The 59,610-nt window shown below is 32.2% G+C and overlaps 5 protein-coding genes and 2 pseudogenes across 6 annotated transcripts; all 7 read right to left on the reverse strand.

Annotated features, from left to right (window-relative positions):
• Nucleotides 1-5,456: 5,456 nt before the first annotated feature.
• On the reverse strand, nucleotides 5,457-7,590 carry LOC114720422 (rhamnogalacturonan I rhamnosyltransferase 1-like; annotated as a pseudogene).
• Nucleotides 7,591-10,660: 3,070 nt separating this feature from the next.
• On the reverse strand, nucleotides 10,661-12,486 carry LOC114720421 (rhamnogalacturonan I rhamnosyltransferase 1-like; annotated as a pseudogene).
• A 156-nt stretch (nucleotides 12,487-12,642) lies between these two features.
• On the reverse strand, nucleotides 12,643-13,364 carry LOC114720425 (rhamnogalacturonan I rhamnosyltransferase 1-like). The gene is made up of 2 exons (XM_028906068.1): nucleotides 12,946-13,364; nucleotides 12,643-12,713 (listed from the first exon to the last, which is right to left on the reverse strand). The coding sequence occupies exons 1-2, from the start codon at nucleotides 13,319-13,321 to the stop codon at nucleotides 12,643-12,645; spliced, it is 447 nt and encodes a 148-aa protein (XP_028761901.1). The 5' UTR covers nucleotides 13,322-13,364.
• Nucleotides 13,365-16,585: 3,221 nt separating this feature from the next.
• LOC114720424 (uncharacterized) lies at nucleotides 16,586-20,940 on the reverse strand. The gene is made up of 6 exons (XM_028906067.1): nucleotides 20,516-20,940; nucleotides 20,325-20,428; nucleotides 19,355-19,452; nucleotides 17,583-17,791; nucleotides 17,181-17,230; nucleotides 16,586-16,927 (listed from the first exon to the last, which is right to left on the reverse strand). The coding sequence occupies exons 1-6, from the start codon at nucleotides 20,886-20,888 to the stop codon at nucleotides 16,877-16,879; spliced, it is 885 nt and encodes a 294-aa protein (XP_028761900.1). The 5' UTR covers nucleotides 20,889-20,940; the 3' UTR covers nucleotides 16,586-16,876.
• Nucleotides 20,941-27,721: 6,781 nt separating this feature from the next.
• On the reverse strand, nucleotides 27,722-28,892 carry LOC114720426 (probable root meristem growth factor 8). Its single transcript, XM_028906069.1, has 4 exons — nucleotides 28,778-28,892; nucleotides 28,618-28,679; nucleotides 28,452-28,512; nucleotides 27,722-28,043 (listed from the first exon to the last, which is right to left on the reverse strand). The coding sequence occupies exons 1-4, from the start codon at nucleotides 28,887-28,889 to the stop codon at nucleotides 27,877-27,879; spliced, it is 402 nt and encodes a 133-aa protein (XP_028761902.1). The 5' UTR covers nucleotides 28,890-28,892; the 3' UTR covers nucleotides 27,722-27,876.
• A 6,689-nt stretch (nucleotides 28,893-35,581) lies between these two features.
• LOC114720429 (uncharacterized) lies at nucleotides 35,582-39,599 on the reverse strand. 2 transcript variants are annotated; one of them, XM_028906074.1, is made up of 6 exons: nucleotides 39,284-39,599; nucleotides 39,071-39,159; nucleotides 38,002-38,116; nucleotides 36,949-37,802; nucleotides 36,038-36,429; nucleotides 35,582-35,833 (listed from the first exon to the last, which is right to left on the reverse strand). In XM_028906074.1, the coding sequence occupies exons 3-6, from the start codon at nucleotides 38,009-38,011 to the stop codon at nucleotides 35,725-35,727; spliced, it is 1,365 nt and encodes a 454-aa protein (XP_028761907.1). In that variant the 5' UTR covers nucleotides 38,012-38,116; nucleotides 39,071-39,159; nucleotides 39,284-39,599; the 3' UTR covers nucleotides 35,582-35,724. The 2 variants fall into 2 exon arrangements, with proteins under 2 accessions (XP_028761907.1, XP_028761908.1); XM_028906075.1 differs by lacking the exon at nucleotides 39,071-39,159.
• A 1,882-nt stretch (nucleotides 39,600-41,481) lies between these two features.
• Nucleotides 41,482-45,485, reverse strand: LOC114720423 (D-aminoacyl-tRNA deacylase). Its single transcript, XM_028906066.1, has 9 exons — nucleotides 45,219-45,485; nucleotides 44,943-45,126; nucleotides 44,720-44,862; nucleotides 44,421-44,484; nucleotides 43,462-43,514; nucleotides 43,201-43,256; nucleotides 42,757-42,831; nucleotides 42,246-42,434; nucleotides 41,482-42,026 (listed from the first exon to the last, which is right to left on the reverse strand). The coding sequence occupies exons 1-9, from the start codon at nucleotides 45,318-45,320 to the stop codon at nucleotides 41,939-41,941; spliced, it is 954 nt and encodes a 317-aa protein (XP_028761899.1). The 5' UTR covers nucleotides 45,321-45,485; the 3' UTR covers nucleotides 41,482-41,938.
• Between the last annotated feature and the right edge of the window lie 14,125 nt (nucleotides 45,486-59,610).

Raw genomic sequence — 59,610 nt, forward strand, 5'->3', positions numbered from 1 at the left:
TTTTTCTTCATCCAAATTCTAAAACACTCCCAACATCTTTCTTAATAAATCAATCAGACACTTTTCGTTAATAAATCAATTTGCATTTTTCGTAATAGATAAAAAAATAAAGAGACAAAGTTCATTGCATCGTGTTTATGCGATTAAAATAAAACAAAATATTTGGTGGGTGATTAAAAAAATTAAAAACAAAACAAAACAAATAATACTCGGTCCTTAATATAGAACTCAATTAGTGAGTTGGTTTTGGTCCTAAATATAAAACTCATTTCTCATATTATCAATTTTCTCTAAATTACCCTTATGGATACCCTTCAACTATAACCAAATAGAAGAAGGAAGATGATGTTAAGAAAGATGATTATGGTATTTTAAGAAAAACGTGTCACATTTTTTATAATTAACTAACTTACCTAACTTCCTTAATCTAATCAATTAGTTAAATGGATCTTATATTAAGGACGGAAGAGTATTATAAAAATAGAATTAAAAAAAAATTAACCTACCGTTAAGGTTTAGTGGCTAACTTCGCCGGGCGGGGGATCCGCCGTTGTGGCCTTGTGGAGATTTGGTGGACATATTTCGGCACAAGGAGCCAACAATTATTTTATTTTAAAAATAAAAAAGGATAATTGCCATTGGGCCGGCCAATTGAGTATGATGCAGAGAATCATTACCCAGGGTGTGAGAGAATCCACGTGCTTGAGACACGTGGAGACAAAGTCGTTCGTCAAAATTCAGACATGTCGGTGTCATATTTCCACGTAGCTTTGTCGTTATCCTACCGGATATACCAAGTCGAATAAACAACTTAGCGAGGGAGTTGCGTTCACGTACATACGCGCTTATTCTATGCATGCATCACGGTTCGGGGGATTCTTTGACTTTTGACCTCATCTTTTTGGTCAAACGAATCCTTGAATCCATTAGGATCCAACCTACGGGACGTTCCTTCGTTAAAGTTTATCCCATGTTTATTTTCAATATGCTCCCTCTGTCTCCTGTATTTAATACTCTTTCAATTCTTATTATAAAATATATTTAACTAATTTAATTAGATTAAAAAAATTAAATAAGTTAGTTGATTATAAGAGATGTGATATGTTTTTTCTAAAATACCATAATCATCTTTCTTATACCCCTTTCCATCTTCTACTTAATTATGGTTGAGGGAGTATCCATAGAGGTAATTTAGAAAAAATTGATAAATATGAGAGAAATGATTCTTATATTTAGAATTAAAACCAACTCAAGAATTGGATTCTATATTAAGAACCATAGGAGTATAAGATTTTATTTAATTTTTATTTTAATTCTAAATGCGATATTCTAATTTATTTTTGTTTTTATGCTTATATTTTTTTTAAGATAATCTTTCTAATAATAACAATTCTAATCAATACACTTGATTAGTGAGGATATTTTAAAAGAAAACATTTATTTATTACAAATAACTACCTTAACTTATTTTTTGATCTACTAGTATTAGTTAACTAACTCTCATATTTAGAACCGGAGGTAGTATTTTGCTGGTAATTATACTTTGTTTTTAATTTCTAATTTAATACCTGTATTTCTATTTTTTAATTAGATGTTTTCATTTTGCCATTTTAGCATTGTTAACTTGTGTACAGGGACTAACAATACTAAAATTACAGGAGCTAAACATATTAATTGTGGAGTTTATAATTTTTTTGGAGTTTATAAATTTAAAAATAATTTATTGGCCGATAATATATTGGCGGTACAATGCACCTGGAGAGAGGTTGTGGGCATAGTATGGATTGGATGAGGGAGAGAAGAGTGACATTTTGTAGAGAAAGGAACGATATCACGTCATGGAGGCATCATGTAGCCCTGCTCTCTGGGCCATACCTGCCACACACGTAATTCATTATTGCCCTTCCAATAATAAGTGCCTTGAATTTTGGGAATCAGTTTTGGAATTTGTATGAATCCCGTGGGCTCCTATGGCCTCATCTTCGCCCCTGGTTCTCAAGCTGTCTCCTTCTCCCGCTCATTGTATGTATCCTTTCTGAGTCTTTTCTTTCATATTCTTTCTTTCCCTTCATTTCCTCAACTACCAAACTCACCCTCCCCCATTTATGTTCCCATCCTCTTCTTCTCTTCTAACTACATATGGTGAGTATAGAAATTACATAATTCCTTTTTCAATATTAAAAAATTAGCTAAATTTTAAAAAAATTCGTGTCGTTTTTCCCTAAAAACAGTCCTTTTAATTTTCATTACTATTATTTGAATTTAAAAGATTTGTATTGACGACCTGGATCATTACAAGCGGGATAAAACTGTGACTTCTTGCTTTTTATGTAACTAAACTAAAATATCATTTACTCCTTTTGATTATTTGTATTGGTACAAAAAGCCCCAGATCTGGTCCCTGCCTTAAAAGAGATGTCACATCTCAAGTTCAAACTACTGTTTGGATAGAAATCAAATTATATATTTTAAAAGTATTTTTACGGTATACGAAGAAGTAAATACGTGAAGGAGTTTGTCTCGTTCCGTAGAGAATGACTTTTAGGTGCTTCCAAACACCCTTTTATACATACGGGTTTGTACGTTAAATATTTGTGCATGTTATATTTTGATCCTCATGGAGAACAATTATTTGCATTGAAAACTATTCTTCTTAATGAAAAATTCCTTGATTTTTAGAGACAAAGTAAAAAATATTTTATATTTAGAATTAATTAAATTTCTATGTTAATTCTTATGTTTAGAATGAGAGAGCATAGAATATCATCACTTGAAATAAATTACTCCTCCGTTCATAAATATAAACCCATTTTGTAGTGTAATTTACATTTAAAATAGATTTTATATTTAAGATCGGAGGAATATATTATTTATGATTATAAACACCACCTCGTTGCTTTTAAAAAAAAAAATTACACACACATACAAGTCATCAAGATCTCTCCTTTTCTTTTCCTAACACAATACTATTAAATGAGAGAAGTTTTATATATGTTATTATTGACATCATAATAAAAACAGTGACTCTCTCTCTCTCTCTCTCTCTCTCAAAAAAGGTGAGAAGTTCTCTCAAAATTTCTCTCATTCAAACTTGAACTTATAGAAATGGGCATTTTTATCAAAATGCTACACATAGTCAAATAAATTATCAAGTTATCATTTGATGAGAACTGTTCTCAAAATTCTACTCCTCTATTTCTAAATGTAAATGTAAAATTTATTTTGCAATATAAATACATTTCAAAATAACTTTTATACATAGGACCCGAAGGGTATATTAAAATTCTGTTTTTGCCGGACATAAAACTCGTTCTTCCAGCAAACAGCTTTATTGAATACTTCTCACCATGTGGCTGTTGACAATTTACCTTACTGTTTGTAGCATCGTGAAGACTTTCTCGTAAGCCTTTTCAAAATTTCTCTTACAATCTTTTCCCAAGAGAAAATTATCATCTAAGGAGACAGATGATTGCAACTATAAACCGTTTGATTAAATTTACTAATTTGTGAAAGTTTTAATGAACCTAGACCGTTGCAATTTTATCAAATTGGCTCAAAACCAAAACAATGGCATAATGGAAAAGAATCAAATCCAATAGAGGCCTTTGTCAGAGTTTGCTGCGGCCCTTGAGTTCCTGACTTTCAAAAGAAAAGGAAGGTTTTTTTTTTCCCATTACATTCAATTTAAACCCATACAAATTTAATTTAAATTTGAGACCTCATTCAAATGCGAGGAATGGCTCTGCCACTAATCAATCTATCATAAAAAAAAAAAAGGAGAAGGTTGTTAAATGGTCACATTGATAAGAAAAGAAGGAAATTATGATTAAGATGAGAGGAAGCATGTGTTAGGTTGGATGATGAGGACCAAGAACTGTTTTTTTTTTAATTTGATCTGATTTTTTATTTTTTATTTTAATTTTTTGGTGGTTCCAAACTTGGATAATCTCTAGGTTGCACATGTTGAAACCTTAGTGGTGGCAGAGAGCACATTCATAGGAACCAATAATAATAATAAGAGTGTATAAAAATATAATTGGAATGGAAGTACTAATTAATATCTTAGGGATGAAGTAAATTTGGGGATAAGAATCAAATACTAAATTGCAATGAAAGCATTCAGATTGTCAGAGACTGAACCGCCCATGTGCTGCTGCCTCTGAATTCTGATCCTAATTTGTACCATTCAAGTAATTTTCAATGCAGCTACCCCGCAACCATGGTTCGTTGTTTTTTTAAAAAATAATGTGTGTGTTCCCATTTCACAGGACAAATGGAGCCGCCCCAATTATTAATTTTACTCCTTTTTTTTTACATTCACCTTTTTTTGTTGTTTTTGCCATAGGTCCCATTGTTTTCTTTTCATAAATGAAGACACACAGTCTCGTATTTTACATCAGATTCTCATTCTCAGATGGTGTTTGTGTGTCAACACACACACACACACACACAATGGACATCAAATTATTTGAATATTGCATCCCTCGTGGTGTCAAGAATCTTACTGAAATTATTCTGCAAAGTCTTTATATATAGTTCAAATATTTCTTTGTTTTGGGCCTGAATTTTTGCTTTGGAAAATGATTATCAGCCTGCCCATTTGGTTGGGCTCAAACTCAGCCCAATTAGAGATTCGGGCATTTGTGATGAAAGGGAAATTTTTTGGGCCAGAAAAGCCCAAGGTTTGAGCTTCCCGCGGCCCCTCATTTTGGGGGGGGGAGGCTTGACCCAAAATGAATCCCGTATTGGAATTAGCGTTTAGCAGTCGTGAGTGATTATTTAGTGCATGCTTGGTTTCCAACAGAAAACCAAACACACCATTGATGAAAGGAAGAGCTATTTAGCTTACAGTTAGGGCTATCTTGGGATGATCTCCTGTGCCACTAGCAAAGATGAATGAAGAACAGATCAGACATACCCAACAAACGATATTATAGCAAATGATACTCCTCCGGTCCTTAATATAGGACCCAATTGTTGAGTTGTTTTGGTCTTATATAAGACCCATTTCTCATATTTATTAATTTTCTCTAAATTACCCCTATGAATATTTCCCTCAACCATAATCAAGTAGAAGAGAGAGGGGGTATTAAGGAAGATGATTATGGTATCTTAGGAAAAACGTGTCACATTTATTATAATTAACTAACTTACCTAACTTCCTTAAATAATCAAATTAGTTAAATGGGTCTTATATTAAGGACCGGAGGAGTATATATATATATATATATATATATAATACTTTAACTCATTTTGTGGACGGTTGATGGTTGATAAGGACTAATGACCTTATCTTACAAACCTCAAGACCTCAAAAACCTTATTTTACAAACCTCAACGGCTCTACTTTCAAGTCTGTTGTTGAATGGGCCTGGAGTAGTCTTCGGAGCATAAAAACTTGCATTTGCTGCAAAGTTGAGGTCTTTATGGGGAGGTTTTGGTTGATTTTGAATCCATTATTGGAGGCATTCTTGAGGATTAGCATAGAAATAATCCTCCAGCTTGGGTTTTACTGGAAACAGGGATCTTACTGTTGGACCACCTCTTCTGTTAGCATGAAACTTCCTTCACAGCTTTAGCAAATTCATCCCAGCTCAGCTTCCCCATCTTGTATTGATCTATTAGACGCACTAGAATATACCTGTTTGGAGTTATAGTGGTTCTAAACCCCAAGTACCTGCAGAATAATTGGTCTCATTATATGAATTTGGTCAAAAAGTTCCGAGAAAAAAATTATAGATAAGTCCCAGGAAAAAAATTGATTACTAACACATCTTCCGGAGAACTGTCTAAAAAACACAAGATAAGTTGTAAATTTCTTTGTTTGATTCATAAATGTTGCAGGAGGACTTGTCAAACAATATCAGTAAATTCTAAACCAATGAATTTGGATTTTTTTTTTTTTTTTAAACATGTCCTCCTATGATACTTACGAGTAAAATTTAGAATTTACAATTATCCCATCTGTTTTTACAGAAATTCCCTAAAACCCTATTAGTAATAAGTCAAATTCAGGATCTATTATGATTAACCGCGATCTATGCGTGATTTTCCCAAATTCTTAGGTGATTTCATAAGATGTTACCTTCTGTGGCCTTCAACAACTTTAGCCATGTGCCAGGAAAGGTAGGTATAAAAAATGTCACTTTCTATTGAGACAACGTAATCCAATGCTGCCATCCTTTTGAGTGGTTTTGGAAGGACTCAAAATCAGAGGGTTCTAATAATGTTCCTTTTTAACCTGTTTCATGGGCAAAGTATATCAGAAAAGCATATTATACCAAAGCACATAATATACATGTAAGTTCAATCATGATTTTACCATATTTGGGAAAGCTTTTCTTAGAGGTACCATTCTTCTTTCTCCCCCATATATATCCCCAGCTGCTATGTATATTTGCATTTGAGGGTCAATGTCTAATGCCCTTAATGTCAGAGCAGTTTCCTCTGGAGTTAAAGGGCATAAACCATTTTGCCTTTTTCTTTGAGGGTCTATTTCCTTCTCTTTCCACCATGGATATGCGTACCTGAAAAAACAAAACTCCTAAAATGACTCTAATCTAAAAGATAAGCAAATTAAATTGATCATACATGAAACTTTTTCTTTAACAAGGGCTATTTGGAACAGATTTTTGTGGATCTTTATTGTATATTTTGTGAGCGTGAAGGATCTTTGTGCTGACCTCATTTCTGTCAGTACTTCCCTTCTGTTTTATTGCAGCCTTCATAGCAACCAGAGAATGCCAACATGTCCATTTCGTATCTGAGGTGAAGAACTAAGAAAGGACCTTTTTTCCTCAGAATTCTTACAATTTTTCTTCCAACTTCTCGTATTGGAGCTGTGAATCGCAGGGCCTGTAATTCACACGGCAGCGCAGCTTTTGAATATCCACAGGAATGCCATTGTTGGCAATCCTGGCATCAGCTTTGGAAAAATGAATCACACCCATACTTTTTAACTCGAGGAAGAATCTGTATTGTGTACACAAGATGCACATAAGATCTGTCATGCTCAAATAAGAGATTCATTCATGCAAAAAATGAACCTTGGGTCTTTTTTCAACAGTGAAATAAGAGATATTAGGAACTTACAGAATCATGATAGTATGACAAGTTGGACCAACTAGCTGGTGGCATAGAATAAAGGTATCTTGTCTCCAGCTTCTTCTTCTCCTCAGGAGGAAGTTCCTTCAATATTTACACTTCATTTCTCAAAGAGCTAATGAAATAATCTACGTCGAATATGTCTTCAAAGCGACTGTGAAAATCAAAGGACAAATAATGTTATAGAGTGATTAGAGCTCTTAGGCAATGATAAAATTTGGTCCATTTTTGAGCATAACTACCTACTGTCACGCCAAAGGAGGTATTGTCCAGCTCAGGAACTATGAATGTTAGATTTAAATATCTAGCAATGACTGCCATATCACTTATCTGCAGCAGAAAATTATCATGATCATGAATAAAAAAAGGCTCAAGTGCCATGAAATTTATCAAAAGGGGATTCAAATTTTGCTGATATACTCACACCAGCTCGCATTTGGTTCAATCCTCCATTGGCTGACACCATCAAATAGCCATTGTTCTGGTAAACCCCTGAAGATCAACATATCATGGAGTACATGTACACAAAATCAACTGGTTGCTTTTTATTTTTTATTTTTTTTGCTGCAGAAGTGTGGGTATTATGGTGGAGAGAAAGATACAAATGATGATAGACTATTCTATTCAATCATGACCAGTCATAATGAAGTAATATGCATATATCCCTCTTATTCTCATATTTACGCATTAAACTCACAATATTGATATCTAAATTTTTGCATGGTGGTCAGCATAAGAGTGAGGCATTCCCCTCTATGCTCTATCTTTGAATATAATTTTATGTAGTTGTTTTCATGACCACAAAGGATCCAACTTGACATGGACTAGACCATCTAAATCTATCTCCTTATTCAATCTTGATAAAAAAAGTAAGATCAACTAGTAAAATTGCAATGGACAAAAAGATCAGATCATATTCTTGAAAGAGTTGAAGATTGAAGCAGCTTACATTCTTAAAAATTTCAACGTGCATAATTGCTAAGCAATTATGGAATCTTTATAGTCTAGTAGATAAATGATGCAGGAAATTATGTACTTGTATTCATGACTACAACGGAAAAGGATCCAATTCGACATGGAATAGACCCTCTAAAGCTATCTCATTATTCAATCATTGTTACATATATATAATATATATATATGATCAAGTGGTAAAATAGCAAGGCAAAAAGATCAGATTCATATCTTGAAAGAGTTGAGGACTGAAGCAGCTTACATTCTTAAAAATTTGAACTTGCACAACATGAGTGGATGTGAAGCTATCATGGAATTCTTATTGTATAGCAGATAAACCAAGCAAGAATTAAAGCAAGCATATGGTGGACTCACTTTCGGGTGGACGCAAAAGGACTGGATGAGGAGAACGCAGCGATGAGATCCTTACACTCATTGTGTCATTACATGTTGTGCTCTCCAACAGAAGTATACCCACCAACAACATGGCAATGGCTACAAGCAATAGAAGTTTGATCTTAGTCAGTGAAGAAAGAGAACTTATGCAACTCCTCAGATTGTCGCCTTTAACCCAATATTCCATACTAACAAAGTTTCTGGGTTTCGCAGCTTTAATCAGAATCAACTTTTTCAATATCTCCAACTCAACACCTCCAGTATCCTTAGTCTTGTTCACTGCTACTGCCAATTTAGGCTCTCCATTACCACCAATTTTCTTTCTCCTCTTCATCTTCACTTCCCTTCTCTCTACATGTAAAACCCAGAAAGTTTATGCATACTTGATGAATAAATGTTAAGCTTCATATTACAGCTTCGACTAAGCTTAGAAAAAGTGGTCTCCTCGCCAGCTTTACCCTCAAGCTGGTTCTAGGAGCCACCCTCCTTGCATTGTTGTGTTAAATGCTTTTATATATAATAAATTAATTTTAAACGTGTGTTGTTTCATTACTTTTTAGATAACGAAGCATTAAAAGGCATTAAGTTATGACAAATCCTTTGTTCTCAATGTTTAAAATTGCTGAACTGATTTGAAAAATGAAGTAATCTCCATATGAATAAATATGATATTAATATTAAAAGACTAAGGAGGATGTCTCTCAATCCTTTTTCTTAATATTAATAAATATGCTAACATCGTGTAATTATGGTGCAATGAATTGTCGATGAGAAATGACAAGTTTGAAAGCTTATCAGTAATTAGGTTACAGGGAAGCTATGTTAACATAGTAATTACAACATGAATAGACACATGATGGTCTTTTAGTTTCTTGACGAGAATCTATATAATAACTTCAATAGTGGCTCTTCAGAATATCAGCAGAGACCAAAACATGTTGGCAGATATCTGAAGGCGATGAGTGGACCATGGGGTCTTCAAATCCTGAGTAGAGAAAGTGTGGAATTGCTAGCAGCTCCTTCCCTCGTAGCGTAGTTGTACTTTTTCCTTCCGATGTACTACCTACGGTCCTAATTATGAGACCCAGTTGACTTATTTGAGGAGATTAAGGAGTAAATTAAGTTAGTTATTTGTAATAAATAAGTGTTGTCATTCCTAAAAATCCTTGCTAATTAAGTGTATGGCTAGAACTATCATTATTAGAAGAACTATCTTGGAAAAAAATGCATAAATATGAGAGAAAAAAATGGATGGGGTCTTATAATTAGGACCAAACAAAAAGCCAATGAGATCTTATATTAAGGACCGGAGGTAATATCAAAAAATATATAATAACTTCAATATAGTTCTATCATTGGGCTTCTTTAGTTTATTATACTACATCTAGTTCTTAATATAAAAGCTAGTTGGGGGTTGAATTTAGTATGTTAATCCACTTTGTCTTCTGTCTTTTTCTAAAATATCCCTATTTATTGATTGTAAGGGGTTCATACCAAGGAATAATTCAAATCATCTAATGCACATGATTGAAAAAGATATTTTAGAAAAAACCAACACGTATTATGACATATAACCAAATTAACTAATTTTCTTAATTTCTAAATTAGTTATCTAGTTATTATGACTGGAAGATGGTATATATATTGTTGTGATTGCGACTAATTGTTGTCTTCTTCATTTTCCTTATGATTTCATTTTGTAATTCTATGACGAAAGTGTTACGCACCATGAAACACGTTAATTTTCGTGTTTGGATCAATAATTTGTAAACATTATAATAATAAATTAAGAGTTAATTAATTCAAGCAGAAAAAAATTAAAACTTATTGTCACTATCACGATCACAAATTCAAATCAATTTAATTTGATTGGAGGCGTAGTTATGTTATTATCTTGACATTTTGCATTTAAAGATGTCAAAGTTGCTTAATTTCTTTGACATGGACATGCATGGTGGATTTAACTTCCAAGATGTGGATATGGGTGATGCCTGAATACTGGATAGCATTTAAATTTATCAATAATGAATTTTTTGTTTCATTTTCTTTTTTGGAACTTAGCTACAAATAATAAATAAGGCTGATTCATAATAATACCCAAGATTCATATATTATTGCAGGGTCAATTTCCCCTTGGCCTTTGCAAGTTACAACAATATATCCCATACACATAAAAAAGGCTGATTCGTAATACAGAAAAAAAAAAATACTGACAAAAATATCTTATAATACATCTTTGAAACCAAGTTCTTCTTCTCTCCTTCTCTGAAAAAACCTGAAAAATGTGTTAATTCATAAAATTCGTCTGGACTTGACGTTCAAAAACTTGAGAAAAACTGAAAAATCTGGAGCCTTGGAACCCAGTTCATCATCAATGTGAGGAAGCATCAAGTTGTGGCAAACACTCTTGTGGATTAGTATAGAAGTAGTCCTCAAGCTTGGGTTTACCAGGAACCACTGTTCTTGTAGTAGGATTGCCTATATGATCTGCATGAGTTGCCTTCACTAAACTGGAGAATTGTTCCCGCTTCAATGTCCCATTTTTATACTGGTCTATCAGCCCCACCAGAACTTTTCTGTCTAAAATTATTGTTTCCTGAATCCCAAGTACCTGAAACCACAAACATATATATACACACACTTAAATCTCTTCCTGTATAGTTTAGCCTTAGAATATATGTTTACTGGGCCAAAAAACTGAACCTTCTGTGGCCTTCAACAAGTTCTGCCATGTGGCCCTTGAAAGAAGGAACAAAAATGTCACTTTCTATAGAGACATAGTAATCCAGTGCTGCCATCTGGTTTGAGTGATTTTGGAATGGTTCAAGTTCTGATGCTTCCAATAGTGTCTCCTTTTTAACCTGCATTGAGGCACATACACATGTATATTTACACAGGGAAGATGATTAGCAAGTGATGCTTAACAGTTGCAGAAATGAAAAATTATATAATACTAACCAAGTTCGGAAAAGCTTGTTTGAGGGTTTTCATCCTTCTCTCAGATTTGTATATATTCCCAGCTGCAATGTAAACTTGAATGTTTGGATCAATTCCCAATGCTTGAAGTGTTAGAGTCGTTTCTTCTGGGGTTAAAGGACACAAACCATCTCTCCTTTTCTTCTCTGAGTCTATCTCTTTCTCTTTCCACCATGGAAAGCAGCATACCTTAATCCCCCCCCCAAAAAAAAAGATTTTTTTCGTTTAAACAGATCAAAACATCATGTGAAAGCAGTGATAAAGATTCAAATCACAAGAGGGGGAAGATTGCCACCTCATTTGTGTGTTAACTCATCATCTCTTGCTGGTTGCAGCCTTCATTGCAACCAGAGAGAAAGCAATCATATCCATTTCATATGAGATGAAGAGACAGAAAGGCCCTCTCTCTTTAAGAATCCTAATAATCTTCTTAGCTACTTGCTCAATTGAGGAGTAATCTCAGAGCTTGGTAGTTCACTCTGCACCTTAGTCTCTGAACTTCCTCAGGAATCCCATTGTTTGCTAGCCTTGCATCTTTTTTGTGAAGTGCACTACCCCATATGTCTTTATGCGAGGTAGAATCTGCATATATTAATAACATACAATGTCAGAACCTAATCTCCAAAAATTTTTTCGTTCTAAGTTCTGTGTATGCGTAGGGTACATACCACTCCATAGTAATAAGTCATGTTAGACCAACTAATGGGTGGCATTGAATAGAGGGACTCTGTTTCAATCTTTTGCTTCATCTGGAGGCAGCTCTTTCAGTATCTGAACTTCATCTCTCAGTGAATTTACGAAATAATCCACATCAAATATATCTTGGAATTGGCTGCCATGTGAACCAAGATTTTCAAAGGGGTCATTTCTGTGGTAGTTGTATTATGCCTCTATTTTCTTACTGTTGCTGCAGAAAAAAGCTTTTCAGGACTGAAATGTCAACAAAGCATTCTGATGAAATTTCAGACTCACCTGTGGTCATTCCAGAAGGAGGTATTATCCAGTTCAGGAACTATAAAGGTGACATTCAAATATCTGGCAATGGCAACCATGTCACAGATCTGCAGCACAAATATATACATATATTTATATATATCACCCAGAATGAGAAAAAGAGAGCGAAGAAGCCAGGAAGCTTTTGAAAATAGAACTCATATATGCTAAAATAGTAAGTGATAAATAAATATGGAGAAACTTTAGATATAGCAATTCTTACCCAGCTCGCCTTTGATTGAGTCCTCCATTAGAAGAAACCATTAGATACCCATTATTCTCATAAATCCCTGCATGCATGCAAGCAAAAGTCTGTAACTTTATATTCCATTCAACTATCTGTTTCTGAGTTCTTATAAGAATTTAGAAATTATGCTAAGTCCAAACTCATGTTGATAGATTGATGAGATTTTCAGTAGTTATAAAGAGCTTGAGAGACTGAGAAAGGAAATTGCATATATGATTGAGGGTTTTAAGGAAGTTATACAGTGTGCAAGGAATATGGAAGATAAAGACACTTACTTTGACGAGGAAAAGAATGTGAAATTGCAGAGTGATCAGTGTTGAAGAAGGAGGTGGGTTTGAACTCATCTCCAATGCCTTTACAGTAAACTGCAATGATGGTCCAAAGAAGCATGACACATGTGACTCTCAGTCCCCATGCCTTGAACTGTGATGAATTGGACTTATTGAACACCAACAGATTCAGATCATCACCCTTCTTCATATCTCCATGAAACAACCCTTTTAATTTCTCAACTTTAAACCCTCCAAAACTGCCCAGTTTCTTCAGAATTTGAGCTTTGATCATCACTCCTAAGTAATTCATCTTGTTTTGATCACATCCCTTCTCCTTTGCTTCTGCTGAATCCTCAAAACCAATCTTCCTCTTTTCCATGCTTACTTATATCTGATATATTTTAAACTTGTTCCTATTTCTATATTTACAGAGCCAGCAAAAACAGAAGAAAAACCTGATAGGTTATTAAGAAAAGAAAATGGAAATCAGAGAAATTTTTGAGGTTTTGGGAGTTCAAAGAGAAAGGAAAGCAATAAGAATGGAAGGAGCGTGATATGTACAAGAGTATTAAAAGCAGAAAATTTTTCCTTCTTTTAGAAGGCATGCATGGTCCAGTTATACTGTGATGTTGATAAAATTTAATTTATTTCCCTTGTCACAAATATTAATATAGTGCCTTCCTGTCATATTTTAATTTTAATGTTTCAAGTCCAATGTCAATGAAAAGATAAATGTGTTCAAGGACACTGGGTAATTTGCAAAGTTTCTTTCTTATAATCTCATGAGTGAATATTTATAATAATTCAACTTTTATTTCATTAATCAAACAAGTTATTAGATTCTTAATTATGAGTAGTTATTAGTTACACTCACATAGGCGAGAAGATCTTACTAAACTGGGTGGTGCATTGGCCTGCATATTTTTAAATCTACTCAACTGCATTTTCTCTGCCTTTTTTTTTGGGGGGGGGGGCTCTTCTTCCATTCAACCTTATGCTTTTGATTTTAATATTGCATCATTCTTTCCTGTTTTTTTCTTCAGAATTAGATTTTCTCTATATTATTATTACTTTTAATCAGTATACTTGCTAAAAATAATCTTTCCGGTAAGGTGATCTGGTTTTTTGTAATTATTATTATACATGAAATATGGCTAGCCAATCATCCTATTTTATATGCACAATTATCAATTGAATACATAATATTTTGTTATAGTTATATAAAACCCTTAATCAAGAGTACTTGCTTGAGAGCTCATGATATAATATATATATATATATATAGAGATAATTAATCTTCGGACCCTTATAATTTCATTTAATTTTTAATTAGGTCCTTATAAATTTTTTTCCTTTTATTAGATCCTTTTACTTTCACCTGTTTTTAATTAGGCCCCTTTATTTTTTTTCTTTTTATTAGGTTCTTATAGTTTCACTTATTTTTTTAATTAGGTCCTTTGTAGTTTAAAAAAATTATTTATTAACTTGATTCATTAAAATTAATTTTAGTTTTAAATTAATAATCATATAATTAGACAAAATAATTAATATAATCTTTTAATATTTAATAATTAATCAGAATAATCAATTATACTTAACTATAAATTTTTTATAATTATATTCTAATTTTAAAAAATTTTATTATTATAATTTGAATTTTATAATTATAAAAATTAGAATTGAAAAATAAATAATATATATCTTTAACTAAAAATTTAAAATAATATTAACATAATATTATTATAATAATTTATTATTTATAGAATAAAGAATAAAAACTACAAGGACCTAAAATTAAAAATAAGACAAAACAATAAGTTCCCGATAAAGGAAAAAAATTATAAGGACTTGATAAAAAAACATGTGAAATTATAAGGACCTAGTAAAAAGAAAAAATTATAGAAATTTGATTAAAAACTGATTGAAACTATAAAGATTTGCATATTAATTATCCCTATATATATATATATATATATATATGAGAACTATTTTATTTGGGGGTGGATGCTGGATGTATAGTTGAAAGAGATTTTTTTGGTGTATAGTGACAATCGAATTCAAGGTTGTGATTCAATGGAAGGGAATTTGAAAGAAAACATGGTGAATTGAGGAGTAAAGAGAAATTAAGAAGTTGAAAGTAATGTAAGAGGAACAAAGAGGGCATAGCATTTAAGAATTTGAGTGTCCATCATTCATTCAAAGATTAACGAGACTCAAATTAATTTGCTCCCTCCCTCTCTCTATGTACATAGACACATATACAATTAGAAAGAACACGTCTCTCCTTTTTTATTTTTTGGGTCCTATTTATAAACTACTTCCAATATGTTTCATATAAATTAAAAAAAAAACTTAAACTTCATTTAGCTCTTCATTAAAATTAAACAACTTTTTAACTTTATCTCTGTTTAATTTATATTACATCTCATAAATGCAAAAATTAACACAATAATTAATGAATGATAAAATTGTATATCCATATGAAAAATTTCTCACTTTATCCTATAAATAGAATAAAAAAAATTTCTTTCTGTCTTGTAAATAGAACCATAAGAGTGTGTTATTTCACCATACGCCCCTTTTGCAGCCTCCTTTTTGAGTAAGAATGGAAGAATTTTCATTCAATCAACAAAATACATCATACAGGAACAGAGCTTCCTTACACACAACAATTAAGGCGGTGGAATGATGTACACAAGACTAAGATAACAGTTCCTACACTTTGTTCGCTGTCACAAAAATTTAGGTAAGTTGGATCTTATTTTCATATGATTCCTCCCATAGTTAATATAAGAAGTAAATAACTAATATACGAATATTAAAAAAATTAGTTAAGTAATTTTTATTAAAAGAATTAGTCTTCGTTTAGGCAATTTGTGTGTCCATGCTATTTTATTCTTTTGTCATGCAGCCTGAAGGCCGAAATCTGGAATGAAAACCAAAACAACACTGAACAATTATTCGAGTCCCCATCTCAACTCATGTTTTAACTTTTAAAATTTTAAAACGACTCAATATATCAGTATATATATAGTACTACTCCGGTTCTAAATATAAGACTCATTTTGTAATATAATTTACATCACAAAATAGATCTTATATTTATGACAGGAGTAATATAATTAATAGCCATATTACAACTCCCCTTAAATTCTGTATCATAAATGAGAAAATATGCCTTATTTTTTTGAGAAAAATTGTTACTCCCATAATTCAGACCCACCCCCCCCAAAAATCTTGAACCCAGTTACTTGTACAGGCCCTTTCATCAGTTTTGGGTCAAAACTAAAAAGCCCAACGTCCAATTCACCTCCACGTTGTTCAGCGAGACCAAACTCCCAAGTCCCTCATCCTTAATGGTCAAAAAACAGCCCCTCATCCCACAGAGACAGGTGAATGAGAAGAACACACCTGTTTCATTATTAAACAAGGACCCAATCCAGCATTAGCGATCAGCATACAAAAATCTGTATTCGGTCCCCCATCTGTTTTTCTGTGGCATAATATTGGTAGTAGCCTGGATGTTCTCTCATAAATCCTAATCAACAAAAGTAACTCCAGCTTCAAGAACTCTCATTCATAAATCATGGGGATGTAGCAAAACATAAAATATCAAGTGAATTAATTAACAATATCGGATCTCTCGACAAGCTTATATCTTCTTGTTTGAAACGTTATATAAGAACCATACATAATAAAATTAACAAAATAATATCACCTGTACAACGCAAACTGCCACTATATAAGGGTATTACCAAGTTAAATAAACAACGAATCACAATTCCCGTCCTCAAATCTATACCGCCATAAATACTACACTAGAGACTGCTAAAATTTTCTCTCTCTTTTTACCAATCACCGATCAATCTGTCCGCATCAAGCAGCAAACTTCAGTTTCTCACTTTGGAGTATTAATCGAAAGCAATTGGGCATCCTAATTGGTAGCATCAGACGTTTTCTTCGCATGCTTCTCCTCTTCAACATCCTAAGAATTTCAAGAAGAAAAAAAAAGTGCAGCTAGTTTTCAGACAAGAGTTAACGAAGCAAATTCCATAAATAAACCTTGGGATTGCATCCTTAAAACACAAGATTTAACGAAGCAGATTCCATAAATAAACTAGCTTTCAGAACCAGCTATCATATTTTAACAGGAAAATAAAACCATAGGGAAGTTAGATCATTAATAAATTAAAGAAAAATTGAAACGCAAAGTGGATTCTAGATCTAAGAGCACTTACTGAATTGCCAATCTTGTCAAAATCATCATCAAGGCTGCCTTCGCCATCATCTGAAAGATGGACAAGATAATCAATATGATATAGCGAGCCAGAATGATACCTTCACACATAGCTCATCGTAACAGAATGAATTATGGTTATTTTTTCCCCTGATAAATGAGTGGTGAATTTTGGCCCCAAAAAAAATGACTGGTGAACAAAGTAATCTGTCAAAATTTATGAATGCCCAACGTATTCAAAGATAATCGATTCTCAGGGGCTATAAGTAATCAACAATCAAAAGAGGAATAGCACATGCTCTTGCCCAAAATTATATCTACATGACAAGAATTAGCGACCCATCACCCACCAGGGAGCAAGTTTCTACAACCAAATCTGAAACTTAAGAAAGTATATTCAGACCTCCATCACTGTCTTCAAGATCGCCAAGAAGAAATGTATCCAAATCTTGCTCAGTTGAGGATGAATTAGATGATTTGCTCTTCCCATTTTTCCCAGTTGCCTCTACCTTTTCAGTTCCTCCAGTAACAGCTGTTTTCTCTACCTTATCATCCACTTTCTGCTCAGCTGCTGCTCGGAGGGTAACCTCCTCCAGATAGCGCTTCTCATACCTGATAGTAATTACAAACTTATAGAGTGATGGTAACTTTAAAATGTAACAAAATTGTCGTCATACACAAATCTCTGAATGGTGGAAGAGTTGTGGCAAATTAGAATATGATATTTTTCTTTTCCAACTTCTAATTTTCTGGGCATCCTTCTAAAAATTAGAAAGATGTACCATTCATTCATTATCATCTACCACATTTTAAGTTTGTCCAAAAGTGACTACATGAGAAAGCTTAGCCCAGCTCCCTCATATCTGCACAAAGGAACATAGTATTCCGTATGGCTTTTAAGATATACATGAGAAGGAAGAAGCTTCAGCTTGAGTCGATTTTACTCTATAAATGCGGCAATTAGAGTGTAGACACAATGGCATCAGTCATCAGTCATCAGTCATCAGAAGCAAGTCCCATATCAGCCTTCACTTACTAGATTCTAAATGTTTATCTGAATTTATCAACATTGACATACCTCCTTACGGCCATCCCCAAAGAGTCAACTCTGGCAGACACAAATAGCAAAACTAAATAAAAGCAAAAGCAGGAATGCCTAAGTAAGGTGCATGAGCCTCTTATTCGTAATTGGCAACAGATTCACAACTCTTCAATATGAATCCCCACATTGCCTGTACATTCCCCAGATCACCCTGGATCATAGAGGAACTATAAATATTTACTTTTAGGCAGAAATTGTATGGCCGGAAACCAAAATGTTAGGTTCATATAAAGAAATGTTATGATAAGAATGCAATTTCATTAGCTTTTAGACATAGCTGATACAACTTAAGCTTGAAGTTTTTATATAAGGTTTGAAAACAAAGAAGCTGACGGTGCAGCAAATTAAGCAAGATATCTCAAACTCAACCCCCGCCTCCATCCCAGAAACAAGCTAGTTCATAAAAAATGCCAAACTGGACTTTCAGTTACATATGATTTAATCGTTGTCATCCACTTAACTCATTGCTCTGACAATAGCAGTCAGTCTATCTTGCATGAGCTTTTCTAATTATCCATCAAAGGAATGAGGCTTCAGCTCTATATTTTCATCTTTACTGAACACTTTTGGAACTAACAATACTTCTATTCTCCCTATAGATATATTCAAAGCTGCCCAGCCCCCAACCTTGCATCATGTAACATTGTGACCATTATTAAAAAGATGCTGTGATTTTAAATGGCAGCATAATTATCAAATGGCCAATTCAAGTCATCTAAGATATCTCCATCGAAGTGTATGTTTCCATACATCCTAATGTTCATGAGGATAGAAAGAGCAGTGAAAATGTTAATACTTTAGAAGCAATTTTCAATGCATAGCCACAGCAATCAAACATTGGAATGGAGAAGTTGTACCATTACATATCTCCCTTTTTCATATTTCTTTTTTAAAATTGTTCCAGAATAATTTGATCAACATTAGAAAAACAGCAAGCAGGAAAGGAAAAAAAGATGATTATCATCACATACTCAGTGAATTACAGAGCTGCACAAGTGCCAACATAACACGTAAATTACTCTTTAAACAAGTCATGCCAGCAAAATGACTAATCAATATGCTATGGTACTTACGGAGCCACATGAGTGTTCACTAGTGTGAAATATATCTTCCAGAAGTGTCTTTCTTTCATAGCACGGGGGCATAATTCATATCTCAACCTTGAGATTTCCTGGGGAAAAGAAACAAATGTAAAAACTCGCAACTACTAGGCCAGCAATAATTCAAGTACATACATACATTTGGCAATTCCCACGTTACTTGGGTCTAAGACCTTTAAACTTTTTGCTGGAATGAAATAGTAACATTGTACTAGCAGGGAACAGAAAACCGAAAACTGGACTTATGTGGCAGAGGATAATAGTAAGAGGTCCAGTCCATCAATTTTCCCCCGTTTTCTGTAAAACACCACTGAAGGTACTACGTTATTGGAAATCGTCCATCTCAAATGGATTGACAATGTATGACAGCATAGATGATAATATCAGCGACTTTGAAACGGTTATTATAAGGAAAAAGGACACAACTGTTAGCACAGAGAGACCTGATAAATGGTTGAATCTCTTAACCCCGCATCAATATTTCTTTTCCATGAAAAGAAAGTTTGGCTAGCACAACTAGCACATATATTTGGCGGGAGTTCTAAGGAAACATCAGAAATGAAAACACAAAATAATCAACAATTTAACACAAGTTCAAAGAAGAGGGATTCTTTTCTCTCACTGCATTTCTGCCTTTGTCAATACGTGCATCAAACAAAGGAAGTTAGGATCAAGTAAGTAGACATGAGTTGAATCGTATTTCACACCACATGCTATCAATCAAGAAATTCCTAGCTGCACAGAGGTTTAAAATGATATGCCGCTCTTCTAATTAGAGGCTTTAAGGACAATCTATAAGCAAATGAAATACGAAAAATTTCCTCACAGTGAAATGGAATTAACTAAATGTAGATGTGGACAACAGAGAGAGATCTGAAGTCTGCAATAGGGATACAGAGAGATCCAATACATGACGCACCTCGGGGTATAAAAACAGAATTACCTTAACAGTGGTTAGAACAAGAGTGGCATGCTTCTCCTGAAATTCATTAAGATCTTTTCGAACGTTGGAGGCCGCCGTAGTCACATCAGAAGCCTCCGGTTCATCTGCATTACCCAGCAAAACCGACAACCACTAAATAAACACAGGATAACAGATAATCCAAGAAATGCAAAATGGGAATTCTCAAATACCAGATTTGAGGGGGAAGTTCTGGAAAGTGCTGGAGGTAAGTCCCTTAACGAAGGATCTGAGCTCGTCGGTGACACCTAAGGTTTGGAACTCAGACTGAGAATAGGAAGGTGAAGAATCGTTAAAATTGGGAATGGAAAGGGGCACAGAGAGGTGAGGAGGGATGATATCAGAGAAGGACTTGATTTGATCTGCTTGTTTGAGAGCAGCAGTTTTGATTTGATCGGCTTTTTTGGAAGCTTCAGCGGCTAATTCTTTAGACTTCTTGGCGGTTTCGGAGACCAAATCGGCGAATTTGGAAGAGTCGGCAAGGGTTTGGGATTTCTTAGCAGCTTCTTCAGCGAAACTCTTAGCTCTCTTCCAGAAGTCCTCCATTTTCGACTCTGCTTCTCAACCGGGATTTGCATTCGGTTGCTCAGTGCCAAATGGGATTTAGATTGTCAGCCAAGCGAACGTCGTCATATGAGGAGCAACGTACAACAGCGTTTACGAGACGGAAGGCTTTCGCTATACGACATCGTTTTTGGGATGGTAAAGGAAAAATGAAGTAATTAATACTAATATACTCCTCGGGTCAATAATACAGACTTAATTATTAAGTTAATTTTGATTTTAAATACAATATCTATGTTTTATATTTATTAGTTTTTTTTAAATTATCCTTATGGATACTTCTTCAATAATAGTCAAGTAGAAGAGAGAAGGAAGATATTAAAGAAGATGATTATGGTGTTTTAAAAAAAACACGTTATATATCTTATAATTAACTTATCTAACTTTCTTAATATAATCAAATTAGTTAAATAAGTCTTATATTAAGGACTGAAAGAGTATTACTTTAGTCTTTATTAGAAATTTTATATGTTAAAAATTAAACCACAAATATTAAAAATTAGGATATGAGTATGAATATATCAATGTATGATGTTCGTCCGTTTCTTAATATAAGATATATTTAACTAAGTTGATTAAATTAAAAGTAGTAGGTATGTTAGTTAATTATAAGAAATGTGACATGTTTTTTCTAAAATATTATAATCATCTTTCTTAAAATTTGTAATCAATGATATTATTTATAAATTAGAAAAAATAACTCGAAGTTTAATTGTATAGGAAATTGTATAAGAAGTGTTACTAGTTTATATATTATAGATCAAAAACTATATTTTATTGGCTGGCCAAAAAATAGATTTTAGTGGAATATTTTTATTAGTTGTGACATACTACCTTCAGTTCTAATTATAAGACTTCATTGACTTTTTTTTTATAGACTACAAATGAAATTTTATTATTAAGATAAGAAATAGTATGTATAATTTGTGGTGCATAATCTCGTTAATTGAAAAAATTGTTTAATTCTTTCTTTTGCCATCCATTTAGGCTTTAGCATATAGAGTACTTCTTCGATTTTTAATATAAGACCCATTTAACTAATTTGATTAAATTAAGAAAGTTAGGAAGTTAGTTAATTATAAGAAATGTGACACGTTTTTTCTAAAATACAATAATCATCTTTCTTAATACCCCATCTTCCTCTCCTACTTGATTATAGTTGAGGGAGTATACATAGGAGTAATTTAGAAAAAATTGATAAACATGAAAAATAGGTCTTATATTTAGGATCAAAACTAACTGAACAATTGGGTCTTATATTAAGAATTGGAAGAGTATATGGGAAGACAGTTCTGTGTAGACATGGAGTATATTGCTTTTTAACAATTCATTTTTGTTACTCCTCCTCCGATTCTAAATATAGGACCTAAATAACTAATTTGAGTATATTTAAAATATTATTTTAATTATTTAAAGTGATATTTTTTTTCTAAAATGTCCTAATATTCTTTCTTAATTTACTACTTGTCTATGAACAATAACACTTTTTTTTTCAGAATATTATATTTTGAATGGTAATATGATTTTATCAATAATGCACTGAGTCAATTATATTAAATGTGAGATTCGACCGACCCGACTCAATATTATCCGGGTATTACAAAATTTCTGGTTGGTAGTTGATTGATTTCAAACAAGTACTCAATTTCCCTATAAAAAGCATGCTACGTGCTCTCTTCCCCCCCCCCCCCATCAATCTCTAAATATTATTTTTAATTTTAATATCTTCTCTTGTTTTTTCATACAGAAGTTATATGGGGAATAAATTTGATTTTAAATATGAGATCCTAATCCTATTTATCTCAACATTTCTTTTTTTCCTTAAACTAGTTTAGCTAATTTATAAACTGATATATAATCTAATATTATATAAAATACTTTAAAAAATTATGTCACATTTATTATAATTAAATGATTTATTTGATTTTTTAATGTACTCAAATTATTTCAGTAAATAATATCCTTTATATATTTTTATTTTTAAAATATATAACATTATTACTTTGCTACAATTTAATATTAGAATATTACTTTTTTTTTGGTAATATTTTTACCGTAGAAGTCTAACATTTTTTATAATTTATTATCAGGATATAAAGATAAACCTTAAATTATTTTTTCATACATAAATATAAGAAAATTTTTAGAAATCATAAATGATTATATTAAATAAACAACTAAATTAATTGAAGTTGGGGTGAAAATAACTGGCCATTTCCCAACGAAATCTAATCAGATGATATTCTGATATTGTCACTTAGAGACAGGTTTGACTCGTTCAAATTTTACATTCTTATATTTTATTTTGTTTTTTTAGTTTTTGAAAAGCTTTCTATTGTATCTTTATACGAGACACGACTCTAAGACTTCGACTGGTTTGGGAAAAAAAATTGAGGGGGGGAGATGGAAATAAAGTTTAAATGAATTCAACTTCAAAAAATTAAAGAAACAACATAAAAAAGTTTGATCATTTTTATTATTTTATCTTACATTTTTATTTGATTAAAATTTTATAATCTCATTTTTTATTTTTTTTAATTTAACTCATTAAAAAAAAAAAATTTCCCTCATTTCCTTCGTTTTTCGGGTAACTGACACTTTTTAGTATTTTTCCCCTCTCTTGATGAGCCAGCATGATGCTCAAGTGTTTTCCACACTTAAATTATAATTTTTCTCTTATTATCAATCAATTCATATGAAAAACCATAATTATCTTATATCCATTTAAATAACAACAATAATAACAAGTAATACCTCCTGTTTTTAATATAAGAGTTAACTTGACTTTTAATTTGATACTAAATACATGATCTTAGTCCACTTTATATTTCATATTTATCTTTTTTTAAAGTAGTTCTCGTAATAATTGCACATATTAAAGATTCTATCAAATTATAATTCTAGCTAATACACATGATTAGTAAGGGTATCTTATAAAAAAAACCTATTTATTGCAAATAACTAACTCAATAAACTTTCTTAATCTACTCAAACGAGATAATTAACTTTTATATTAAAGACTGGATGTGGTATTATTTGGTGAGTTTGCCTATATGAATCATACAATGGGTTGTTAATACTTAATTACACAATCAAAATCTCAAATCCAAATATTCATTAATTAGAGGCATGGATCTTACAACTAAAATTCGGATTTGCTGAGATTTCATTTTTTAAATATTTTTTTTACGTAGAATAAAATCCCATTATAAATTTGTGGCAATATTTAATATATGTATATATATACAAAGAGAGAGAGTTTAAGTTATACAATCATAAAATGTTATATTCTAGTGTTGTTTATATTCCTCTTCTTCTTCTTTTTTTACTGTGTTATTTATATATCTCAACGAATATCTATCATTAAATATAGTACGTCTGGTTCTTAATATAAAAATTAGTTTAATTTTTATTTTAGTTTTAAATATAAGACCTCAATTCTTTTTGTCTTTTATATTTATTTATTTTTTTAAGGCAACCCTTATACACTTGATTAGCAAGTATATTTTAAAAAAGACAATTTCTATTTGTTATAGATAACTAACTTAACTAATTTTTTTAATCTACTTAAATTAGTTAACTAACTCTTATATTAAAGATCAGAGGCAGTACTATAATGTCAAGGAAATTTTTTTGGTTATATAAAAGTTTATGTCAGCTGGGTTTCAGGAAATCACCAAGACTAAGATATACTTCTAGATTCAAAAAGCACTTACAGATATATTTACAGATTACCTATCAATAAAATTCTTATATCGACAGTAAGATTTGAACTCATAACTTTATAAATTATAAATTAACTCCTTATCAATTGAACAACTCCTGTTTGTAGTGTCGAGGAAAATTGTCTTCAAATATAATGTTTTCGTTGAGCGTGTGACAATAAATGGACGTTAATTTTGGGCTGACCCAAAATTTTGTTTCGCACAATCACAAAAACTGCGACCCACACTCATCCCAGTCCAGTTACATTCTTAAACGCTATAAACCCACAAGCCCTTTCTTCTCTCTCTGTTTTTTTTTTTTAATTGAACCCACAAGCCCTTAAGATATTACTTAGTAGGGAAAATCCCAAAAAAGGTCCTTGAAATATGGAAAATGCCAGATTGGGCCCTTAAATTTCGAAAATGACAGAATGGGTCATTGACCCAATCTATCATTTGTGAAATTCAGGCGAATTGACAATTTTGCCCTCATTTATTCATTCACTACAATGATTCAAGGAATCACTATAAGAGTTTAGGTGTTATCTAGATTCGTATAGCGAATAACTATTCATTTTTTCATAGTCAGGTGTCTTGTTATTAACTACAACTAATGTTGTAATCACTAGAACAATGTAAGCATTACCTAGATTTGTGTAAAGAATAACTACTCATTTTTTCATAGTCAGGTATCTTATTATTGTCAGGTACCTTATTATTAACTACAACGAATCTTGTAATCACTAGAACAGTATAAGCATTACCTAGATTTGTTTAGAGAATAACTACTCACTTTTGCTCAGGGGTAAAAATGTCAATTCGCCTGAATTTCACAAATGACAGATTGGGTCAATGACCCATTCTGTCATTTTCGAAATTTAAGGGCCCAATCTGGGATTTGGTATATTCCAAGGGCTTTTTCTGGGATTTTCCCTACTTAGTATGTTCGTTTAAAATTAACGCGTTATTTCTTATACCATCAACGTCATTAACCCTTCATTTTTCTCATTTTAGATTCTTTTTATATGGTACCACCCCTAGTCCTCAATATAAAAATTAGTTAATTAATTTAAATAAATTAAGAAAGTTTATTAAGTTAGTTATTTGTAATAAATAAGTGTTGTCCTTTCTAGAATATTCTTGATAATCACGTGTATTAGTTAGAACTACTATTTATTGGAATCTTTAATATGTGTAACTACTACAATGACTTTTTTTAAAAAAAAAAGATAAATATGAGATACAAAGTGAATTTAGATCATATATTTAGGATCAAATTGAAAATTAAACTAAATTTTATACTAAAAATCGAATGCAGTATTTATAGTTCTGGTTTCCTAATTATATAGTCCGAATTTATGTATGTGTTTTTCTTTTGTGTTTTTATTGTATAATTATATTCATCTAATAAACTTGTTTTTATAGATTTTATATTAAATGATAGTACTACATCCAGTGTTTAATATAAACGCTAGTTAGGAGTTGAATTCATCTTAAATAAGAGACCTCATTCTATTTTCTTTTCCAAATTTATAATTTTTTTTTCTAAAATATCCTTATTCATCATAAAGGTTTCTATCAAAGAATAATCTTAATGCGCATACTTAAAGAGGACAATCTAAAAAAGTCAACACATATTTTGTTATCTAACTTTTATATTAAGGATATGTGTTAGTATTAATAGCCAAGGTAAAAATTTTATTATATATAATAATGAACATGGGGAAGAAAAAATGTAGTTTATGGCTATGAAAAACTGACGGGAGGATAAAAGTACATAGGTTGTTAGGATGGACCAAATTGGAAAGTAGGGATCCCCATGAGGTGGTACTATGGAATCTATGCAGTGGCCTCAAAAAACTTCCAAAAAACACGCGCGCGCATGCCCAGATTAAGCAATGAATGTAAATATGTCTTCTTTTTCGTATTGAGTAATACCTCCGCTCCTAATTATAAGAGTCAGTTGATTAATTTGAAGAGATTAAAAAAGTGAATTATGTTAGTTATTTGTCCTAAATAGGTGTTGTTTTTCCTAAAATATCATTGCTAATCAACTGTATTGACTATAACTATCATTGTTGGAAGGGTTACTTTGAAAAAAAAATGTATAAATATGAGAAACAAAGTGGATTGAAGTCTTATATTTAGGACTAAAATAAAAATCAAACAGGGTTTTATATTAAGGATCAGAGGTAGTATAATATTGAGCATTGATTATGATTTGTTTGTGCGTGTTAAGTATGTAATAACCCCAAGCCACCTGATTGCTACCTTCGGCTTTTAATATAAGATCTCATTTGATTTTATTTTGATCGTAAATATAAAATCTTAATCTACTTTGTCTTCCATATTTATCTTTTTTTTTTTACCAAAATAGTTATTCTAATAATAGTAGTTCTAACCAATAAATTTGACTAGTAAGGGTATTTTAGAATAGACAACACCTATTTATTATAAAAAAACTAACTTAACTTATTTTCTTAATCTATTTAAATTAGTCAAATAACTCTTATATTTAGGACCGGAGGTAGTAATTTGAAAAAAATTAAGAAAACTAAAAAATTACTTAATTATAACATATATTACAAGATCTTTCTAAAATATCTGTATGTATTATTAGATTATATATTAGTTTATAGTTAGATAAACTAGTTTAAAAAAATAATAAATATAATACTTTAAAATAATTTATTTAATTTTATTAATATTTTTAAATTAGTCAATTAAGTATTATATTAAAAACCATAGTCTAAAGGTAATACTTTTTTATATGTTGGTATTAATGTAATACTAAGACAACAAAATGATACGACTACTTGTATGTACGCTTTCAAAGGGAAAAAAAGAATTAGTTGTTTATAAATATTTATGAATGATTTTTTCCGAGGAAAAAAAAACACACACACACAAGTTAATAAGATCATATGCTGCGAAGAAGATAAGATTATACATTAACCTACGTACATGTCTAACAGAAATACAAATAATAATTAATATAATTAAAAGTAGAGAAAAAAAATGAAAGAGGAAAATTCGTTAGGTAGTTGATGAAGTGACCTAAACTTAGGGTTTTGGTCCCTCCTTGTGTCGGCCACAGGAAGGGGATAAGGACGACAACACATATATTACTCGTACTACAATATAACCTAATTACAAGACACACGAATTCAGGGGCCAATACAAAACTGTGTGTCCATTAAGAAAAATGAAAAAAGCTAGTTAATTTAAATCTGGGGTGTTGTGTAAAATGGTATAGCTCCCATGTTTCACGGAGCTACAGGTATGTTCTTGTTGTGTATAGGCCGTCGTCTTCTCACTCTGCTATAATCCATTGTGAAATACTGTGAAGGATCGTCTCCCTCCTCCCATTCTTCCCTTGTCCCTTTCTTCTTCCCCACCACCTTCGTCTTCTGCTCTCTTTCTTCTTCCTTCCCTGTAAATGTTGTTTCACAGATCATCGTTTCATTAATTCACCAGTTAAACTATCAATCTATGGATGCTTTGTGTGGTTGTTTAATGGGATATATTTTAATGCATTATTTATTAATGTATACCAGTTCTGCTTAGGATCTCCTGGTTTCTGACATATTTCAGTAAGACACATGTTTGATGTATTTACATATTCATCCATCATTATTTAATAGATTGGGCCTAATCTCCTAGTTCATGAACTCCACAGAGAGTGTGAATTTCTGGGGCTAAAAAAGGTGAATACGTGGCTGAGGCCATGTGGGGTTGTTATGGCATTTACAGTATTCAAGAAAAGGAAATTGGCCAGGACCCAACTATGATAGAGATAGATATGAGATAGTATGAAGGAGAAGTTTTATTGATGGGTTACCTGGAAAGTTTTCCTTGTCATCTTTTCTCGATGCATCAAGTGTAGCTTCAAGTTTTTTAACCTATATTTTCCAGGAAATACAAGAATGAATGACATATACAGATGATTAAAAGAGATGACTAAAGAATTAGATTCACTGATTATGTGCTGAAGATTTCTGCAATACCTGTTGCTCAGTGCTCATAAGCTTCCTTGGGAATGGTGGGAGAAAAAGTTGGTGGCCATTTACTGCTCAAAACAATGCAAAATATAAGTGAACAAGTCACTTCAAGAATCACAAAGAAAGAAAGGACAAAAGGGGGAGAATATAAAGTCAGTTTAGGTACCTTGATATTGAAGAGGAGGTTTCATTAATGGAAGTTGCGGAGAAGCAGAACAGTGGGGAAGCAAACCAGAGAAGAAAATGCTTAGCACAGTGATGATCATTACCAGCTCCATCTGAGTAACTTTCCTGAAGTCATGTGCAATGGGTTTCCTTCAGCTGTTGGGTTTTGCTTATATAAGCCCATGTCATGACAAAGAGATGAATGGAGAGAGAGATAGAAACAAAGGGGAGGAGAGAGAGAGAACACGAAGCACAACAATGAAGAGTCCCAAAACAGGTTCACGAAAATCTTAAATATAATATTGATTTGCTCACTTTTTAGGAGGCTTCACACAATTTGGGTTGATTTTGTCACCTAATGCTGCTGTAGGGCCCTTGCTTTCTGACTTTCTGTTGCATATAACCAAGCTTACATCTTCATCAACCATTTTCTTGGTGAAAGAATGATCAAATTTGATACTTTTATTCATCATCTGATTGTTCATATCTCTTCCATTATTGAGGAAGTCAGTTATGAGTATGTCTAACTCCCTGCTTCAAGGATCTGATGTCAATTCAAGGGACAACAATCAATTAGGTGTAACTGTGTAAATGCCACTTTCAACAACTCCCATTCTAAATAAATACATAAATAAATGGCTTGTTCTTGAACGCTTATCAATGAATAAAGATTAAACAAAGGATCCTTTGTACTGGGATTTAGATTATATCAATCAAAAGTGGTTTCTGATTGAACACCAGTTAAATTAATTCCTTTTTTTGACTGTTGTCACTTTTTGAAAACAGAGGAAGACCTATGAGAATGGAACTTTCTGGGCTAGAGCAGGGTAGCTAGGAAGCCATGAAGGACACACGAAACTGAATTTCCTTTTTCACATGCCATAACAGTTGTTTATATATATATATATAGTACTAGGCATAGAAAGTACCACCCTGGTGGACCCCCACATTGAATTGATTTTCAAAAGTTTATGTTTGTGGGAAGAAGAATCTGTGAATTGTAATGGAATGGATGATAGGGCCTTATGAGTTTTTGGTTCCAAGTCAAAGTCAGAGAGACATACATGCCGACCAGTGCATCATTCAAAAGAAGGCTGGTGAATTTCAAAGCAAGGCACATGTCTTGCATTTGTATAACTTTTCAATATATGAAGGCCACATTGAATCCACCCTCTTTCCAACTTTTATTTATTTTATTTTATTTTTTTCAGTTTAAGCTTTGATTAATTGAGTCTCAGCAATGTAGCAGCAGATTTTTCCCTTCAGCTTTTAGATATAATCCTCTACTTCTATTTATAAGTCACTTTCAACATGTTTTATACAGACTAAAGAAAACCTTAAACTTTATTAACTCTCATTTAAAATTCAACTTTTCAATTTTATTTCTATTTAATATACATTATACCTTATATAAACAAGGGAAAATTTCATTCAAGGACTGCTGAAGGCAATTAACTTCCAAGAGCCCCCAAAACAATCTGAAAAGCCACTGCAGGACCGTGGGGGCAAATTGAAATTAACTTCAAAACCAAAAAGACAATGTTGCCCCTTAAACTATTACTCTGAAATTTGAAGTCTTTTCTCTCTCTCTCTCAACTCCTGATATCTGAAGCCCCTCTCCCTCACTCTAAAAATTTCAGTTTATGTAGCGAAGGAGATCGCTCCCCTCACCTCGCTATTGTTAAATATTTATTTGTGTAGTATTTGTGATCCATTGCTACTAGTATTCCGTCGGCCAAAATAAACAATGCGATCGTGTGAACAGTTAGTAATATATGTGTTTTATCTTTTTCCCTGTTTGTTTGTTATGTTGCTGCTTGTTGTCACGCACTTGAAGCACTTTGTACTCATGGAGCTTGGAACAATACGTATTTTCTTAGTTAAATAAAAATGATATTTTTAAAATAATTTATAATCAATTGTTAATCCGAAAGATCTAAACTTATTCAAAGAAAAATTTCTGATGGAAATGCGTGTTGAATCTGTGCACAATAAGCCAATGCTCTGGATTATAAGCAATTTATTTTGTATAGTGCTATGAATAGATGGAGAATTTCATGATGGTACTTGGAGGTAAACTGCCCTAAGTACTGAACTTAAACTAGCCAGCGACTATATAAATGTATGAACAAATTAATCGACTTACAAATGGACGTATTTTTATTGTTAACGTATGTATCCTTATTGCAAAGTTCCTAATTCCACTTGTGAACAATCACTTCCAGACCTGTGAATTGATGTGTTTAATTTTTTGAATGAAATAAATCTACTTGCAAAAGGACGTATTTCTATTGTTAACGAGTGTATCCGTGTTGCAAATTTTCTAATTTCACTTGTGAACCCTCACTCTCAAACTTGTGATAAACTTTTTTAATTGAACTAGCTCACTTACAAATGGATGTGTTATTCTTATTAATATACATATCCTATTTGCAAATTTTCTAATTTCAGTTGTAAATGATTCCTCCCAGACTTGTGAATAATCATGTTCAACTTCTTGAATTCAACTAGCTCACTTATAAATGGACAAATTCTTGCTGTTAATATACTTATTCTTCTTGCAAATTGCTTGGGAAGCACAAGTCACAATATCTCTTGTGTGATAGTCATTTTCTATTGCTCATGAGTTCATTCATTATTTTGAGTTTTCATTGACGCACCGGTGTCAATCTATTGACGGTACTTATTGTTGTATCACAGGAATAATACGCTTCACTAAAGTTTGAGTTGTGGTGGCTCATTAATCATAAAAGAAATACGCAATCAGCTGCTATTACAAACTATTTTAATAGATAAAGACAACAAAAAACAAAGCAATGACATAGCAATTATTATATTTTTATTTCAAATGTAATTTAAGCTATTTTAGAATGTGTTAAAATTTGTGTATGGAGAATTTGCACAATTTCTGTTTTAGGGAATATACTATGAGTAGGTTACATGTCAATTAATTACAATTTGCTGTCTTTCCCCACTAACTTGCAAGTATGTGATGTACTATTGACAACTCGAATTAGAAAATTTACAATAAGGATACATTGATTAACACTTTGATGTCATGGGTATTTGGTTGTCATATTAGCAATTAGAATTAGAAAATTTGCAATAAAGATGCATTGATTCACAAGAGAAACTCGTCCATTTACAAATAGGCTAATATAACTAAAAAAGTCATATATGATTATTCACAAGTCTGAAGAGCACTAATCACAAGTGGAATTAGGCAATTTGCAATACGAATATGCATATTAACAATAATAACTCGTCTATTTGCAAGTGATCTAGTTGAATTCTAGAAGTTGGACATGATAATTCATGTTTGGGAGGAACTATTTGCAACTAAAGTCAGACAATTTGCAAGAAGGATAAGTATATTAACAACAAGAATTTGTCCATTTATAAGTGAGCTAGTTGAATTCAAGAAGTTGAACATGATTATTCACAAGTCTGGGAGGAATCATTTACAACTGAAATTAGAAAATTTGCAAATAGGATATGTATACTAATAAGAATAACACATCCATTTGCAAGTGAGCTAGTTCAATTAAAAAAGTTTATCACAAGTTTGAGAGTGAGGGTTCACAAGTGAAATTAGAAAATCTGCAACACGGATACACTCGTTAACAATAGAAATACGTCCTTTTGCAAGTAGATTTATTTCATTCAAAAAATTAAACACATCAATTCACAGGTCTGGAAGTGATTGTTCACAAGTGGAATTAGGAACTTTGCAATAAGGATACATACGTTAACAATAAAAATACGTCCATTTGCAAGTCGATTAATTTGTTCATACATTTATATAGTCGCTGGCTAGTTTAAGTTCAGTACTTAGGGCAGTTTACTTCCAAGTACCATCATGAAATTCTCCATCTATTCATAGCACTATACAAAATAAATTGCTTATAATCCAGAGCATCGGCTTATTGTGCACAGATTCAACACGCATTTCCATCAGAAATTTTTCTTTGAATAAGTTTAGATCTTTCGGATTAACAACTGATTATAAATTATTTTAAAAACATCATTTTTATTTAACTAAGAAAATCCGTATTGTTCCAAGCTCCATGAGTACAAAGTGCTTCAAGTGCGTGACAACAAGCAGCAGCATAACAAACAAACAGGGAAAAAGATAAAACACATATATTACTGACTGTTCACACGATCGCATTGTTTATTTTGGCCGACGGAATACTAGTAGCAATGGATCACAAATACTGCACAAATAAATATTTAACAGTAGCGAGGTGAGGGGAGCGATCTCCTTCGCTACATAAACTGAAATTTTTAGAGTGAGGGAGAGGGGCTTCAGATATCGGGAGTTGAGAGAGAGAGAAAAGATTTCAAATTTCAGAGTAATAGTTTGAGGGGCAACACTGTCTTTTTGGTTTTGAAATTAATTTCAATTTGCCCCCACGGTCCTGCAGTGGCTTTTCAGATTGTTTTGGGAGCTCTTGGAAGTTAATTGCCTTCAGCAGTCTTTGAATGAAATTTTCCCTATAAACAAAGTCAACACAATAATAAATGAAGGGTAAAATTGCACATTTATAAAAAATTTCTCTCATTAACCTATAAATATAACCAAAAGATATATTTTCTCTCTACCCTGTAAATAGGACAAGAGGAGTATTTGTTGTGAAATCATTGGAATTGACTTGGTTGTTTTGTTCAAATGATTTGTTTTAAGACGTTTAATTTAATGTTTTTGATATTTGATCTTCAGTTGTTTGTGCACAGAACACAGAAAGAATCCTGAATGGACAAGCAGGCCTCCATTCTGTGAGTAAAGTTAATTAAACCATTTGAACTTGCTATTGAAGATGAACTAAGTAATGGGATAGGGAACAAGAAAATTGTGGTCCTCTACTTTTACAGGACAAGCTTTGGGAGTAGTGAAATTTGGAGGTTAATTAATATACTGCTATTTTATATATAATTAAATTACTTTTATATTTAGGGATAATGACAAAATAGGAGGTTTGATAACAACACTTTATTTAGTACTGACAATATTGAATTTACAAATGACAAGAAATTTTTGTTGATATTTCTTATTTGACATTTACAAATTTCTAACTTCTTTTTTTTTAAATCATTTTCCTTTATATTTATTCTATTGTATTATACTCCTCTGGTTTTTAATATAGGACTCAATTGTTGAGATGGTTTTGGTCCTAAATATAAGACTCATTTCTTATATTTATCAATTTTCTCTAAATTACCCCTATGAATACTCTCTCAATCATAATCAAATAGAAGAGGGAGATGGAGTATTAAGAAAGATGATTATGGTATTTTAGGAAAAATGTGTCACTTTTCTTATAATTAACTAACTTATCTAACTTCCTTAATCTAATTAAATTAGTTAAATGGGTCTTATATTAAAGATCGGAGGAGTATTTATTTAAAGCGTAATATATCCCATGCAAGGAAGGGTTTGAACATTAAGACAAGGGTTAAAAGGTTTAATAGTTAGATTATGGACAGATCATTTTTAATTAAATTAATAATTTTAAAAAAATATGTAAGAAATAAAAATATCTTAGATAATATTTACCCATATCCTCTTTTTTTTGGTGGGAACCCATATCCTTATTATACATACTAATTTATAGTCCACCACACCAACGTTACAATAAAAGTATTTCTTAACTGTTACAAATCACCAAAATCGTTAAACATAACAAATTAATTGTTCAACTAAACTAACACAAGCTTTTATGATTAGCCAAAACCACCAATAAATCATCAAATATGTAGATAACACTAAAGAAAAACAGAAAAAACAAATAAAAATTTTAAATAAATAGTTTTTCATTATTGAATCTAACAACTGGTTTTTTTTTAATAACTCTTAACAAACACAATACAAGAATTTTTTCATTCAAGGACAACAAACATGTGAAAGAAATAAGTAAAAATTTCACTAAAAGAAGTTTAAAATTACTAAATCTGAAGTAAAAAGTTCCTACAAAAATCTGTCATTATTTGTAAGTCTAGTACTATCAAAACCTATTAAAATGTTGAAACCAAACCTGATATATGATTTAGTAATTTAAAACTTCTTTGCATGAGATTCTCAAAAAAAAAAAAAACAATACAGTCAAAAAAATTTCATATAGTAAAAGGAGTAAAAGTTGATTGAATTCGATAACAAAAAAATGCAGAAGCATACAAAAAGTACAAAAAAAATCCAAAGAACTTGTGACTTAACGGTATGAATGCTCCACTTCAAGTGAGAAGGTCGTGGGTTCCACTCTGTTTGTAATCTTTTTTTTTTTTTTGGATTACTCCATCCGGTATCCCAGGGAAATAGGCGTCTTTCAGCCGTGACAACGTCTCCAGACTAATCCGGATTCGGGGGCTTGCAAGGATCCATACGGACGGCACCCCCTGGCCTCTTAGAGTGCTGCGTTCCCACGTCTCGAACCCGAGATCCGTGGTTAAGCTAGGACGACCCCAGCTAGTCGACCTAACCCCGCGGGGTTACTCTGTTTGTAATCTTAAACCGTTAATGTTTGCTTTTTCAATTTTTTTTTTTTTTAAAAACAAACGTGTACAAAAACCCTTCCTCTCATTTCATACGTTAACGATATACTCTAAGAATAAATTCACTTATCTCAGCGATATTTTATTAGAGATTATTACAGCAACTTCAAGAGATTTGACTAGCTCGCTTGTACTGTGAGAGCATTCAGAACATAGACCAACGTAAACTCATCCTACAACTTGAATTTTAATGTAAATAAGAATAATTATACCATGTATTAAAGAATAAGGAGGAAAACAGGGGCAAGCAAGGAGGGGGGAAAACAAGGCTTGGCTTGCAGAGAGGAGCACAAACTCACCATTTTAACCTTTCTGGACAATAAATAGCTTGGAGATGTACATGAGTTTCAATGATATTATACATCTCATGATCCTAAACCTGGAAAAAGAGAGAATTGTTCAGAATCTACAGCAAAGAAGGCCCTCCTTCCAACTCCTATGCCTTCGGTGATGTCTTCTGTCGGCTTTCGCCATTCTGACTGGGCTGCTATCCCATTCATTTTGCAGTCTGCAATCAGAATATGTGAAAACTTTAGTGCAGTTCTCAAACATTTTCTACTAAGCTCTTCAATAAAATCATGAAAAGTAGAAACTAAGTGGCAAAAGATGTCCATGCATTAAGATTTTTTTAAGAATTCAATAGCAACTACTCAAGAGAATTACTGCTGACGATGAGGCATTGATTAAACCAACAAGTTTTATGGCAACTTACATGGGAAAGGCAAAGGAACGTGTGCTAGTTGCGTTGCTATCCGATTGAAGCGAAATGCTGCCGGAAAAGGGTACGGGTCCCGAGTAACATATATGACTAGATACGCCTACAGTTGAGAAACTTGACTCGCCATTGCAGTGAGAAACTTGGCTTGTAATGGACCTCCCATCTTCAGGCTTAGCTGTATTTTGGAAGTCATCACATTCACAGCGACCATCTTGGTGGCATTCCTCTTTACTACAAAAAGCCACAGAATCTGCAGGAACAAAGCTGCTATCCCTGACAAGGATATGCCTATCCATTTCATTGACTGAAGGGTTTGCCAATACTGTTTCGTCAACTCTGTTTTTGGACTCTTCATGCTTGGAAAGTGATTCAGGCTCACTACAGACCTACATGTCAAGAACAAAGGTCAGTTCCAGATATTTATATCTTGTCTTGCAGTTTGAACTAGGTTCCAAGAAAAGCTTCATCAAAAGTAGGTTAATCATTTTCAACATCTCAACAAAGCTTCTCCGGAAGATTTTATTGTTCCCAGACAGATATGGAGAATAAGTCATAACCTTGGAAGGACGAGTAGTGGTAAGCATTTAGAAATAGAGCAGATAACAGATTTTCTCTCTTTTTAAACATACACCTTCATAGCTACTAGTTCAATACACCAATGATACAAATAAATATTTTGGTTTCTACACAATATTCAAAGTTCATAGTCAAACACAAAAGCCCTTTTAAATTTTGACTTCAACGTGTAAACAAAGTACAGATCAAAACTAAGCTATTGAGTGAAAGACGTTGACATTTTTCTAATGATTTCAAGCATGACACATGCGAAAAATATTCGATCAATCTTTGGGAAAGGAGCATATAAGTTCCAAATAAAATCTAACACAAGCGAAAATGAAAAATACCTCCGCATGGTTGAGTTCAACTTCATCACCCGGATCACAAGGCCTAGCTTCCGGTTCTATCTCTTGCAACGAGATTAGACCGCCAGGTAAAACCATTTCTTTGTTCTGATCAGCAAAATTTTCAGAAGCATTCTCATCTCTCTGAATCAAATTCTCAGACTGATGATGTTTAAGAGGAAACTTATCAGATTCCTTGATTATCGTTACATCTAGAACGTCTAGTAACGGCACACCAATCTCGCCGTTGTCTTTCTCTGATACTTCAGTTTTTGAAGTGTCAAAAGGCAAGAATTTAGAAACATCCTTTTCATCAGCACTATTCCCGTACCGGACCTTATCCATGGGAGGGACTCCTTCATCAACACATATATCCTTAATAAAATGGCAATTACTTTCTTTGCAACAAACAATGAATTCAGGTTGGCTTTCTGTCACACATTCATCTGAATAGGTATCTTCTGAATTCTCACACGAATCTAATTCTTCTCGAGAATCATGGATCCACACATCATGGGAGCTTTTTGCATTAGATGCTTCTGTATCTTGGGAAGAATGAGAGACAGGCGAAGCAAAGTTCCAGACCTTTGCTTCAACATTATTTTCTAAATCAACAACGCCTGTAGGGCAACCAAGCTTTGAAGCAATCAAACCATCCACCTCCTCCATGTCATATTGTGTTGGAATTGAATTCCCCTCGTTACTCTTTAAATCAAAGCAGATCCTTTTCTCATTTTCGTTCACTTTCTTGCTTAGTGATTTGCACAGGATGGAGTCTGGATTACTGTCATTGAATTCAAAAGATTGAGATTCAGGTTTAAGACCAATATTTGGATGGCAAAAGGCCAGTTCTCCCTCTGCACAAACATTTTCATGTTAATGAAATATAAAATCACGGTTCCATGTTTGAAAAACAAATTAGTGAATAGTGATAGTGGGGATTAATGATATAAAATCATTAATGACGCCACTTTTGGGGAACAGTTACATTAATAAGCAGATACATATGGCAGCTAAAGACAGTAACAGAGAAATCAGAAGTTGACAGTCTATTACCTAGTTTCATGGTTCAACTGGACTTACTTTACCGCATTGAAAAATTTTTCTCGCTTCAACCAATCATATTTTCAATCAAACACTGCTATGATAATGCCCAATATTTTGCAGGACCCTGAATATCAGAAAAGAGTAAATAGGAACAGGTTTAGCAATTAGCAAGCAACTAATGGCAGCGGGACTAAATGCATGTAATGAAAACAATAGCACTAGCAAACTCTGTTGACAAAATGCTCAAAGCCAAGTATCAATAACAAAGTTCCTATCGATTATACAAGGATAATCTCATCCTGAAAAATAATGAAATAATAGTAATTAAAAAAGAAAAAGCTAATATTCATAAGGGACCTTATAATTGGATTTTAAAAGGAAGTTAACTCTGTTCTGTCACTGATACGTTATACCCTGTTTATTAAACATCGAATGAAATTTCTACTGATGTCCCTCAATTATAAAGTATAACTATGAGCTTAATCAGGGCCATGAGTGTTTACTAAGAGCCTCAAGAGTATAAACTTGGTAGAATTGCTATCGGTAAGTTTTGATAATTACTAATTAAAATAAACAGTATCGGCGTCTATGAGTAAAGGACAAAAAGCAAGTACCAGTACCTTTTCTTTATTATAAGTAAAAGATTTCCGCCTAGTGCAGTTTTCAATGTACATAAAAAGACAAAAGCTAAGTTTAAAATCATCGGAGTTTTAAACTGCAAAACTCCAAAACCACACCGCAAAACCTACAAAACTACAAAATACAGTTCAAAACACAGGACCTGGACAACTTTGACTCTAAAAATTCTATTTTGTTTGTTAGCTCTGCTTAGATCTAACCCCCTAGAGGCAATTAAAAACGAAGCCCAGAAATCCAGAGAAGTATAATGCAAATCCCAGCTAGGCTACAATCCGATGGCATGAAGGAAATCAGCAACCATAGACAAGTGTAAGATCCATTTCAGATCCCAAAACCTTTATGGCCAACAAAACGACAGGAAGAGAAAAGACAAAAGGGAGGGAGGAAAACTATATGCATAAACTGAAAGAAGCAGATTATAATATGCTTCATACAGTACCTTTTCTTCTCGATGAGACTGACTTCAGGAGAGACCAGTTAGGAGCCAAGGTAACTGGGCTCAGAGACAAGAAAGACAGAAACAAGATGCTGCAACAGCAATGACAATTTTAAATTGCTATGAGCAGATAAAGATAGTTGGAAAAGAAAGGGTATTCCAGAAACATTCCACGGATATGAAATTAAAGCAAAAGCAGAGAGGTAAAGGAATTACCAAAGACCAAAGCCAGAAAAAGATGGAGTTTGCTACTTTGCTTTTGTTCGGAGAGTATGACGAAGTATCGGAAAAGAAGAAAGGAAGGAGGAACAAAAGAAAAGAATCGTATCGTAGTATGTTTAAACAGAGAGAATATCAATTGTGAGTGGGAACTATAGAGCCCTAATAATGGTCAGCCGTAGTAGCTGTTCATCCCACGTCTCCAGCACCTAATGTAAGAGCTTTAAAGAGAGCAACAAACAACCCCTGACCTCCACAATCGCCTATTTAATAGGGCATGTTAGAGCATTAAATAGTGGCCCCTACCCCATCCCGTTTCAGCGATTTAATTTCATACCGAAAATTAATATAAGCGCCTCTATGGATCTCTTTTCACTCCTTGTTTTGTTTACCTACCCATATCACCCGTCTTTGGATTCCGCCAAAAAGTTAGATTTATCCTCTTTTGTTTTTTTCTCGGTCGTCATTTTTCCAACCTACCAACCACTGAGAATTTTTCCGAGAAAATTCGTGAGGAAAACACAGAGGGAAAGGGGGAGACTCAACACTTGAACTGGGTGGTCGGGTGAAACCCGCCAAACCAAAGCGCTATACTTCAACGACCTCCTTCGGATCCATAAGCAGAGCAACGAGAACTGAAGAAGGCTGTGACTCACTTGTTACAAAACAAATCAAGCAAAAAATAAATGAAAAAGGACCCCATTATGGGAATTCGAGTGTTTATGAAGTTTCAAGGGATGGAGAAGGAAGAAGAAAGGGACGGTGGCCTGTATATGCGATCCATATCAGAATCTTCCCGCTTCTTCTGGATATGGCGGTGCTAATTCTAAATGCTCCAGAAGCCATTTTTATTTTGTAAATAGTTTCGCAGTGATTTGGAGGGAACTGCGACAACAATTTGTTCTTCGTATATTAATTCAAGAGTTCAGAATTCATTAAGCAAACTCATGTTCTCTGATTCCGCTCTTCCAAGCTAAAACGGGACGAAGAAGAAGAAGAACAGAGTTTTTCTTTTTTTTTTTGTTGGGTCAAAGAAGAAGAAGAGATTTTGAATGCAAAGATTAGTGAATTTTTTATGCACTTTGATCTTTAAAATTTTTTCCCCAGACAGGGCCATCCTGAATTCCTGATTGGAAAATTTTCATCTTTGAAAAATTAGATTAAGAGGGGTGTTTTTTCAACAAGCAAATAATGTTTTTAAAATTTTCAATAACGAGATACAAACAGAGTAATAAAGTGGGGAGGAACGAACCGTTCATTCATATAGTAAGCGGAAATAATCGAAACAAAATCTATTGATTGGACGACACGGAAGGAAGAACAAACATGGGATCAGTTTCATTTCTTCTTTTTCATATCAGTTTTGTTTTTAAAAAATAAAAAACTGTCATATATTCTGAAAAATAAAAATGTTAAATTTTGTTCTACAAAATATACTTTTCAAACAAATTTTTAGTTTTTTAAATTTTCAAAACTTGTTCTGAAAAAACTACTCTAAAAAATTGTTCAAGAACATGAAAATAAAAAAGTAAAATATTGCCTCTCGATAATGGCATCCCACACCTCCTCTCAAAAATGGTTAAAATAAAATAAAATAAATAACACAAGCCCATAACATTCCATCCTTGCAGTATTTAATTTTCATTTATCTTTATATATACAAGATATGAGCATTAGCACTCCCCGCCTTCCTTGTAACTTTTGTGGTCAAACACACACAACCACAAAGTACAAAAGACGACAAAAACAGACAAGAAGACACAGCTTCTTCGGATGACAGCCAAGAACATACATTGTGGTCAAACACAAGCCATTGAGAAATCCAGCTACGTTCTTTCTTTTCATCTTTCTTTTCATGGGTCTCTCTATTTGTGGGTAATGCTACCAGTCTGTTTTCTTTCCTTTTTCAATTGGGACACTGACCCTTCAGCTCAGGGGACATTGTCCACCAGCTCACACTATACATATGGCCCCAACCATGATTTGTTTCCTTTTAGCAGTGAGTTCTCCAACCTGATGTTCTTAGAGTTGGCCCTGAAAAATATGAAATATATATATGATGTTTTGGCATTTTCCTTCTGGACAACATCTATTGTAGATCAAGGCTACATTTAACATTGGCCAACATTGCAGCTCATTTTCTTCGAATGTTTTGTACAAATATGAGAATCTGTAATTTCCAGCACCAATGGTCGTATTTGGCAACTGTAGATATAACCTTCATTCCATAGCTCCATGATATGAAATTAACAGGGTTCTGTAAAAATTACAAGATGGGCTCCCAGCCATTGTAAAGGCATATGTGAGTATATCACCCCTCAAAAAATACATGTGTAGTCATATCATAGCAAGTTTATATCGTAAAATCAGGTACAGCAGATTTTCTTTCCTAAAGAGTGCTACATGTGGCAGCTATGTAGAGAAGAATCTACTCATTCTTCACTTTTCTTATGAAATATAAACTGAGGAAGATGAAAAAAAATGGCTGGCTTCAACAACCCCTGAATTTCTGGACAAACCAAGTCATCTCCTACTTCATTTATCAGTATAAAATCATCTAACATGATTGCAAATCTGGGATGCTACAATCTTCAGCCTGCTTTCACCTTCGCTGTGTAGAAACTCAGTTTCTTGAACATTCATCCTTCAAAATCAAAAGAAGTCATTTGGCTTGCCAATTTTAATATTCTTCCGAGTAAGGAATTCTGTTATGGCATTCTTCTGCCAGCCCTTGAAACTCCTGCGAGGTGATGGTTGAGGATAACCAATAGCTACTTAGAGACCAGAGTGTTATTATAATTGCAAAAACAAATAACTGCTATAATAGGTTACGAATCATCACACATCATTAAAACATTCTCAAATATTTTTAGGAAGTAGTTCAAGAGAGAGCAGTGGGAAAAATATAGAACCAAAAAGGAAAAATACAAAACAAAACAATGGCCCAGCAGAAGCTTACTTGTGGTCAAGATGGGCAATAATTTCACCGCCAGGAAAACCAGCTCTCGTGGCCTCATAAGCAGCAGTTATAGACGCTCTCCAAGTCCCACCAATCTCTTTCTCACCTGTTCCTGCTTTTGACTGGCTTGGATCATCCATAGGCAAGGAATATCCAGAAAGTAGGTGACCCACCCAAACGTCGCCTTTCCTAGCATTGCAAGAACAGAGTAAGTATATTCATATTCCACGTGACCCTGAAGAACTGATAGAGTGGGAAATCATAAATAATTTGTCAGCATCAATAGGGCTTTATTAGATATCTAGATGTTGCGTCACCAGAAGACACGCATCAATCAAATAAAGCAGAAGTTGAGGTCGAAAAGGTTTAAGAGGTTTTAGAGAAGCTGGATTTTCGTCAATTTGAATTTAACCTTTTGTTTTTTATACGTGGTCATACTCAGGAAATTCAATTTTTTTTAGAAAAAAAATTAGAGAAAACACAAAGTAGCTCTTACTCAATGACTACTTACATGACTACATCCATATGCCGAGGTGCATAATGTCCACCACCCATCCCAAGAAGGATTTTCTTCTTATCATTCTCCCTACAGCAGGACGAGAATCAAATTTAAGTCAGAGAAACTTCCCGATAAGGAGAAAGCTATTATAATCAGAAGTCCAAATTAAGCATATATTGATGTTACACCCATTAACAGGATGACAGAATAAGATCCTGAAGTTAACCAGAAGTGAAAATGAGATGACCGCAGTCAGACTAATTTCTTCTATCCCATTACGTTTTCCAAGATGGGAAGACCTCATAATTAAATTATGGGCACCAGATTCAAAAAATTGCAGTGAGAACAGTCACTAAGTTCATATTGAAGACAAACAAATCATGCAAACCTTGCATTGAACTGCATAAGAATTAGTACCGAGCAACCAATTTTTTTTTTTTAGCTCAACGGTTCTACCTGTTCCAGTTTCCTATATCTGCCCCTCCTCCAAGCCCGAGTCCTTCCCAGACTAACTGCAAGAATTCAAACAAGAGAAATTCAATAAACAAAATAAATTACCACTTTAGAGCAGTCTATCTAATGATGATATTGTTTATTTGTAATTAGATTTAAAATTGCATAGAAGAAATTTTGAAAGGAAAAAAAGTTATTCATGCAAGCACATCATAGATACTAATGCACGGGCTATAATTGAAAGGGCATAAAAGACCACTGGACCTGAGCAATAACTTCAGCAGCATCCTGCCTCTTCCAATAGTCTTCAGTACTTCCTACACCAGAAAGAGAAAACCCATCGTTCAACAAACATTAAGAATAAGTTTAGCTAATTGCTTCTTCAGTAAATTTTAAAATGTATCTTAGGGCATGGCAGCCACAAACTGGCAAAGAACCAAAGGTAAATATGTAGTTTATAGGAAAAGAGGAAAAATTATGAAGAAAAGAATCTCGAGCGTAGCACACGTGAAAGACCAGGGATAACAAGCTAATCAAAAGGAAAGACGAGGCAAGAAAAGAAGGATTGAACAGAAGTGATAATATTTGGACAGGAAATTATGCTGAATAAAACAGATATTTACTAGTGTGGACCCAGAAGTCAAGTAAAACCACAGAATTAGGAAATAAAATTTTCTAGCTGTGACCTAAAATGGATTGGACAGGGGTCATAATGTTGGACGAGAGATAACGTAAGCCCATATGTTAAAATGATTTGAGAGTGAGTAGGGTCAAATTTTTAGGGACAATGAAGATCGTATATTGGAACCATTGAAGCCACCATAAAAAGGATTCAGAGATACGTTCAGGGTTAAAACAATGAACAAGAATTAGGGAAAAAGTAAATGCACGTTACAGGAGATTTTCACATCAAAGGACAACAGTGACAGCAAATTATACTGCTAGGCAAGCTTCTTTTTCATTGCTCCATCTTTTTTCCACATGGAAAACTGAAAAAGATGGCACCTTCTTGACAAATAACACGGATTCAACAAAGAAGAGAAAACACTAAAAAAAAAAAATTAAGACAACCTCAGCCTAATAACAGTAGAAGCAAAAACCTAGCAATTTTTTATACTCGTTTTAGCAACTAATGGATCATGCAGAATGCTCTTATTATGGTATAGAAAACATCAAAACTGTCAACTAAAATAATCTGAAAGGCAGAAAAAAGAAGCACTCACCAATCTCTAGAAACATGGTTGGCTTATTTGTCAATGGCCCATGATGAGTAGCCTCCAAAGTGATCTAAATTGAGGAAAAAGAATTTGTCTAAGAATCTTTCACAAAACTAAAAAAATAATGATCAGATCATTGGCTAAAAGGTTAATGATGCAATCATAACAAAGCTATTGATTGCCCATTTCTAAACTACGACCACAGTGGGATCATAAACTAGGGAAGAGCATTTATCATCAGACAAGAAACACCAGAAAATTGAGGGAAAAAACGTAACCTAAATTCCAAAGAAGTAAAAGGATACCTCGAATTCAGGGACCAGGTTATGATCTTGAGCAAGTTTTTTCAAATGCCGAATCCAAGGCCCGATCCGAGGGCTCGGTATTGCTGCCCATCCAGGTTTTCCACCTTGAGGTGGAACATCACCTTCACGCAAGTGAGGCACCCCTACGAACACATAACAATATAATGTTATATACAGAACTTTTCACTTCAGAAGAAACCCAAAAGGTTCTGCAAGAAAGTACCAATTGGGTGAACGGTGAGGGCAGGTTTATTAGAAACTGCGGTGTGCTTGCTGAAGAAGATGACCTCATCGACCACCTCCCCTGTCTTGTCCTCCCACCTCTTGTCCAGATCGTCCTCTTCCACTATACCCTTCCCATGCAGCAACACTCTAGCACCTTGATTCACGAAGCTGTTCATGTCATCCTAAATTGACCCGACACGACAAAGTGACAAATCAGCAGACTGGAACAATGAAAATTGGGATGATGGATTCGACAAAGGAGAATCTTTCAAACCTGGAAGTGCGGTCCGGGCTGCCATCCGGGCTTCGCCAACAAGGCATTGGCCGGGTTGATCGAAGCTGGGTCGGTTGTTGTTGCCACCAGTAGTACCACCATTGCCTCCTTTGTGTTCTTTCTCCGAATTTTTTTCTGGGTCGGGGTTGAAGCTGGAATGATGCATGCGATCTGAATATAATGATATATATAAATGTTCAATTTTTACGCGCAGAAGGAGACCAACTTGATTTTGAATACTAGTAAGGGGCTCGGCAGGAAATCTGGCAAGGGAAGGGTGTGGGGCATCTCCAATACGTGGGGCGGGGGCGCCCACGGGGAGGATACTAACAAACAGTAACATTTAACTGTCGCTGGAGGTTGGGCTCCATTACTGCTACAAACTACTTATGGGCTCGACAGCCCATATTATTGTGTTGGATCGAATGATTAATCATGTTGCCCAAAAGGCTTAAGGGCCTGTTTGGGTGTTCCCCAAAACCATGGTTTGGGAGGGATGTCACCCAAACAACATCAATTTTGGGCCAATAATCTGAAACCATGGTTTTAGGACAAGTGAATTCATTTTGCTTCTGACTCAAATTGAAGAGTATGATTGTGCTTATCAGAATAAATCTCAACAATAATATGACTTTAACATCCCTCAATTATTTTTTTATAAACATATTTAATCTTATATCTTATAAATATATATACACATATTAATTATTTATTAATTACATTATCTTATGTATTATTAATTATATTGGTAAAAAATATATTATTAACAATTTTATTCCTTCAAATTAAAATGTATCATAAAATCTATCTTTTATGTAATTATCATATTAACTTATGTTTTTTTAAAGTAATTTGTCTATATAAAAATTGCTTCTGATAATAACTATCTAAACACGCTCACTTCTCAAAATCACTTTTTTAAAAAATCTATTCTTCACAAAATTTATTCTCCCCATAATCTATTCTCCAAAAACTATTCTCCAAACCATAGTGGTTTCATCCAAACACCGCCTAAGTTTCTGGTTTTTTTGGTCCCAATTTACGATGGGTGGAGATTCAAGCTGTAATTTTGTATCCCACTGGAAACACAGGGGAATCAAGATTCAAATTTTCCATGCAGAACGAGAATAACTTGATTGTGATTTCACTAAGCCATTCAAATTAAACTTTAATTATAAAATTAATTTAATCCCATAATTTTGACTTAGTGTAAGTCAATTTTTAGCTATTTATCTGTCAATCCCAACATTTGATAACTTTGACAGCTCAAGACTGTCGGGCATTGAATATAAACGTCTTTCCTAAATAGGATTCTAGATGTTAGCATCTCTTAGAAGGGGTTCAAACATTAATTCAATATACTGTCAGGAGTTAGCCACTTTCACTAGAACTAACCCCAATAGTATATAATTACTTTTTTTTTTTTTACTAGGTATAGGTATTCTCTTATTCAGTATACATCCCGGTAGGAATTCAAACAAGGAGACACATTCATTTTCATAGGCCGGGCTCAATTCAAGGACCACAAGGTAGTTAATGGACCGGAAAGCCCATGTAGATGTTTCATGCAACCATGAAATAATAACCAATGCCAGATTTACCATTAAGAGTGCTTATCAATTAATTGAAGATACGACCCGGTTTTTAAATTGATATGGCAATGGAAAGGAGCTGGGAGGATTAGAACCTTTTTATGGAGGATTTATAACAACAAGCTACCAACAAATGCTGGGAGAAGCACTTGGTCTTCTAGTTCGCCCCTTTGTAATTATTGTCAGGAAGGAGTAGAAGACGTTCTGCATATTTTGCGGCGATTGTTCTTATGCAAATAATATGTGGCTGGAGAACCTCAAACAAAGATTTGTGCAACCTTTCTTTTCCCTAAATTTGAAAGATCGGATTTCCCCCAACCCTAAACAAAATCTGGGGAAAGTTGATAATGATAACTGGAGTCTTTTCTGGGGTGTGGGAGTGTGTAAACTCTGGAATTGGAGAAATAGTGATGTGTTTGATGAAAACTTTGTCAAACCTCCTGATCCCTCCTCTTATTTGAAGAATTGCAGGAAATTTTTTGCTCTGACAAATGAACCTTGTGGAAAACAAAGGTCCAAGTTTAATTATGATGCTGAAACTTCCTATTCTTGGACGCCACCTCCTATTAATTGGGTTAAACTGAATGTGGATCGTGCCATGGCTATGGACTCCAGCAAAGCTGGTTGTGGTGGTTTGCTACGTGATTACAGGGGTCAATGGATTGCTGGTTTTGCTCACCAAGTTGGTATTTGTAGTGCCCAGGAAGCTGAAGAATGGGCCATTTATAGAGGTCTGAATTTAGCTTGGGATTTTGGACTTAAACAGGGGATTGTTGAGTCAGATGCAAAACATTTAATTGAGCGTATCACAAGACAGAACCGAAGCAATAGTTGCAGCCTTCTGTTCATTCAGACTCAAAACATGCTGAGTTTCAACTGGAATATCAAGTTAGAATATATCTGAAGGAAAAGAAACTGCGCCGCTGATCATTTAGCTAAGTTGGGAATTTCACACTCTCAACTTTTTGATTTTTGCCCGCATAGTTTAAAGGATCTGATAGAGGAAGAATGTATGGGATGCAACCCCAGTGACGTTTAATTCTTTGGGCTCTAGCCCTCGTCTGTAACAAATAAATAAATAAATAAATAACCAATGCCAGACAGGACACATCATTATCAAACAAGGAGACACATTCATTTTCATACCGAACAAAAACTAATTAACCAGACCTAACTACTACTAAGACTAGGTAGCAGAAAACATTAATCATGCCCAGACATATTAATTCACAAAATCTTGCATTCAACAAATGGTGTCCTCATGTGTAAAAGTAAACAACCTAAGCTAACCCCATAATAGTATAGTTTTGGGGAAGGAACAAGGGTACGTGTATTATTGATTGCTTGTAAGAGCTAAAAAGGGCATGTTTACATGAAATTTGCTTAAGTTTGGTCACACCAAAATTAGTCTATCTGTTCCGTTGGTAGGTCGTTGCATTATAGAGGCTACCCACCATAACTTCTCTTATTGTACCTTTTGTTTTATTTCCCCCTCATGCTTCACGTGTTTTCTTTTCTTTCACTCATCTTTCCTTTATTTTTATTAAATTAAGCCCCCCATGTGGAGTTTTTTTGTGGCCAAATGGGGAAAATCTCCGATTAAAAAATTTTTTGGTGAAAGGGACCTGAATTAGAGTATCGGCATTATGTGCATACAGGATTTGTAGAGAACCCTTGCGTATGAAAAATTAATTATTATGTGGCTCTCACCAGTAAAATTTTTAATTGGAGATCTGTTTTTTTCCTTCATTTTTTTAAAAACTTTTTTTTTTTAAAAAGGGGGGAAATTTCTTGTGAATATGAGAATATTGATAATTGGATCGGCAACATTATTCTTTATCAATTAGCTGTACTTTTCATTCTGCCGGAGGAAAAGTAATTTGTACTTTTCAGTTTTTTTATTCTTTCGATAATTTAGTGTGACAGTTGCTGATATGTTTTTAAGGGCAATTTTGCATCTCATGAGGGCCAATGGACTATACGTTGCACACTTTAAAGTTGTCGAAATAAATAGTATTTATATTAATTACTTCCGTGATTTTTGTATATGTGCAATCAATAAGTACCCTTCATTCAATTTTCTTAATTTAGATTAAACAATGTGTATTTTCTCAAGGTTAAAATATTCATAAATAACTTCTCTAAATTTATAATGCCGTAAACACAACTTGAGTATGGGCCAAGGTGTATAAAACCATCTGCGTGCGGCCTACTTTTGGTTTTAAACTAAATATATTTAAATGTTTTTATAATTTAAATATAATGAAATGTGTAAAATTTGAAATTTCCATTGCACTTTTTGGCCCAAAAAAAAAGTCTTAAATTATGTGTGAGTTCTATTATTGGTTTGCTACCGTATTATTCAAAGTCACATGCATGAATGAGTTCAAGGGAAAAAAATAACGTCATATATTAGGATAGAATGGGAATCACGGAGGTAGAAGTTTGATGCTCTCATTTGATCTTTTTGCATGACTTCCAACATGTTGATCACAATTATGAAAAATATTAAATCTTATTAACTTTTTTCAAAAAATTTAACAACTTTTCAAATTATACTTAATGTAAATTACTTGTAATACATTTTTGCTTATTAATGAATGCATTAGATTGATAAAAAATTTTAATTTTACCCTTGTTAAAGTTTCGTCTCTATTTATATTTACAAATCATTCTCATATGATGTCTCTCCATTTTTTCTCTTTTCAATAAGAATTAAATAATAGGTAAAATTAAAAAACAATAATTAAATAATAAATATGCTACAAGTAACATACCGCCTTGTTCTTATTTATAAGTCTCTTGTAGGACAAAATTTGTTTCTAAATATAAGCCATTTGCAAGGTAATTAATGTACGTTAATATACTTTTGAACAAAATAATACTCTCTCCATTCCTTATTATAAAAGACATTTGATGCTTATGGCATGTTCCTATATATAAGAGACACTTAAAAGTTGTCTCTACTTTTTTGTGTTGATTTCTTATTTTACGCATATTTATTGTTTCCAACTCACACACTCTCTCTCCCTCCCACTTCTCTTTCTTTCAATAATTTAATTGTTCTCTCTCATGCTCTCTCTCCTTATTAATGAGGGCATTTTTGAGAAAAATTATATTTTTACACATTAATTGTTCTTAACTAATTTTAACTGTTTTTTTATCAACGTAATTCGGTTATTTATCTCTTATAATAAGGAACGGAAGGAGTAATAAATAAGAGGGGAAAATGACCATGTTGTCCCTGTTCCTTTCCATTCATGGAACGCGCTTCGTCTTTTCATTCAATACTTTCCAAATCATTACTTTAAAAAAAAAAAAAGTATTCAGGTAATTTGATATTAAAATTACGTAAATTAAAATTTATGAGACTTTATAGACGCATTAAACGTGCCTATGAACTGTCATTCTAACAATCTAACCCCAGTTTTCGTTTTATTTGCACTTTTATTTTTAGTTTCATTCCTATTAAAAATTCTTTCGTGATGTTTCAAATAATTAGGGAGAGAAATGTGGCCGCGGACTTGTGGTATGCGTATGAGGTTGAAATTTGACATGTTGCGGCAGAACATGTGGGGTTATGATAAGAGGATGCGATGCCGTACATCAAACCAGGCGCTTCTTTTCATTCTGGTCAATGATGTCCCATCCATTAATTATCATATTTGTTTACACGTTTGATATAAGAACTGGTTTAATATTTAATTTAATTTTAATTATAAAATATAATATTTTTTGTTTTTCATATTTATTTTTTTTAAAATAGTAATTGTAGTAGTTATATACATTAAAAGTTTTACCAAATAGTATTACTAATTAATAGAGATGATTAACAAATGTATTATAAGGAAAAGAATATCTATTTATTACAAATAAACAATTTAACAAACTATCTTAATCTATTCAAATTAATCAACTAGTTTTACATTAAAGACCGGGGCTAACATTACCTTCTAGCCTTAATACTATAAGAGCTAATAACTGATCTAAAGAGAGAAATTAATTAAATTGGTTATTCGTCATAAATATGTGATGATCTTTCTAAACTATCTTTTTCAATCATGTATGTATTATAAATTCCCTGTAATAAAAAAAAAATAAAAATAAAAATTAAATAAAATATTATACTCTTTCAGTTCTTAATATAATACTCATTTAACTAATTTGATTAGATTAAGAAAGTTAGGTAAGTTAGTTAATTATAAGAAAAGTGACACATTTTTCTTAAAATACCATAATCATTTTTCTTAATACTCCATCTCCCTCTTCTACTTAATTATGGTTGAGGGAATATCCATAGAGGTAATTTAGAGAAAATTAATAAATATGATAAATGAGTCTTATATTTAGAACCAAAATCAACTTAACAATTGAGTCCTATATCAAGTACGGAATATTTAAAACTAAATCTAATCCGAATTAATTTTTAAATTAAAAAGCCGAAGATACAGTACTATAGTACCAATTTATATGTCAGGGCAAGTACTGCCTGAAGTCACCAGCTTCAGGTTAACAAAAAAAGAAGAAAACTCACTAGCTCTCTCTCTTTCCGTGAGTTGCTTGTCCCGAAAACAGAAAAGATAACGGAGGAGGGGAAGATTGAAGTAACTAATTACTGTTAACTATATTTCTTCACGAAAGGGGCCTTATCTGGGACCTCTGGTTTGCAAATTATTAACTCTGATATTTAATATAAAAATTAATTTAATTTTTAAATTAATTTTAAGTATAAGCTCCTAATTTACTTTATTTTTTATATTTATTTATATTTTTTAAAGTAGTCCTTATAGTAATTATACATATTAAATATTCTAGCAAATGATAATTCTAACTAATACACATAATTAGCAAGAATATTCTAAAAAAAATAACACTTATTTTTTACAAATAACTAATTTAACAAATTTTTTTTTAATGCACTCAAGTTGATTAAGGACAGGAGGTAGTGTCTCCGATGCTGTTGCTCAGCGTCTCCTAGCTGCAGGAAACTTCGCACGGTTTTAGTTTTGTCTTTTTGCTTGTTAATTTACCAGCTCTTATCTTTATTTTTAATATAAAAACCAGTTAACTAATTATAATAGATTAAAAAAGTTTTAAATTAGTTACTTATAATAAATAAGTACTGTTACCTCCAGTCCTGATTATAAGAGCTAATTAACTAATTTGAAGAGATTAAAGAAGTAAGTTGAGTTAATTATTTGTCCTAAATAGGTATTGTCTTGTCTTTCTTAAAATATCATGGTTAATTAAGTGTATTAACTAAAACTATAATTATTAGAAGGATTATCTTAAAAAAATTAAGTAACTATGAGAGAAAAAGTGGATTAGGCTCTTATATTTAGGGTCAAAATAAAAATCAAATAGGGTCTTATATTAAGGACCGGAGGTAGTATATTATCTTTTTTAAAATATTTTTGTTAGTCATGTATATTAGCTAGCTAACATTTAATGAAATATTCAATATGTACAACTACTACAAAATCTATTTATTAAAAAAATAAATATGAAAGATGAAATAAATTTGAGTTTTAGAATCAAGTTGAATGTCAAATTAAGTCTTCTATTAAAAATAGTAGGTAGTACTACCTCCGGTTCTAGTTATAAAAGTCAATTGACTAATTTGAGAAGATTAAGAAAATAAGTTGAATTAGTTATTTATCCTAAATAGGTGTTGTCTTTCCTAAAATATTCTTACTAATCAAGTGTATCGACTAGAACTTTTATTATTAGAAAGGCTACTTTGAGAAAAAAATGTATAAATATGAAAAACAAAGTAGATTGGGGTTTTATATTTATAACCAAAATAAAAATGAAACAGAATCTTATATTAAAGATCGGAAGTAGTATATCACAAAATATATTTTAAAATATTAGATACGTATAAAAAAAATACTTTAAAGTGTTAAACCTTAATCTATAACATTATAATTAAAACGCAAGGTATAATAAATTTTAAATTTTAAGGAACCACGTGTTTCAGTTTCGACACCTATAATGTAAGTGTAACGCGAAGGACGAATCATGTCATTCCCATGCCAAGGCCCCGTAACGAACTCTACCGGCCTCCCCCTTCGGCTCTTCCCATGTCCATCCTAATTATGCCCTTTCTCTCTCATCATTTTATTATTTTTCAGTAGTAACAGTATTTCTTGAATTATTTTATTTATCAAGTGCATAGCAAATTATGGGAAAATATTGATAAATTCATGCTACTATTATTGTGTTTGTTTGAGATAGCGTTTAAAAATATTTATAAACATGTTTTATATAAGTCAAGATAAAACTCCTCTTATATACTTATATTATATTTTATAAATCATGATTAAAAAATTATTTATAAATTATTTTAAATGGGTCTATTATTGTACAGAAATTCAAATATGAATATGTACTCTACTGTATAGTATTACTTTTGATTCTAATTATAATACCGTGTTTATAAATTATAAAATATAAACAGGCTTTATAATTAATAGTTTTTTTTTTTTGAGTACCCAATGGGTTATATTTATTTTAGTAAGGGTAAAAACAGAATGACAGGGAAGGATGATTTTTATTAAAGATGATGATAGGGGAGCAGCCCTACCTGCAAGTAGACAGCATGTCATGGGCGAAGGGATTCGTGGGCCCCACGAGATCTGGTTGGCTTTTTTGGGGGCGTGTGGACCCCACGAGCCTGCAAAAAGCTTCATCTCACTGTGCCCCCGCGTTTATGACGTGGGAACGCCACCCGCATGGAACGTGTTGGCTGCTCGCCTCGGCTTTTTGCCTTGCTTCCCCTCTACGTGGGGACCACTTCTTCCTTCTCTTCGATACCTATAAAATAAAATTATCTAATTTACATAAATTAAACAAAAATAAACATCAATATTACCACCTTTTTTGACCAGAATCAATATTACTTTCTTTTTTTGGACCAGAGAATCAATATTACTTTCTAAAAGTGTATCTAGTAACAAGAAATATAATATAAGACTTAATTATTAAATTAATCTTAGTTTTAAATATAATATATATTTCTCATATTTATTGTTTTTTAAAATTATTCTTAATAATATTATTTCAACTATAATCTAGTAGAAGATTAATGAAGGATATTAAAAAATATAATTCTTGTGCTTTAGAAAAATATATTATATTTTTTATAATTAATTAACTTATCTAACCTTTTTATTCCAATCAAATTAGTTGAATAGATCTTTCATTAAGAATCGAAAAAGTGTTTAATTTTTTCATATTACAAGACTTATAGATAAATCACATTGTTTCTTATATGGGTAAAGTTACATCTAACACTCTTAGTAGTATTTTGTTGCATAGATACATCTAACAAGCCAACATCTAATCATATTTTTTTCTGCACCAGAGTAGTAGCATCTTAATCTTATTTATAATGCATATAGCATTCCAAATATTATAATGATGGATGTAACTAAAAAAATATTTCTCTGGTTCTCAATACATGATATAATTGTTGAGTTAATTTTGGTCCCAAATATAAGACATATTTCTCATATTTATTACTTTTTTCTAAATTAGCTTTTTGGATACTCCCTCAACCATAATTAAGTAAGTGAGTGAATGAAGATATTAAAAAAAAAATGATTATGATGTTTTAAGAAAAACATTTCATATTTCTTATAGTTAACTAACTTACGTAACTTCTTTAATCTAATCAAATTAGTTACATATGTCTTATATTAAGGATCAGAAGAAGAGTAATATCGAGATATTGGATCTAATAAAAAAACTATGATCAGAGTATACTATTCTCTATAAATAAGATTACAACTCTGAATACATTTGAAAAATAAGATAAGACAATGGGTGCATTTATCCTTTTTACATTAGCAATCTTCATTAGACATAATTTTCGAACAAATGTGATATGAAAATTTAAAATAAATTCCATCTTTGATGATTCATAAGATATTTTTTTATACTGCTGATTTTAAATACAAAACTCTTATATACACTAATAAAAAAATCTCATATTTAAAATCGGAAGAGTATTAATTAGATTTTTTTTTAATTGTAGACGAAGTGCTGATTTACTAACCACGGGGATGATTCTGCGGAGGAATAACTACATTACATAATGACTGCGCGTACGGACAATCTCGTTAACCCGACGAGGTTGTCCTGGCACAATTTTACGTGTTTATTTTTTAATTTTTTTTTACCAAGAAAAAAGGACTAAGAAATTGTATCAATCGAAGCAACGAAAATTTCGGTCATTGAAAATGAAGACTGGTTTCAGATTTAGTTATCCGGTTATTATTAAATCAAATTCAATCCAATCATTATAATTAAATTAAATATACAAAAATATTTGTATAAAGCTTTAGATAGAATTAATATTTCAATAAAAGATACTAATCCCAAATAAATGCAACATTTATGTGTAAATCACATAAATTAAAAAAATAAAGTTAATAAAGCACAAATATAATATAAGGTTAATATATTTTTCAATATCTAAAATTTGACATCATTTTGATTTTGGTCCTCAAAATTTTAAACTAATATTTGTTTCTAAAATTTAAGTTTATTTAAATTTTGGACTTCAGAATCTAACCTCGGTTTGATTTTGGTTCTTTTTTTATGGACCACGAATTTTAATATAGACAAAAATGAAGTCAAATCTTAAAGGTTAAAATCACTGATTTTAAAATTTAAGAATCAAAACTAAAATGAGGTCAGGTTTCTCTTTGACCAACAAGGGCATTTTAGAAAAGTCAATACTTATTATTATAAATAACTAAATTAACTTATTTGTTTAATATCTTCAAGTTATTTGAACTTTAGTTCTTATTATATGGCATTTCTAATTAATTATTAAATACTACCAGAGAGTGAAGTTAAATGATCACACTTGTCACAAATTAACAAAAAAATTTAACAAGCCACGTTATGTTTTAATAAGTAAGTTCTTTGAAAGTTAAATTTATCAACGGGCATGACGGCCGACTATAAATTTTCTAATGAGCCAAGGCGTTATAGGTCAATTTTCAAATTTCTCTTTGACCAACTTCTTGTAACACTCATTCTCAAGTGACCCAGCAGCGAGCAGCGACCTTTTTTCTCAGAAAATTTAAGGGATGGTATTTTATTACCACCTCTTACTTTTAATATAAGACAAAGTTAATTAATTTAAGTAGATTAAAGAAACTATTTGAGTTAATTATTTATAAAATATAAGTATTATTATTTTTAAATATTCTTACTAATCAAGGGTATTGGCTAAAATTATTATCATTACAGAGATTATATTAGAAAAAAATAAATAAATATGAGAGATAAGTAAAATGAGACCTTATATATAAAATTAAAATAAAAATCAAAAGAACTTTTATATTAAAAACCGGAAGTAGTATTTGTTATCAAAATATAATTTCAATTCTCTCTTGGGGGGGGTTATTTGATTAGCCAGCTTCCAAACTTACATGAAAATGCTCTTATTTTTATTTTTTATGGGTTGACCAAGTTTCATTGGCCTTTGTCTTCTGATAACGTGGAAGGGAGAGAGAGTGGAACCCGCCAATACCAATGAGCTGGCAAAGTCTTTGTCGTTTTGACCTCTGACTCTCTAGGTACCCCGAGAGGCAAATTTGGATATTCACGTTGCTTCAATTTGGTTGCACGGAACAACAATCTTGTTATTTGATGATATGATGATGTTTCAACTTTCAAGTCTTTTTTTTTTTTTTCTAATTCTGAAATTTATATAGTTTTTTATGGTGAAAATGGTATCAGATTTATTATATTTATGCTTATTTTTTAATCAACGAATCTCATATGATCTAATTAAGGTGAAACTGTTTATTATATCAACCAAAATATATGATCTAATTAAGTTGTTCAAATTTGCAATGGCTGAAAATGTTGCGACGCCAAAACAGGAGCTGCCGCAGCAGATGACATGACAGGGAAGTCTTCAGAGACCTTTTGGATTTTTTTGCAAAATAAAAAAAAATTGAAAAATTGAGAAGGATGAAAAAACAAGGACCCATCCCCCACACACGTGCTAGGCCCGTGACTCCCATGCCAGCTCGAGGCTGACAGTTCTGTCTCCATGTCACATGCGCCTGTGGGCTGTGCGTCTCGTTCTCGAAAGATTAAAATTAATCACCTTCCCCACCCCCCCCCCCCCAAAAAAAACGGGAAATTAAATAACTCACCTAATAGTAAATAATTAATACTCTGCGATCCAATGGGTTTGACCGTCGACCTAGTTAGCATCTTATTAGTACCAGCTAAGGCGCCTCCAGCCAACTAACTACCAACGGAACGACGGTTACAGAAGGTAAAAACAAACCCCTTGCCAAAAAAAAAAGAAGTTAAAACCAAATAAAGTGTAAGTCAGCGATCAAATTCATTGAATCCTAATTCCGTTTAGCCACCCGTATTGATTACTCCTCTGGTCCTTTTATAAAAAGTATTTGTAATGTATCACAACTTTTCGTATTAACTATTTATTAAAATATATTATATCTGATTTTTAATATAAAATCTTATTTAATTTTTATTTTGATTATAAATATAATATCTCAATCTATTTTATTTATTATATTTATCTATTTTTTAAAATAGTCTTTGTAATAGTGGTAGTTACAGCAAATAATATATTTAAGTAGTAAGAATATTTTAGAAAAAACAACACTTATTAATTATAAATAACTAATTTAACTAATTTTTTTAATTTATTTAAATTAGTTAACTTGTCCTTATATTAAGGACCAGAAATAGTAATAACTTTTTATCGTTACCTCAATTTATTATAGACATAAATAATTTAACTAATTTTTTTAATTTATTTAAATTAGTCAACTAGTCATTATATTAAGGACTAGGAATAGTAATAACTTTTTATCTTTACCTCAATTTATTATAGACACCTTTCAAAAAATAACTATATATATTATAACAAATTAAAGACAAAATAGTATATTTATGTTAAAAATTTAATAAAATAACTTATAAATAGAATTAAAAAATTTTTATTTTATAAATAGGATTAGAGGAGTATTTCATCATCTCCTAAATTCTCCCTTGTCCTTTATTCAACATATCAAGATTTAAATTTTTTTAATAATTTTTGCCTCCAATTAGTTTTTTATTTTCTCTCTCTATTTTTTCTCATATTACATTCTCTTTCTTCATTTATCTTATTGTATTTTTCTCTCTTTTTTCTCCTTTATTAAATAAAGACATATCTAATGAAAAATAAGGATATACTTTGAAGAAAATGTTCTGTTTTCACATGTTTTTTTAAACTAATCTTAACTATTTTTTAAAAGAAAGAATCTCATTTAAATCTAATTAAAATATTGAAATTCAAAATCAGGTTTCACTTTGAACAAATTTCTAATTAGGTCAAGACCCCTAATTAGATATTTATGAATATTGTTATAAGACCAAAATACCCATCTATAATTAAAATATAGACTATTTCTTTTATATTTTTCTTCCTTACAGATTCTTTTTCTAAAATAAGAAAATAATAAATTATTACACTGTTCTCAATTCAAAATTTGTAAGAAGTTTATTGTCTGAATAAATTGTCCACTCTTAAAATGTAGGTGTATTCTATTAAAAAAATGTACTCTCTCTATCTCTTATTATAAGATCATTTTAACTAAATTGAGCATTTTAAAAAAATTGTTAAAATTAGTTAAAAACAATTGATACGTAGCAAATACAATTTTTTTCAAATATACCCCTATATATAAATTGGTAAATGTGAGAGAGCAATAGTGAAATAAATGAAGAAAAAGAATGTATTAAGTGCATTAAATTATGAGTAAAATATATAATAATGTATTAAATACTTAAACAAATTCAAAAAAGATCTTATAAAAAAACAGACATATTCAAAAAATTAGATCTTATAATAAGAGATGGAGGGATTATGTGTTTAATAAAAAAAATTGTGTGCGTGTATATTATTAAGTATACGGAAGATGGATTAATATTAAAACTGAACAGAAATTAAATTCATCCAGAATTACTCCCTCCGTTCCTTATTATAAGAGACAAATAACCGAAGTACGTTGATCAAAAAAACAGTTAAAATTAGTTAAGAACAATTAATGTGCAAAAAGCATAATTTTTTTCCAAAAATACCCTCATTAATAAGGAGAGAGAACAATTAAATTATTAAAAGAAAGAGAAGTGGGAGGGAGAGAGAGTGTGAGTTGGAGATAATAAATATGGGTAAAATAGTAAATCAACACAAAAAAGTAGAGACAACTTGTAAGTGTCTCTTATATATAGGAACATACCATAAGCATCAAATGTCTCTTATAATAAAGAACGGAGGGAGTAATTTAATAGTGACCTACACTGTTACATTGATGAGAGTGCTAGAGAAATTATTAATATGAATCAAGGATCGTGTTATAACTTCATGTCATCTGCTGAACATTTACTATTTTCAAATTTTAGGAAAATTTGAAAAAAAAATTTCAAGAAAAATTTTTTGTGAGGAAGAAAAATATAAAGGCAACAACTTATATTATAAGACAAGCAAGATAACTGATTTTTAAATACTAAAAAAATTATTAAGTTGATTATTTATAATGATGAGACCAAAAAAAAAAATACTTACCTAAAATATATGATCCTTTCTTGAACGGATTTATCGCGGACAAATCAAAAGAAGTGGCATATCAAACTGAATAATTCAGTTATTTTGTTCTTCTAAACACTGCATTTCAAATTACTGCAGACTAAAAGTTAAATTCACTGTTAAATTTATGATTTGGCATACTATTTTTTTCCTCTCAAATATTGAAAGT

The sequence above is a fragment of the Neltuma alba genome, unplaced genomic scaffold (genome assembly GCF_004799145.2).
Source record: "Neltuma alba isolate B1F8T4 unplaced genomic scaffold, ASM479914v2 tig00011984_pilon, whole genome shotgun sequence".
NCBI lineage: Eukaryota > Viridiplantae > Streptophyta > Magnoliopsida > Fabales > Fabaceae > Neltuma > Neltuma alba.

What these genes read in the sequence shown, in the direction of transcription:
- LOC114720425 (XM_028906068.1), bottom strand. Translation starts at nt 13,321, where the DNA reads ATGGAAAAGAGGAAGATTGGTTTTGAGGATTCAGCAGAAGCAAAGGAG. An exon ending in ACATTCTTTTCCTCGTCAAA is followed by an intron (nt 12,714 to 12,945) that starts GTAAGTGTCTTT and finishes GCATGCATGCAG; the next exon opens with GGATTTATGAGAATAATGGG.
- LOC114720424 (XM_028906067.1), bottom strand. Translation starts at nt 20,888, where the DNA reads ATGGAGGACTTCTGGAAGAGAGCTAAGAGTTTCGCTGAAGAAGCTGCT. An exon ending in TTGTTCTAACCACTGTTAAG is followed by an intron (nt 19,453 to 20,324) that starts GTAATTCTGTTT and finishes TCTTTTCCCCAG; the next exon opens with GAAATCTCAAGGTTGAGATA. An exon ending in TCTTGAAGACAGTGATGGAG is followed by an intron (nt 17,231 to 17,582) that starts GTCTGAATATAC and finishes TCCATCTTTCAG; the next exon opens with ATGATGGCGAAGGCAGCCTT.
- LOC114720426 (XM_028906069.1), bottom strand. Translation starts at nt 28,889, where the DNA reads ATGGAGCTGGTAATGATCATCACTGTGCTAAGCATTTTCTTCTCTGGT. An exon ending in ACCTCCTCTTCAATATCAAG is followed by an intron (nt 28,680 to 28,777) that starts GTACCTAAACTG and finishes TGTTTTGAGCAG; the next exon opens with TAAATGGCCACCAACTTTTT. An exon ending in TGACAAGGAAAACTTTCCAG is followed by an intron (nt 28,044 to 28,451) that starts GTAACCCATCAA and finishes CAACATTTACAG; the next exon opens with GGAAGGAAGAAGAAAGAGAG.
- LOC114720429 (XM_028906075.1), bottom strand. An exon ending in TTGAACTCAACCATGCGGAG is followed by an intron (nt 36,430 to 36,948) that starts GTATTTTTCATT and finishes CTTGACATGTAG; the next exon opens with GTCTGTAGTGAGCCTGAATC. An exon ending in CGTTCCTTTGCCTTTCCCAT is followed by an intron (nt 35,834 to 36,037) that starts GTAAGTTGCCAT and finishes TTCTGATTGCAG; the next exon opens with ACTGCAAAATGAATGGGATA.
- LOC114720423 (XM_028906066.1), bottom strand. Translation starts at nt 45,320, where the DNA reads ATGGTGGTACTACTGGTGGCAACAACAACCGACCCAGCTTCGATCAAC. An exon ending in ACCTGGTCCCTGAATTCGAG is followed by an intron (nt 44,485 to 44,719) that starts GTATCCTTTTAC and finishes TCCTCAATTTAG; the next exon opens with ATCACTTTGGAGGCTACTCA. An exon ending in GATATAGGAAACTGGAACAG is followed by an intron (nt 42,832 to 43,200) that starts GTAGAACCGTTG and finishes GTCCTGCTGTAG; the next exon opens with GGAGAATGATAAGAAGAAAA.